Source organism: Tenrec ecaudatus, chromosome 12 (genome assembly GCF_050624435.1).
Source record: "Tenrec ecaudatus isolate mTenEca1 chromosome 12, mTenEca1.hap1, whole genome shotgun sequence".
Lineage (NCBI taxonomy): Eukaryota > Metazoa > Chordata > Mammalia > Afrosoricida > Tenrecidae > Tenrec > Tenrec ecaudatus.
The window spans coordinates 61,291,142-61,363,230 of NC_134541.1; the positions used below are offsets into that span (position 1 = coordinate 61,291,142).

Sequence of the window (72,089 nt, forward strand, 5' to 3'; positions counted from 1 at the left end):
CTGGTTTAGAGCATATACAGCCTCCTGGAGAATGTTGCCCCAGCCATGCAAGGTGTTACCACCTAGCTGGCACTGCAATTGTGTCATTTGGAAGCTGTTCCATCATTCTATCAACCCAGCTGCTTCAGCATGATGAGGAACATGCTACAACCAGAGGATACCATGGTTATGGGCCAATTGCTGTACTTCATTTACTGTGAAGTGAGTTACTTGATCTGAAACAATGTGTGGGATGCCATGCATACCACTTATAGACATTCTGTAGGTCCAAGAATGGTAGTTTTGGCAGAAACAATGAGTTCAGGGAAGGCAAATCCATATCCAGGGTAGGTGTCTATTCCAGTAAGAACAAAACACTGCCCCCTCCATAACGGAAGTGGTCCTATCTAACCAACCTGCCACCAGGTTGCTGGTTGATCTCCCCGAGAAATGGTCCCATATCTTGGGCTTAATGTTGGTTTCTGCTGCTGGCAGATGGAACACTCAGCAGTGGCAGTGGCCAAGTCAGCCTTGGTGAGTGTAAGTCCACGTTGCTGAGCCCACACATAACCTCCAACCCTATCACCATGTCTACTTTGTTTATGTGCCCATTGGACAATGACAGGAGTTTTGAAGGAAAGAAGAGGACTACTCTCTACAGTATGTGTCATCATATCCACTTGATTGTTAAAATCCTCCTCTTCAGAGGTAACCCTTTGGTGAGAATTCTTTGTTGGACGATATAGAGATGTCTGTCCACATACCTCTTCCCAACACTTCCTTGTCACAATTTTCCAATTATGTTCCTTCCAATTCCTTGAACATCCAACAAAACCATTAACCACAGCCCATGCCTCAATATGCAGTTGCACATCTGGCCATTTCTCCTTCCAGGCAAACTGAACGGCCAGGTGCCCTGCTCGAAGTTCTGCCCATTGGGAGGATTTCCCCACACCACTGTCCTTTAGGGAGATACCAGAAAGGGGGTGTAGTGCTGCTGCATTCCACTTATGAGTGGTGCCTGCATATCATGCAAAGCCATCCGTAAACCAAGCACGAATTTTTTACTCCTCAGTCAACTTATAAGGAACTCCCCAGAAGGCCATGGGTGCAGACTAGGAGAAGGAAGGTCCTGTGACTGGAGTGGGGACTGGGCATTTGGGCCACTTCTTCATGCAACTCTAGCCCAATCTCATACATACCACTTCCATTTAATGACAGAGAACTGCTGTGCTCATTCAACTGTATGACTCTGTGGGTCAGACAACACCCAGTTCATGAAGGACAGTTCAGGCCTCATGGTGTCTTGGTAGCCCATGGTGAGTTGTTCAGTCTCTACTGAGGCCCAGCAATAGGCCAAAAGCTGTTTTTCAAAAGGGGAGTAGTTGCCTGCAGAGGATGGTAGAACCTTACTCCAAAATTCCAAGGGTCTACCAAAGACTGCATACTGCATCTCTATCAGTGACTGACACCTCTAGCACCAGCTAGGTCAGCTGGATTATGTGGTCTCAGAGGCAAAGGCGCTTACACAGAAGCCAGAACCTGTTGCAGAGCCTTTTCTTGTTCTGAGCCCCTCTCAAAACTGGCAGCCTTGTGACACTTGATAATAAGTCAAAGTAGCACACCCAAATGAGAGCTATGTTGCCTCCAATTTCCTGTTTAGTTGTTAGAGAGGATGGGGAACGCAGGTGAAATAGCTTATCCTTAGTTTTAGTAGGAATATCTTGACATGCCCCACACCATTAGACCCCTAGAAATTTTACTGAAGTGGAGGGTGCCTGAATCTTTACTGGGTTGATTCCCCACCCTATTGTATGTAGATGTTGTACCAATGAATCTTAAGGCTTTGATACATCTTCCTTAGTTGGTTCAATCAGCACAATATCATCAATATGATGGACCAGTGTAGCATTCTATGGAAGACAGAAGATCAGGTTTCCTTTGGACTAAATTATGGCACATGGCAGAAGCATTGATGTTCCCTGGGGGAGAGTTATGAAGTATATTGTTGCCCCTCCAAGCTGAAGGAAAACTGCTTGGTTCTTTGAAAATAATATTGAGAAGAAAGCATTAGCCAGATCAATACCTGCTTAACAGGTACCTGGAGGGGTACTAATTTTCTCAAGCAATGAAACCACATCTGGAACAGCAGCTGCAGTTGGGGTCACCACCTGATTCAGATGACCATAATCCATCATCTTTCTCGAAGATCCATCAGTTTTTTGCACAGGTCAAATAGGTGAATTAAATGGGGATATGCTAGGAATCACCACACCTGCATCCTTTAAGTCTTTGATGGTGGCACTAATCTCTGAAATCCTTCCAGGAATGCGGTATTGCTTTTGTTTCCTCTTTTCCTAGGCAATGGCAGTTCTAATAGTGTCCATTTGGCCTTTCCTGCCATAATTGTCCTTATTCCACATTTCAGGACTCCAAGATGGGGGTTCTACAAGTTACAAAGTATGTCTATTCCAATGATGCATTCTGGAACTAGGAGAATAATGACAGGATGTGTTTGGGGAGCCAATGAACCAACTGTGATGAATACCTGAGCTAAAACTCCATCAAAAGCTTGACATGTATACGCCCCCTCTCTGACTGATGGACCTTCAGTACCTTTGGGACTCCTGAATTAGTGTCGACTCAGAGCCCGTGTGCAGTAATCCCCCAAAAGTTTGATTAATTCCTTTCCCGCAATGAACAGTCTCTTGTAAAAGTCCGCAGATGCCCTTCAGGAAAGCTAGAAGAACACTATAAACGTTTGGCAATGTGGCAGGGTCCTTCTTCAAAGTGACCCGCCCTTCCCCTCATTCAAGGGGTTGTGGGTTTGTAAATTGCCTCAAGTCTGGGAATTGAGGGGTAGTGACTCTATTCTGGCGATTTGAGTTGGATGGCCATTCACCTGAGATAACATTCTTCTGTTTGTATAGATCAAGCAAATATTTAGTAGGTTTCCCACATATTTCACTCATAGGGCTAAGTAGCCAATGCCATAAATCTACACAAGGCAGGTTTCTCTGATGACTATGGAAACCTTGCTGTCCATTACAATCTCCACGCCCATCCCAATTCTCCTTAAGCTTTTGGATGCCTTCTTCTACAGTGTACCAACGTAGGTCAGGTACCTCAAGTTGGTCTAATTTAGGCCACCTGGCAGCTCATGCTTCAGTGAACCAATCAAATAAACTATTAGATCCTCTCTTACCCTCTCTTGCTGAGACATTGAAAGAAGAATCTGAGCTTGGGGGTCCCATATCCAGAAACTCAGACAGCTCTAACCTTACATTCCTTGCACCAGTGCCCCACACCCTTAGCCATTCCCATGCATATCCCCCAGGCTTCTGTGGTATATATTTGAGAACTCAAGCAGGTCTTTACGAATCATCATCTGCACCTTACTTTTAAAACTTTCTAGAGGAAGTAACGGGTGGTGGGGGTGTTTCCTGGGGGTTTCAGCACTATCTTGTAAGGTATCTCCCTCAGGCAATGCTCCAGATGCAGTTCCATGTGGCATTTCAGCATGCACAGTTTGGTTAGGCTCCTCAAGAGTGAGTTGTTTTATTGATAATGGATTAATCCTTAGGTGTGAGGGGTAGAGTTATGCCTGGGGAGGCTCAAAGGACTCTAGAGGCTCAATATCCTCCTCTTTCTGATCATCATCCCATAGGTTCCCATCCCATGTTTCAGGGTCCTTTTCTTTCTACTTAATGCCTTTACTTAAATATCAGACACTGTTCTGGCCCTATAATTCAGCCAACACTGTAATTCAGGAACTTGTATGATGAGACTCTGAATTTGGATTTGGGCAATTTCAGCTCTATTACTTAGAGGAGCTCATGCAGAAGAGTTAAGTCTTTTATTCAGTACTTAAGACAAGCATCTGAGGTTCTGAGATGAGTCCATTCCTTGATCAGATTTTACATTGTAGAGAGGACCAGCCAGCCAGCTTCCCCATGCTTCTCATCCTGACAAAATTGCTGAAAGATATGAAACACGCCATCACCCAGAGTCTCTCCTCTCAGCAGCACTGCATCTACTGGTGGTGGATATTAACATTGCCACTTCAAACCATGGATTAATACCACATTCTCTAGTAATAGTGGCAGGCTTATCCATGTTGTTAGGGGTAGAGGCAGTATTCTCAGTTAGGCTGAAGAAACCCATGTTCATGATCTCAATTTTCTAGAACTACTCCCAGTACCAATTGGGTTAGGCAGGGTTCACTAGAGAAACAAACCAGAAATATATATATAATGAAAGGGTATACACCAGCTAATTAGTCCACACAGCAATACAGAGGGCTCAGTCCACCTCACTTTCATGGGACAATTAATATACTAAAGGTCCTTCCTACTCATGCAAGCCATTGGTCCAAGGTCGAGGAAGCAGACAGAAGAGTGGGAGGTAAGAAGTCTGCCTGCTGGCAAGTTGAGCAGATTTGCAGGCAGCAGACAAAGCTAGTTGTGGTAGCAACAGCAGGAAGATGAGATGTCGAGGCATAGCAGAGACCAGTAGTGCTGCATAGCAAAGCAAGTTGCAATGGAGCTCCAAGATATGGTGGTGCACACACGGCAACATAATTCACCACAATCCATGGGTTGGCTCAGCCCACAGTAGTGCAGCAAATGATTGAGGTAGAGCAGCTAACTCGGGAAGGGGCGTACTGGTCTGATCTTCAGGGAGAAAGAGGAAGTGGTCAGCCTCAGAGTGTCATTTATCTTGGTCTCCTTCCAATCAAGCTGCAACCTGATTGACTGGCTAAACTCCACCCACATGTCCTACAGGAGCCATGCTGGCACAAAAAAAAACCTATCACAATAACTTTCTGGTATTCTCTGCTTTGAGCCAAGATCTAGCTGACATCCTCAATGATATCTCTTGTTCCATGTCCTATTCTGAATGCAGTACCCTCTGGCAATTCCCATTCAACCTACTGCTGTAACCATTGTTGGATGATCTTCAACAAAATTTTATTTGCATGTAAAATAAATTCTATTTTTCTATAATTTGAGCATGATTTTGTGCCACCTAATTTGAAATGAGAACAAATATGTATCTTGTTTAGTCAATTGGCCAAGTAGCTATCTTACAAATTTTCTGGCATAGATGAGTAAGTACTTCAAGTACTTCATTCTATTTGTAATCTCAGTGTATATTTCACAGCCTTCCATAACCAATAGAAGAACATGCTGTCATCAAATTGATTCTAATAGTGACCCTATAGTACAGAGAACTGTCCCTTTCACTTTCCAAACCTTTAACGCTACAGTGACCAGTGGGCTCAACCATTCATTGACCTTATGACTGGCAGCCGATAGGTACCCAACTAGACAATATAGATCCTTATACAGCTTTCCTTGGATAGCCCTTACTAACTGATTCTTTGTTAAAAAGTATTAACTACCCATTTTTTGTCTTATCCTGTAATTTGTGGGTCTGAATTCTCCTCGTATTTAAAACTAGGATAATAAATTAGTATAATTTAATAGCTGAAAATGTAGTGGAACACCATATCTAAGAAACTAGAGTTGGTGTATTCTATCCAATGCAGTTGTCTGAATCAGTGCCCCCAGGTAACCCCAGGACCAAACCTAAAAACCAAAACATCAAGGTAAAAATTGGGGGGGGGTGGGCTGTGTTATAAATTGATATAGAGATAGATGTTTGTTAGGGTTCTCTAGAGAAGCAAACCAGAGACTATACTCAAACTCACTCCTTTGAGTCAATTCTATTTTGTAGCAAATCTATAAGACAGGGTAGGACTGTCCCTGTAGGTTTCAGATACTGTAACTCTTTTTTATTTTTCCAAACTATTTTATTAAGAGCTAATATAGCATCATACCACTCCACAGTTCAATCACATCAAGTTATAGTGTACAATTGCTACCAAAAAATCAGTTCAAAAAACACTTTGTTCCTTCTTAAACAACTTGATAACCGCTCCCTCTTACTCCACAGTACCCTGGAGGAACTCCTTGTACGAGTTGTTGTCTCTATAGGATCATCCACGCTTGGGTTCATACACCAAAAAACATAGAAAAGTACATAACAAAAATTCAAGAAGGCTACCCACAATGACAAAATACAACACAGTCAAACTGCAAGATGAAAGAATAAAAAAACCAGAAAAAATATTAAAAACCAGATCAAGCACAAAAGGTATCAGAGGGACAATCAGGTGACAAGGTTTTAACCATTCGAGTCAGTTTTAACATTTTAAATCTACTATACTTGTCTCTTACCCTCTGGCACCCAGATTATTTCCATCCCTCAATTATGGTCAGAGGGAAATCACTGGAATCTGATTCCCTGTATAGACCCTGTAAATGTATTTCGGACTTTTACTGTCATCCATAGCCTTCTGAGAATCAGAATCTCACAATTTAACCTCTGAGACTATTCTCTCTTTGAGATTTCGATGATATAATTTACGATCCTAGGATCACAGATGTTGGTGTGCTTCTTCCATGTGGACTTAGTTAATGTCCCATTTGGATGGCTGCTTATTTAGAAACAAGCCTTTAAGATCTCTGTTTCTATTCTATCTGAGAGGATGGCCCCTAGCATCTGACCTGCCAATCCACTTCTGCATCTATCAACAATGGTCTTCCTACTTCCTCTTCCAGTTTCATTCTCCCGCCCCCTGGTTCTCTAATTTTTTCAGCTGCATGAGTCAAAATAGATCTCCAGATTAGCATCTGAACCACAGAATTGAACAAGAATAGGCTTGCTTGCTGTGCACATGAGTGTGGGTCACGGTCATGATATAAATTTCCCTCGTATACATATATAAGTGTCACTGATTGTGCCTCTCTAGAAAACTCAGTGTAACCTCTAGTAAGGAGTGACTCAAGGAACTTCCCATCCTAATCCTGCCTCATTAACATAATGTACACTTACTCCAGAATTGAACCATAACCACAAGCATCCAAATTAAAAACCCACACCTACTGCCATTGAGCTGATTCAGACTCATAATGAATGACCATTTGTAGAATTTCAAAGGCTGAAAATTTTTATGACAATATATAGGCACATCTTTCTCCTGAAGTTTCTTGTGGTTTTTTATTAATTTTAAACGTTTTATTAGGGGCTCATACAACTCTTATCACAATCCATACATATACATACATCAATTGTATAAAGCACATCTGTGCATTCTTTGCCCTAATCATTTTTTCTTTTTTTTCCTTTTCTTTTCTTTTTTTACATTTCATTAGGGACTCATACAACTCTTATCACAATCCATACATATACATATATCAATTGTATAAAGCACATCCATACATTCCCTGCCCCAATCATTCTCAAAGCATTTGCTCTCTACTTAAGCCCTTTGCATCAGGTCCTCTTTTTTATTCCCCTCCCTCCCCGCTCACCCCTCCCTCATGTACCCTTGGTAATTTATACATCGTTATTTTGTCATATCTTGCCCTATCCGGAGTCTCCCTTCCCCACCTTCTCTGCTGTTCCTCTCCCAGGGAGGAGGTCACATGTGGATCCTTGTAATCAGTTCCCCCTTTCCAACCCACTCACCCTACACTCTCTCAGCATCACCCCTCACACCCTTGGTCCTGAAGGTATCATCCACCCTGGGTTCCCTGTGCCTCTAGCACTCATATGTACCAGTGTACAACCTCTGCCCTATCCAGCCCTGCAAGGTAGAATTCGGATCATGGTAGTTGGGGAGAGGAAGCATCCAGGATCTGGGGGAAAGCTGTGTTCTTCATCGGTACTACCTCGCACCCTGACTGACCCATCTCCTCTCCTAAACCCCTCTATGAGGGGATCTCCATTGGCCGACACTTAGGCCTTGGGTCTCCACTCTGCACTTCCCCCTCCATTCAATATTCTTGTGGTTTTAAAACAGCTGACCTTGTTTTAGCAGTCCATGTACTTACTTAACAATGTCACTGGGGCTATAAGGTTAGGATTTACTACATAGAATTGAAGATAATCACATCTTTACCAATAAAGGATAGACCCACAGTACTGGAATCATGGCCTAGCCAAGTTGACACAGTGGAGGGTGGGGGGGAGGGACACAGTTAAATCCATAATAGCCTAAATGTAGTTTCACCCAGGTATTGTGTAGGAGGCATTCATTGCACTACCCTATCCCACAATCCTAATTTTGAATTGACAGATAAAGCCTAGATATTAGAATTTCACATGCCTGCTTTATTAAACTGACAGGTACCAAAGGGAAGAAACTTAGTATTTGGTGTAATTCAGTAAAGCTCTAAGTCAATACTTAGCTTCGCTGCTTTCCATATCTATGATACTGGATAGATTATTTAATCCCTCTAAGCCCCAGTTTTTGCATCTATAAAACAGGGACAATGTTACTTATTACACAGATGAAAGGATTAATAATATGTGTGAGATGTCTAACAATGCTTGCCACATTGGCCTTAGAGAGATTTTGGTTCTGTCTGCAGATATTCCTGCCTGGATGAGTATCTGCATGAGTGACTGTGCTTCAGGGACAGGAACTATAACGATGAATGTGCATGGACCCTTGGCTTTTCTGAGCAATGAATTTTAGTATCTGCCTGAGAGAGTTAAAGTTTATTGTGCCATCCTGGCCAATAGACACATGTGAGGTTAATAGAAGGGCAGAGGGATAAATGGCTCACTGAGCCGTGCCTTTCTAGCTGTCGGGTCTCTTGCTTTCTGATGGTCAGACCAGGATGCAGCTGCCTTAGCCAATTCCCTGATTCAGCTGGCAAGGCTCACTTCCTGCAAGACATACCTGAGGAGAAGCCACGTGGACCTACCCTGATGCAGCCCTGGGTGCAGGAGCAGCCGTGTGGAGACCCCTGCCAGCACTGAGATGCTTACATGGTCACTGATTTGGCTTTCCTCAGCATCATTGCATGTGTTTTATGAGATGGAGGAGGACTTTGTGGATTGGTGTCGGACATATGGGTTAATGTTGGATTTGTGGGCTTAGACAACACTGGGTTGGGTGCTTTCTTAATGTACACTTACCCTTTTTATAAAACTCTCTCTCATACACATATGAGTTTCTGTGAATTTGTTTCCCTAGTTTACCCAAACTAACACAGTGAGAAATAACAACATAATAATCCCTGGTATGCAACTTCTCACATCAAAAAAGCATGTCCCATGGAACTGTTTGGTTATGAAGGCCTTACGGTCTTGAGATCTCCACACTTCAAGTTTGTTGAAAGCCTGTGACTCACACAGATTCAGCACAAGTGAACAGAATGACCAGGCAAGAGGCATCAGCTGTCACTCCCCACCTTCCTCCATTGTCTAGTCTACAGACTGGTTGGCCAAAAAATCACACCTAGAAAGAAAGGATCTTGGAAGATGGAGGACTCCGATCTTGTTAGATTCTGTCAGAACCTTGAGAGCAGACAATTCAACTAGGGAGCAAACCCCAAAAAGATGCTACAGCTGTGACAATTTTAGTATAAGCCCTTGGGAGGACATGATACCCAAAGCAAGATTAGTCGGATACTTGAAGGTCAAAAAGCATCCACACTGGGACCAGACTTCAACCCAGTGCCACAAGGTGTGAATGCAATATCCCGGCGTGGAGTAGGGAACCAGTGGAGAGGTATGGGAGGCTGGCCCCAGCACCATAAATTAAGTGGATTCCTGCCCCTCCCTCGAAAAGAATTTGTTCCAAAGGACGACATTGACTCTGCAGCTCCAGGAGATGAACATATCTGATCAGAGCACACGGGAGCAGATGAAGGGGCAGGAAGAGAGAGTGGAGCACAGCCTGGCCCACCAGGCCGTGATGATGATGTTCCTGAGTAGAGCAGCCAGTCCACAGAGAGAACAACATGGCTGGCCCCACTATGAGAAATGATGCCAATCAATGACTAAGGGCGATACAGGGGACTGCACCGGAGACACAGTGTGGGAATTGCACCTGACCGGATCCCACCACACCGAGGCAAATCACTGGGGGAGTGCAGCGGAACAGCAAGGGAATGGAGTGGCAAGGTCCCCATGGAATGCTGAAAGTGGACATTGGGGCCAGGGTGTGGTGCCCCAACAGACTGGACTGGAAAACGCTCCTAAGGGCAAGCAAACGATCCCTGAACTAACTACAAGCTTTTCTCTTGTAAACTGTTTTGCTCTGTTCTTTGTCAGAGGTTTGTTTTTGTTGTTTTGTTGTCTGGTTGTATACTGTTGCTTTGTTTTCCTCTGTCTTGTTTTCGTGCATGTTAGTGTCTCCACAGGTCTGTCTGAATAGGACAGGCTGGATGAAATATCTGGAGGAAAAACAACGGGACCGACAGTTCCGGGGGGCTGGGGGTGGGGGGGGGGTAAGGGGGTAAGGAAGTGGTGTTAACAAACACAGGGACAAGGGAAAAACATGGGACCCAAAATGGTAGAGAGTGGGGAGTGGCAGGCCTGGTGGGAAATGATCAAGGGTAAGGTAGCTTAGAGAAGAGGTATACTCTAGCCCAGGTAGCGACGAAGCATGGTAGTAGGGCAGGAGGAAAGTCAAGGGAGATGGAGGAAAGAGCTAGGAGTCAAAGGGCATTTATGGAGGTCTAGACAAAGACATGTACATGCAAATATATATAGGAGGATGGGGAAATAGATCTATGTGTCTATATTTATAGGTTAAGTATTAAGGTGGCGGAAGGACCTTGGGCCTCTACTCAAACACTCCCTCAATGCATGAATACTTTCTTTTATTAAATTGGAACTCTATGATGCTCACTCTCCCGACACAACAGCTGGAGCCAAAGTGGGTGAACAAGTAAATGTGGTGAAGAAAGCTGATGGTGCTCGGCTATCAAAAGAGATAGTGACTGGTGACTGGGGTCTTAAAGGCTTGAAGATAAACAAGCGGCCATCTAGCTCAGAAGCAACAAAGTCCACATGGAAGAACACACCAGCCTGTGTGATCGCGTGGTCTCAAAGGGATCAGTTACCAGGCATCAAAGAACAAAAAATCATATCATTGACTGCACACCTCCATGCTAGAATCGCTGAAGACAAATGGGTGCATAAGCAAATGTGGTGAAGAAAGCTGATGGTGCCTGGCTATCAAACGAGATAGTGACTGGGGTCTTAAAGGCTTGAAGGTGAACAAGCGGCCATCTAGCTCAGAAGCAAAAAAGCCCACATGGAAGAAGCACACCAGTCAGTGCGATCACGAGGTGCCAAGGGACCAGGTATAAAGCATCATGCAAAAAAAAAAAAGATGTAAGTGTGTGTATGTATATATATGTGTGTGTATGTATGTGTATGTGTGTGTATGTATATATATATGTATATATATCACATTAAATGAAGGGGGAAGTGCAGAGTGGAGACCCAAGGCCCAAGTGTCGGCCAATGGAGATCGCCTCATAGAGGGGTTTAGGAGAGGAGATGGGTTAATTAGGGTGCGAGGTAGTACCGATGAAGAACACAGCTTTCCCCCAGATCCTGGATGCTTCCTCCCCCCAACTACCATGATCCAAATTCTACCTTGCAGGGCTGGATAGGGCAGAGGCTGTACACTGGTACATATGAGGGCTGGAGGTACAGGGAACCCAGGGTGGATGATACCTTCAGGGCCAAGGGTGTGAGGGGCAATGCTGGGAGAGTGTAGGGTGAGTGGGTTGGAAAGGGGGAACTGATTACAAGGATCCACATGTGACCTCCTCCCTGGGAGAGGGACAGCAAAGAAGATGGGGAAGGGAGACTCCGGATAGGGCAAGATATGACAAAATAACGATGTATAAATTACCAAGGGCACATGAGGGAAGGGGAAAGGGGAGGGAGGGAAAAAAAAAAGAGGACCTGATGCAAAGGGCTTAAGTGGAGAGCAAATGCTTTGAGAATGATTGGGGCAGGGAATGTATGGATGTGCTTTATACAATTGATGTATGTATATGTATGGATTGTGATAAGAGTTGTATGAGTCCCTAATAAAATGTAAAAAAAGAAAAAAAAAGAAAGAAAGAATCAGGAAAAAAAAAAAAGCATCCACACTGGTGAAGAAAACATTTAGGACTTATCCTTACAGATATGCAGCTGTAACTTTCCCAAGCACCATATCCACAGAACTTGACCTAGGCAGGGTCTTCTGTGGGTTGTGCAATCAATGTTGACAACACCAAACATATTCAATAGCCCAGGTGTAAATGTACTTGCTGGCAGAAAGCATAATCATAATTAAAATACATGGTGGACGTTAGGAGAGAATGTTTGTGTAGGACTGAGTGATTCTTGGATGTGACACCCAGACTTTAAATGGGATGTTTGTGATAATGTTTGGTATTTGTTGTATTAATAGCTAATATCGGTAGGGAAATTAGGTCCAGCAATTTCTCAATAAGTCTGCTGATGTGCTCTTTCTGTTTTCAGTTCTTTTGGGTAGTTGAGTTGGGGGAAGGTGGTGGTGAAGAAGAGTCGGTAGCCCAAATTGTTCAAGTTCAAGAGGGTAACACTCGTTCAGGGATTCCTGGCTTAAGCACTGGAAATCTTAGCTTCTACCTCAAACAACCCTGAGAAAACCAGTATGACTGGTTATCTTAAAGTTGAGATATCTCCTAGTCACCCACTTGTTTCCCATCTGGGGTAAAATTTAATCCTGGAGATCAATGAGTTGCTACAAGGACCTTGTCACAGGGATAAATTACCCAATCAAGAAAAGGAGCCGTGTACTTCCTCCAAATTAATCCCCACCTTGGTCAAGATCAGTCAAGGCAAACTAGCTGTATTCTAGGCAGCAAGTAGATTCTGTTGGAAAGTTCCTTGGAAGAATGTCCTTCAAGAAATAAAGGCTATTCCTAGAGGAGCAAATGAAAACTCAGCCAGGACCCTTCTCAATCTGCCTTGTGGTGTTTTGAAGTCACAGCAACAATAGAATGAGAGCATTGTTATCACACCTCCTCCCTAAACTGTGGGAGAACTTGGACAGCAGTAACTCTGGCATCTCTGGAAGTTCTGGGTGTGCTAGCATTCCCTGGCTCTGGCTGCAGCAGTGACAAGAGGAAATAAAAGTCATGCTGGAGCTCACAGCACTACAGAGTTTAGAACATGACTGGACCTTCTCCCTTCTAATGAAGACGTAAACACTTGGCCTCCATTCACACTTAGAAAAAACAAATATAGAAAAATATATATTTATACAATAAATATAAATTATTTTAAAATATTACAACTGTAACACCCTACAAACCACAGGAGCTCAGCACTGGAGGAACCTAAGAGTGATCTGACTGCTGTATCCAGCTGTGACATTTATTTTACATGTTCTGCAAAAGCCAGAGGCGTCATCGTTGCTTAATTGGCTCCCAATCTACCATTGTATATTAAGAACAGCCCAAATTGAAGGAATTTGGATTCATCCTAGGAATTCTCTTGTTTCTGCCTTTTATAAGATGTATTTACTTAAGTCTTCTGATGTGGTAAGTAAAACCTGTCAGTAATTTGCCTGGATTCCCAGTTGATAGTGCAGACCTAAGACCTGAGGAAGGGAAGAAAGACAGGGAAGATGAACAGCCCGGAATGGAAGCTAACAGGGTCTAAATATGAGGCAGAAGCAAGGGTAAAGAGAGAAGCAAAAGTAAAGTGAGGTGGAGCAGACTGAGAAAGAAGATATCCAGGACCAGTAACAAATGCAGCAAAGAATGAAGGAGAGTAGAGAAAGGATAAGGAGTTTAAAAATAACACATGTGGAGCAAAGCCCAGTTATGAGGTACCATAAGGTTGGGACCTGAAGTAAAGCGGAGCTTGGCCTGGGAATGGGTTATGTGGTGGGCAGAGTTCTTTTTATTGCTGGCCTCTTACCCACTGCATGGCTAAGGAAGAAAAGGAGGTTGGCCTCTGGAGCATATGTGGTTCGCTCTCTTTGTTCATTCATGCTCCAAACAGCTGCCCCATTTCCTGGTAATTGTTATGACCAAACCTCAAAGCCATGATCAAGCTGACTCTTATCACTCTCAGCTAATTGGGTAAATTTTATCCCAGTTGTTTTTTTTTTTTTTTTTGTGAGATTTTCATGTTCTTCTAACAAATCTCCCTGTCTATGTGACCCGGAAGACAGTGTCTCCCCATGTTCAATCTTTTGGACTTAGGACACTCCGTCAGATAACTGGAAACACACAAACAACACACACACACACCCCTTCCCAAAGCATGTTTTAACATTTATTCCCATCAGCAAGTAAGCCACAGGAATTCCACCAAAGCCTCTGAGCACCATCTCCAATTGACACACAACCCTCTCATCCTCTCCCTTGCATGCACACATTTCCCTGAACATCGCAAAACTAAGCAACTGGACGATCTAATAAGAAATACAGTAGCTTAAAGAAGCACCTGATAGCCCATGCAAGAGTCAATCATGTGGCTATTGACAGTGTCGACCAAGATGTATAACTAAAGTACAGTATGTCAAAAGGAACATTAATTTCCAAGAATAGAGAGGGAAATAGCCTAAAAATGTTTTTAGAGAAACCCAAAACCACCAACTACTCTGACTTATAGCAACCCTAAAAGAGAGAGAAGAATGGACCCGTAGTGCTTCCAAAGATGTAATCTTTGCACAATCAGATTGCCACATCTCTCTCCCCTGGAGCAGCAAATGGGTTTAAGCTGCCAGTCCTGCAGCTAACAACCAAATGCTTAGCCACTATACCAGCAGGACTCCATTCTTGGAAAAGACCAAGTGAGTTTGCCCTTGGGTCCAATTAAGATAACAAAAGGATAAATCAGAAAAAATCTATATAGGGGCTTTGAAGGTCATTTTCCTCTTTACAGTTAATGGAAGAATTTCAAAGGCAGGAGAGATGTGTCAAATCATCCCATTTGGAGCTTGTGACCAGCCTGGAGGGGAAATGATAGAACATTGTTTTGATTAGGGCCCTAAGATTGTTTCAATAAACATAGCTTGGAATCATGTGAGCATTACATTTTTTAAAAGTATCTTGTTCTTGCCTTTAAAAAAGTGTTTTTATTTTGTTTTTGGTGATCTAAAGGAGTTTCCTGCCTGCAGTTTCATAATGTACTCCATCCCCAGTTTTCAGAGATTCTTCGGTCCTTCCTTTGTGCAGCATCGAGATGAGCTGTGTTATAGTATAAAGCTTTACAATACCTAGTCATCTCGACGGCCGGCTCTCTTCAAGACAATGAGACATCAGATGACAGCCTGTGAAACTGACTGAACATATTTGTGATGGTAAGGTGGTGTCAGTGACCACACATTGAATTGGCCATCAGGAATCCTGACTTCAGGTCCAGGATCTAATTCTGAGCTTTGCTACTGCCCCTGTCTTTTATTCATCAGGTATTTCCCAGTGCCTGGGATGTGCCACAGACCATGGATTTTCTGGTTAGTTGCCCTCCAGTCAACTTGAGCTCACAGAGATGGCATGTACAACATAGCAAAACTGCTCCTTTTCCTGTGTCATCTTCTTGAAAGGTCGAATATTTGAGCCCATTATTGAGGCTGGTGCATTCATCAGTTTCATTCCCCAAGTTTGCTGAACATCGACGTAGGAATCATGGTGTCCTTTGTTGGCATTCTTTGCTTAGAGTGTTCCAAATAAATAAGTCAAAGTCTGGCCATACTTTCCAGATTGATCTGTCCATTTTACTGACAGTTCATGGTATGTTCAAAATCCTTAACCAACAATACAATTAGAATTCATCAATTCTTGTGTCTTCCTTTTCTGTTATCCATGTATATGAGACAATTTCAAAATAAAACGTGAATTGGGCCAGGCCACCTTAGTGCTCAAGCACACTGTGGTCGGTATGGAATAGCCATTAAGGTAAAGGTAAGGTGTTTGCACTCAGGGTCATGTTTCCTGGACAAAGATAAAAATACAGATTTTTCCCCCTCATTCTTTTTTTTTTTTTTTCATTGTTGTTTCTAGGCGCCACCAAGAACTCACAGAGACCTTGGAAAATACTGCCCAATCGACACTCTCCTCCCAATCATTGCTATGTCTGAGCCCATTGTTGCACCATCGCAAAATTCCATCTCCTTTCTCTTTTTCTCTGACCCAGTACTTTCTCAAGCATGCTGTCTTTTTCCCAGGGACTGATCTTTCCTGATAGCATGCTCAAAGTACGTTAGATGAAGTCTTGCCTCTGTACTTCTTTTTTTGTTTTGTTTTTAATATTTTTAAATTTATTTATTGTTTGTTTTAATCACTTTATTGGGGGTTCATACAACTCTTTTTTTTAACAATTTATTAGGGGCTCATACAACTCTTATCACAGTCCATACATATACATACATCAATTGTACAAAGCACATCTGTACATTCTTTGCCCTAATCATTTTCTTTTTTTCTCTCCTCTTTTCTTTTTTTACATTTTATTAGGGACTCATACAACTCTTATCACAATCCATACATATACATACATCAATTGTATAAAGCACATCCACACATTCCCTGCCCCAATCATTCTCAAAGCATTTGCTCTCCACTTAAGCCCTTTGCATCAGGTCCTCTTTTTTTTTTTCCCATCCCTCCCCGCTCCCCCTCCCTCATGTGCCCTTGGTAATTTATACATCGTTATTTTGTCATATCTTGCCCTATACAGAGTCTCCCTTCCCCCCCCCCCCCTTGTCTGCCGTCCATCTCCCAGGGAGGAGGTCACATGTGGATCCTTGTAATCAGTTCCCCCTTTCCAACCCACTCACCCTCCACTCTCCCAGCATCGCCCCTCACACCCTTGGTCCTGAAGGTATCATCCACCCTGGATTCCCTGTGCCTCCAGCCCTCATATGTACCAGTGTGCAGCCTCTGCCCTATCCAGCCCTGCAAGGTAGAACTCGGATCATGAAAGTTGGGGCCTCTGTACTTCTAAGGAGCCTTCTAACATACCGGTACTTCTTCCAGGACTGATTCATTTGTTCTTTTGTCCTTTTATCACTACTCTTTGTCAATACTATAATTTAAAGGGATCAATTATTATTCTTATTGTCTTCCTTGTATATTGTCTAGCTTTGACATGCTTATGAGGTGATTGAAAATATTATGGGTTGCATGAGGTGCATCTTAGTCCTCACAGTGACATCATCGACACTTTACAGAAAACTTTTGCCGTAGATTTGCCCAATACAATGTCTTTTCACTTCTTGTCTGCGGTTTACGTTGGCATTGATTATAAATCCAAGTAAAATTAAATACTTGACAATTTTGTATTTTCTCTATTTGTCATGATGTAGCTTATTGGTCCAGTTAGAGGGGATTTTGTTGTCTTTATATTGAGGTGCAATCGAACGAAGGCAATAGTCTTTGATCTTTATCAGTAGGTGCTTCAAGTACTCTTGACTTTCAGGAAGCAAGGCTGTGTCAGCTACATGTCACAGGTTGTTCAGGAGCCATCTTGCACTCCTAATACCCCTTCCTGGCCTACCAATGGGAATAGATTCATATTCGTGCCCATTCGAAGAAAAAAATGATCTAACAGAATGTAGATCTTAATGAAAAGAATCATTAATATCCCATGGAGGTATCATTTCACTCAAGATCATTAAAAATATGTCATACCAACAAGAAATTGTCAAAATCCAGGTCAGATTCAAAAGAGAACATGAAATGAAGAACTCTACGTGTGGAATCAGATGGATCTTGTTTGAAAGAAAAAAATACTAGAAAACATTTACTTATGTTTCATTCCTTATGCAAAGGTATTCACTTCTGTGAATCATAACCAATTATGCATAACATTGTGCAGAATGAGGAGTCCTAAACATTTTTTCTATTTACACATTTTAACTTTATTTTATTTTTTAAGATCATTTTATTGGGGGCTCTTACAGCTCTAACATTCCATACATCTATTGTATCAAGCATATTTGTACATGTGTTGTCATCATTATTTTCTAAACAATTACACTCTATTTGATCCCTTGGCATCAGCTCCTATTTTCACCCTTCCTCCCCTCCTTCCACCCTCGGGATCCTTGTATAAAGTATAAATTATTATTCTTTTCATATCTTACACCAACCACTGCCTCGGTTTCTTCCCCCACTTCTCTGCCAGCTTCCCCTTCCCCTCCTCATATTGCTACTTCCATTTCTGTTCCTGGAGGATTTATATTATCTGGATTCTGTGTGTCCTGAGCTCTTATCTGTACCTGTGCACTTGCTTCGGCTTAGATCACAGTGAAATGCAGGATTGAGGTCATGAGAGTGGGGGGTGAGGAAGCCTTAAGGAAGCAGAGGAATAATGTGTGTTTCATCAATGCTATACTTCACCCTGATTGACTCATCCCTTCCTTGTGACTCTTCTGTGAGGTGCTATCCTATTGTCTACAGATGGGTTTGGGGTCTTTGCTCCGACCCCCCTCTTCTCAGCAATATATTTGTTTGTTTGTTTGTGGCCTTCTGATGCCTGTTACCTGATCCCATTGATACCTCAGGATCTCACAGGCTGGTGTGATTCTATTATGTGGGATTGTTGCTTCTCTACTAGATAGCTCCTTTTTTAACTTCAAGCCTTTAGGACCCCAAATACTATATCTGTCGGTAGTAAGGCACCATCAGCTTTCTTCACCAGATTTGCTTAAAAACCCCTTTTGTCTTCAGCGATCGATCGTGTTGGGAGGGTAGACAGCAGGATGCCAGGTTGGTAGAACAAAGTGTTCTTGTGTTGAGGGAGGTCTTGAGCAGAGGCCCAAAGTCTGTCCACTTCCTCAATGTAGTGCCATATAAATATAAATACCTATGCCAATACCTGTATTTTAATGAATTCATATATTTACATAAGAGCACACCTATGTTTATACCTCTATTCATAGCTTTGGTTCCTAGATCTTTCCTGTTTCCTTTTACCTTCCTCCTGTCCCACCATCACAGTTGCCCTTCGTCTGCCTCTTAGCAGTTCCTCTCAGCTAGACTGCTGTTGCTCCAACAACTCCAAGATCTCTTTGGCCTCTTCATTTTTTATCTAATTTCTTAGTTGTTTCCCTGTCTTTGGCATTGTTTGTTCACCCCTCCCTTCACCCGCCTCTTCCTCCCCCTAAGTCCCTCAGGTATCTTTGGTCCCATTGCTTTCTCCTTGGGTTTGCTTCCCAAGCCTATCTTATATAGGTAGGCAAACCAACAACAGCATAGATAATACAAAAACAAAACAAAAATTGAATAAAAAGAAATGGAAAACACACATATATAAATAATAATAAAAACTAGCACCCAAAAAAGCATAGATAATTCCAGGTTTGTCTGCTGACTTTTATAACTATCTACCCAGTGGTACTGGGGGGGGGGGCTCCAGGAACTGCCCCTTCTAGCCTTAAGTCTACTTTGGGAACTCCTCAGGGACTTTATGGCTTGGCTTGGCTCCCATTGGTGATCTCTTCTTGGTTTGCCCCATCGTGTTGGGTTCAGGCTGGACCCACTCCCTGCTGTGTGTCTCCAGTGTTGTCCTCTGTTGTGGTATGCTCCAGCAAGGGGTCATCATGTCTCCAGCTGCTGTCGCTCCTACAGTCCTTTCTGTGTCTTGTCAGCCTTCTGCAGGGATGTCATCCTTACGGCTATGGGGTCTAGAACCTCACTCTCTTGGTTTGCTTCTCTGTCTGTTTAGTGTTGTCCTTTGTAGCACAAACTTCTAAGGAGGGGGTCAGAATGGCTCTGATTAGGGCTGGGCCTGTGGCCCACTCTGTTCATGCACAGCTCCATGTGGTTACCTTGCCCTCAATTTGGTGCTCATGCACACTCCCAACTCTAGGGGCGTCATAACCAGTACTCTCCCCCTGGGTGGTTAGTGCCCTGCTCCCCCAGTGTCATTGTATCTCCCCCTTTCCCATCATTTTTTACCACCCCTTTCCCCATTTCCCCTTTTTTTATGTTGGAATGACATGTACATCCTTGGGTTTGGCCTGCCCCTCGATTCCCTGTACCTCAACTTGGATAGTGTGAAATACCTACTGTGCTGATTATACTTACCACATTGGACTCATGTTGTACCTGTCCTTTTGTGATTGGCTAACTTCACATAGCATAATTTCCTCCAACTCTTCCCATGAGGCAATGTACTTCATGCGATCATCAATTCTTTTCAGGGATGCATAGTACATCATTGTGTGTATGTAGCAGGTGTTATAATCCATTTGTCCATCCATCGATGGAAAATCAAGTTGTTTCCTTTTTTTTTTTTTTTTGCGATTGTGAATTGCACCACAATAAACATTGCAGGCTAGGAGGGTATTGTAGACTTCAGTAATAGCCTGTTGTATCATTGCTAAAAATCTTCTCGAAGTCTGTAAGTTCTCGTTACTCTTTTGGTGACGTATTTTGGAGCATATAGGTGGTTTATCCTTATGATATCTCATTTGTCTATTTCAGGTTCACCTGTGTGTGTACCCTTCCCTATTGCTGTGAGCCTATGTACTCCCTGAGCCAAGGTTCTTTGTCCTGATTCCTTCACTGATGGTCCTGATAGTTTGGGGGTTTACTTCTAGGTCTGTGATCCACCTTGAGTTTGTTCTTGTACATGGGGTGAGGAAAGGATCTTGTTTCATTTTCCTACAGGTGGATATCCATTGTTTCAAGCACCAAATGTTGAAGAAGGAATTCACCTCCCACTTGATGCTTTTGGGGTCCTGTTGAAGATCTATTGTCTACATGCTGATGGTTTTATTTCTGGGTGTTCCGTTCTTTTCCACTGGTCTGAGTATCTGTCATTATTCCAGGACCATGTTGTTTTTACCACTGTGGCTGTGTAGTAGGTGTTAATTGTCAGGTAAGGTGACCCCTCTAACTTTGTCCTTTTTCTTAAGGTGTTCTATGCTAATTCAGGGCTTCTTCCCTCTCCATATGAAATTGGTGGTCAGTTTTTCCAATCCTTTGAAGAAGGTTGTTGGTATTTGAATTGAAGTAGCATTGAACTTATATAGTGACTAGATTCAGATCAATATCTTTACTATATTGTGTTTTCCATTCCACAAACATGGGACATTCTTCCATTTGTGCAGGTCCCTGTTGATTTCCTGTAGTAAGCTCCTGGAGTTTCCCTTGTATTAGTCTTTTGGGTTTTTCAGTTAAATATGCCCCTAGATATTTTACTTTGTTCCTGGCTATTGTGAAGTGTACTTCCTTCCTGATCTCTTCTTCCATGGTTTTGTCCAATGTATATAGCAAACTGCTGGGTAGACTAAAGAAACAAATTCATAGACACTCATATGTATATGAGAAAGAAGTTTATATACAATAGCAACTGAATATTGAGAAAATATCCCAAACCAGTCCAGATCAAGTCCATAAATCTGATATTAGCCCCAATGTCTGACATTAGTGTATAAGGACCTCTTCAGACCCATGAAGCACATGCAATGACGCCAAATGCAGGACGATCACAGGTCGGTGGGTTGGAAGTCTTCTGGATCCAGTGGCATTGTAAGCATCTCAGCACTGGCAGGGGTCCCCAAATGGCTTCTCTGGTTCCAATGGTCTGGTTGCATCAGGGTAGATCTATATGGCTTCTAGAGCTCCTGAGGCATAATGCCATGTGTTTATCAGTAGAGCATGAATGAGCCAAGAAAGAGTGTGCCTCCTCCCTCCCAGGAGGAAAAATAGCAATTCCCAGAATTCTCAGGGGAAGGCCATGCCCATACAGAGACCTCATAGCTATGACCTGATTGACAGACTAGACTCCACCTCTTCACTCTTAATCCTCTCAAGTCCCAAATTGACACCAGATTATGTAACTACCACACAAACCAATAGACTTCTGTCTGCTGATCTTGTGTCCTGCCACTCTTCCATATTTCTCTATCTCTTCCAATTCTCCTGGTATGGAGCTTTTGGGATTTTTAATGCAGAGAATCATGTCACCTACAAATAGCAATAGTTTCACCTCCTCTTCTCCCGGCTGGATACATTTAATGTCCTTCTGCTGCCTTATGTTGTTAGCTAGGACCTCCAGTTTGATGTTGAATAGACGTGGGGACAAGGGGCATCCTTATCTGGCCTTTTTTTCAGTTGGATTATTTTCGTCTTTTGTCTATTGACTATGATGTTGGCTGTTGGCTTTTCGTAGATATGTTGTATTAACTTGAGGAATTTTCCTTCCATTCCTATCTTCTTGAGTGTCTTAATGAGGAATGGATGTTGGGTGATGTGAAATGTTTTTTTTTTCTATATCTAAAGATAGATATTATTGTGTGATTATTATCCTTTTTCTTATCAATGTGGTAAAAATTCTTTATGGAATTTTGGATGTGGAACCATCCCTGCATCCCTGGAATGAATCCCACCTGATCATGATGGATTATATGTTTGATATACTTTTGTATTATATAGGTCAATATTTTGTTAAGGATTTTTCATCTATGCTCATTAGAGATACCAATCTGTAGTTCTTTATTCCTGTGGTATCCTTGGCCTGTTTGAGCATCAACATTATACTGGCTTCATAGAATGAGTTTGGGAGTTTGCTATCTTTCTCTATGCTCAGGAATAACTTGTGGAAGATTGGTGTCAGCTCTTCCCTGCATGCTTGGTAGAATTCTCCTATGAAACTGTCTGGTCCAGGAGATTTTTTCCATTGGTAATTTCTTGATAACCATATCTATTGTTCCTTTTACTAGGGTCTGTTGAGGTTCTTGACCTCTAAGTGAGATAATTAGGGAGGGATTGTTTTTCCAAGTATTTATACATGTCTTCCATGTTGTTGTATTCATTAGAATACAGATTTTCATAGTACTTTGTAATTATCCTTTTAATGTCATTGGGGTCCTTTGTGATCTCCCTGGCTTCATCCCTCATCTTGGCTATTGATAATTGCTCCTTCTTTTCCTTGGTGAGGCTTGCAGCTTTCTGTCGATTCTATTGATTTTTTCAAAGAAACAGCTTTATGCTGCATTGATTTTCTTCTGCATTGTTCTTTTGTCTTCCCGCTCACTTAACTCTGCCCTGATTTTTATTATTTCTTTTCTTTTACTATTAGAGGAGTTGTTCTCTTGACTCTATTCTGGTTTCTGGAGGTTTTCGTGATGGCATATCAATCATTCTCTCTTCTTTTTTCATATATGCAGTAATTGCTATCAAACTTCCTCTGGTGACTGCTTTTGCTGAATCCCATAGGTTTTGGTTTGTTGTATTCTCATTCTCATTAATTCCTGGAAACTTCCATTATCTCCTCTCTAATCTTGGCCAGTACCCATTCATGCACAGAATATCTACATTGACTTTTGTTAATGTCCAGGTTTATGGTGTGGTGGTCCAAGAGGGATGTTTGATTAATATCTATGTGTGTGATTTGACTCGGGCTCAACTTATGTCTCAGCATGTTGTCTATTGAATGTAATCTTCTTTTGCATTTGGATGGAAAGCCCTGTAAATGTCTTTCAGGTCCAGTCACCTAATTGTAGTGTTTTGCTCTGTAACCTCCTTGCTGAGCTTCTTTCCCAGTGATCTATCTTTCTCTGATAGCAGTGTATTAATATATCACCTACTATTATTGGTGATTCTGTGATTTCTTTTTTATCTTTTGAATAATTTGTCGAATTCGGGGGTCTCTTGTTAGGCCCATTTATATTTATTATGTTCGCTGGTTCCTGGTCCACTGATCCTTTGAGCATTATATAGAACCCATCCTTGTCTCTTGTTATGGTTTGCACCTTGAAGTCAATTTTGTAAGATATTGCGACCCCTGCTTTTTTTAAGTTGCCATTTGCCTGTATATGTTCTGCCAGCCTTTTATTCTATTCTTTAGTCTATTTTTATTCTACTCTTTATTCTATTCTTTAGTCTATTTTTATCTGATATCTTAAGCTGTGTCTCTTGCAGGCAACAGATTGATGGGTTATATTTTCCGAGTCAATCTGTTAATCATTTTCTTTTAATGAACAAGTTAAGGTCCTTGACAGAGTTATTACTACCATTTGTGGATTCATTGCTGTCATCTTGTACCTTTTGTGTTGGGTGTTTTCATATCTCCCTTAATATCAGTGTACTGTGTTTATGTGGGAAACTTCATTCTTAATTTTTCCCTCTGAGGCAATTTTATCTTGTTAGTTGTTTTTAGCACGTTGACTTCTGGGTGGAGTCGCGCTACATGGCAGTCTCCTGCTTATGCTTGGTGGATGTCGGTCTTCTGACCATAATGAGTTGACAAGAATTTTCTGCAGGGTGTCTTATGGTATCTTCTTTGAGTTTTTCCTTGTCCTGGAAGATGCCTACCTCACGATTTATCTTAATAGATAATTTGGCAGGGTAGAAGATTTTCAGGCTGGCATTATTTTCTTTCAGCTTTTGGAAGATGTTACTCCAGTCTCTCCTCCTCTTCATGATATCTGCTGATAGGTCTGAGCATACTCCTACCTGAACTCCATTGTATGTGACCACCTTTTTTTTCTCTTGTTGCTCTTAAAATTTTATCTTTTCTCTCAAAGTTGGATAACTTAACTATTATATCCCTTGGCAAGTTCTTTTTGGGGTGTAGTCTAATTGCTGTCTTCTGTGCTTCCTGTATGAGTGTCTGATTCTCATTCATTAAGATGGGGAAATTTGCTTCCAGAAGCCCCCTCGCTAATATAGCTGGTAGACCAATTACTCGAATATTGTTCTTCTTCATAGCATCTGTCATTGGCCTCAGGTTTTCTCCCACCTCTTTGATTATCTTCTTTAACTGTCTTTCTCATTTGTTGAAGTCTGCCTGAATATACTCAATGTCACTGGTACAATGCTCTGCCTCTTCTAGTCTGCTGGTGAGGTTCATGATCTTGTGTTTTCCTTCTGTTACCTCATCCATTAATTCTTGTATTTCCCTTTGGTGAGTGGACTTCCTTCCCTCTATCATGAAGTTTACCCCCTCTCTCTTGGACTTCATCTCTTCTATCATTACATTCTTATTCTGTGTTGCTTCCCAGATATCCTTTATTACTCCAAGCAGCATTCTGAAGATTTCTTTTTATGTCAAATCAACGTTTGATTCTTCTATAAATGTCATTAGTTTTATGACTTCCTCTGCTGTTGCCTTTTTTTTCTTGTTTACTTGTTGAGGTTGTTGAACTATGTTGCTATTTGCATGTCATTTTGGAACTGGGCATCATGTTTCTGGAGACCATGGGACCCTGAGCTTTTTCTCTGTGTGCCTGGTAAGAGTGTTTTAGAGGACTTCCTGTGGCCTACTACGGTGGTAGGTTGGACTGCTATGTTGGCAGGGTGCCTCAGTGATTCAGTGGCCACCACAGTGGGGGACCTCGGAGTCTGGGCTGAAGCATATGACTGTAGGTTTGCTACTGGATGGTTTGGGGCAGGACTACAGCATTGACATGGGCCTGATCTGGACTGTCTGACCACAATTTTCAGTCTTTTAAAGACTCTCTGTGGAGCCCAGAACTGGCAGAGCCAGTTTTGGGCTCTGGCTGTAGCTATCAGAACCTGTTCCCTTTTCCCATTTTGTTATGTTAAAGTACAAGACTGTGCTCTGGAGATCTGAGTTGTTATGCTAATGTTATGCTAACCGACAAAGTTCTGGCTGCTTACATTTAAAGTTACAAGAAGGATCACCACCTGGAATTGAGAGCGTTTTCATTTGTTTTTTGTTTAGAAAAAAACAAACACCTTTTTATAATTGGCTTCTGTGGTTCCCTGGTATCAGCACTGTGGTGTGCTGTCCCCAGGAAAGGGAAATAGATTAGTGAAGTGAGTTTGGGGCTGACTGGAACTGAATTCTTCCCCACAGCACTCCTGTGTCACTCCCCTCACTATCCTGCACAGCCTTCCAATTGTGCTCTGGGCACCTGTATTCTGCTACAGGTTAAATATCCCACTGGCTCTTCAATTGCTGCAAATTATTATCTAATTATCTATCTTTACTCTCACTGGCATTTGTGGAGCTGGGGAGAGGGGGAAAGGGATAGCTGATGTCATCACTCTGTTCCTGGACAGCAGAAGCACAGAGAAGAACGAAGAGGGAAACTCTGGTATGAGGTCTTGTGGCTAATTCTCAGAGGCCTTCTGAGCGCCAGGGATTATGACCACTTTTAGCCTGGGGAATTTACTGCCCGCTGCAAGGCAAAGGAAGGGACGGCAGACACCATCTTGCTGGACCTGGCAAGGGTTTTGCAGAGCCAGCAGACAGATGCAGTGAGCTTAGAGCATTTCAATGAATTCTCAAGTTGCTTCATAGATGAAAATCACAGGGGGAGATCTGAACCAGACCTTAGTACATTGAATCTATTTTTAGCACCTAGCCTCCACTATTGACCTCCTTACCTCTTAGTTTTCTGATCTATCATCAGGAGTTCCTGGCAGGTGGTTCTACCTGGACACCATCTTGACTCTGACTAGGTCCTAAACATTTTAAATGTGCTCATACAGAACCTGCTCATGGACCATGAGGCTGTTGTTCAAACAGAACAAAGGGGATATTTTATGGTCTAATATCAGGAAATATGTGTATCAGGGCTGTATCCTTTCACTAATCGTATTCTACAAAATTGATCATCCTAAACCCAGAAAATGTTTTGATTTTTAAAAAGATGGACATCAGCAGAGACAGTTTTTTAAAAGACTAAATTATCCCATGGGTGATAGAGAAATTTGCGTTAGCCCTGTTTGCTTATTTTTCCAACTGGATTCACTCAAATCTAATTCTTCTTTCTGACACATTCTTTATCTCCAATGCTGATTGAACATGGGGGTTAGGCATCAGAACATGAGCATCCAGGAAAAGTGGTCTAGGGTCTCCATAGATATTGAGGAAACTCCACAGAGAAGAATCTTCTCCCATCAGGTAGTGATAGGATGATTATTTAAAATTAATTTATCTAAATTACCAGGCACATTAAAGGCCCATGTTTTACCTTTGTTTCTTCTCTTTCTTTCATTGCCCAAAACATTCACTCATATAGTAAAGGGCAATTTGATAAAATCACACAAGTGTCTGATGATGTGCTGAACTTCACAGAAGATATTAGAGAATAAACAAATAATAAAACATGAGAGAAAAGTCAACACCAACAGAACATCCCCCATAAATCTTCTTGACCCTGATTGCTCCACATACAAGTATATGAAATGTGAAGCACTGGTGCTAAGTGGAGTCCAGCCAAAATTAATATAGCCAGAGGACTTTCTGGAAGGGCTGTATTCCTTGGAAAGAAATAAATAGCTTAGTAAATACAGCTTTTATGGAGAGTGCTGTAAGGAGGGTGGGGAGAACCAATATCAGCCAAGTTGGATATTCGCATATCCCACTGTTACAGTGTGTTGTAACAGCATACATCTATGGTGGCTGGAGTTTTTCCAAGTAGTGTATTATGTGAGGTGAGAGGGGAAATAACTTAGAGCTACAAGAGAAATGTTATCTAAATCTTTGGGAGAAGAAATAGCTACATATTATTTTGGCCATCTAATCAAACCTTTGTCTCTGCTCCTCTTCTCTGGGAAATATTATAGAATTTGTAAAAAAAAAAAAAAGGAATTTTGTAAGAATAAAATGAGGTGATAGATGTAAAGTTGTTAGCATGATACCTAGACTATATTAATCACTAATAGATATTAGTGATTTATCAGCATCATGATCATCATAGCCATCATTATATAATAGTTATACATTGGGCTACTAACTGCAAGTTCAGCAATTCAAGATCACCATCTGCTCTATGGGAGAAAGATGGTATTTCTACTTCTATAAAGAGTTACAGTCTCATAAATCCATAGGGGGAGTTCTATTCTGTGCTATAGGGTCTCTATGAGTTGTCATAAACTCGATGACCGTAAGTTTATGATGCTCCAAATCAAAGCCAATTAATATTGAATTGACTGTGATTCATGGCTACCCCATGTAAGTCAGAGTGCAATTTACCTCCACAGGAGTTTCAATGAGTGATTTTTCAGAAATACATTTCCAAGTCTTTTTCTTAAGTTATCTCTGGGTGGACTTGAAACTTCAACTTTCTGGTTAGCAGCTGAATATGTTAGCTGCATCAGCCATGTACTCCTACAGTTTTCAGAAGGTTGCTAAAGCAGGCGAAATTGGCTATAAAAGGACTCACTCTTTCACTGGAGGTCAGTAAGCAAGCTTGTGTCACAGGTTGTTAACAAGCCATCTTCCGATCCTAATGCCACTAATCTGGCTAACAAACAGGAAGAGTCCAACTTTTGACTTTGAGGTTAGCAGTCCGATTCACTACCAAACCAAAACCCACTCCCATCCAGTCAATTCTGGCACATGCCCCTGTGGATTTCCAAGACTCTACTCCTTGGAAGTAGAGCATCACACCTTTCTCCCACAATGAAGCTGATGGTTTTGAACTGCCAACCATGCAGTTGGCAGCCCAACTGTAACCATTATGCCACCAGGACTCCCTAATTCAGTACAAAGGATATTTAAATGAACAAATGGTTTGACCTGGGCTCATAACCAAAACAATGGTGGGTTGAATCTATCCACTGGTGCCCCAAATGGAAGACTTCAGGCACTGCTTATATAAGATCACAAGCATTAAAAATACTGTGAAGTAATTTTATCCTGACACACATGGGCTGCTCATTAGTCAGAATTAACAATGGGGTTGGATGTTGTTTTGTTTTTTTATATATATACTGTTCACACTAAAGAATTGTGTGAAAACTATTTCCTCTTTTGAGGCCCAAGGTCATATAATTAGTGAAAGTTAGACCTCCAATATCAGCATTCTTATGAAGGGACCAGTACTCTTATTGCACCCCATATCCTAATTCATGGCCCCAGTAACTATTCTGGACCAGCTCCACAGTATGTGGAATGTTTGCCTCTGCCTTGCAGAAAGTAAATTTGAACAGAAAGGTAGAGCTCAGGATGGGTCTTTTCTAACCTTTTATCTGGTGCACAGATTTGTTTACAATTTGACATATTTCACCTAATCCTGACATACATTTACTGAGATCTAGCACAAATGGCACCCACTTGGCTGACATCTGCCTTCCGATCTCTGCTAGAAGCAGCAGGAAACTTGTCTCCAGCAAGGGAAGTATCATAGGATTGTTGTTCCTGGCAAAGGAAAGCAAGATTGCTGCCTAACATAGCTAAGAACCAGGCAGGGTTCCTGGTTCTTTCCCCAAGGTCTTTGTTAATGCTTGTGGGGGGTTACAAGATGTCACTCTGTGTTTTGATATCTGTCAGGGAAAAGAATAACAAAAAGTGGTCTCTAGAGAGCTCCTTAGTGGTGATTCATGTGACCATGCCACCCCCAAATACTTTCAGAGCCTCTAGACTCAAAAATGTTGGCAATGACTCATGTATCTTAGGAACCTGATTTGATTCCTACTTATGATAAGAGATCATGTCGGTTCAGTGCCTGTCTTAAGGCGTAGGTCCATGAGTGACCTGGAATATGGCTCTAAGCCAAGCGTTAGCAGTAAAGAAGAGAGACATGAGGTCTCTATGCCTCTCTCGAAGCTTAGTGCTTGCTATGCTCCTAAAAAGTCAATTAGACAGGAAAGTTCTCAGGAACAATGATATTACCTTTGATATTAACTAAGCCTTTATCCCAGTGGTTTGAGCTAGCCAACATGGTAAGCCTAAGAACACTTTCAACATTTGTATGAAGGTCTAAGTCTAGGGAACTTCAAGGCACCATTTCCCCAGTCTAACACAATAGTACGGGCCTTCCAATGTGCCCATTCTAACTGCAAGACTGGCCAGGAGAAGAGATCACAAAGAGGGAAATTGGGGGTATGTCTTAGGGGAACCACTGAGGAAAGAAGCCAACTTTCCTCCAATCGCTCAATCCAATGCTAAGCCGGGTGACCTTGGGGGTTCTGTTTTATCTCCATTTGTAGTTAGTGTGGTTCCCATCCTTGTTTTGAGTTTGTGACAAACAAAACTGCTCAATCTCTAGGTATACAGATTCCTTGAGGATTCTGTGAGGAAATCAACATCTCCCTACTTTGAGGAAATTTCAAGTAGGGACACTCAGGAAATCATTCTTTTCTTTTGTTCTTATAGTTTCTCAACGATAAGCCATATTGAAATGTAAGACTTAAAATAGTCCTTTAATTGGAGCACAAAAATTAAATTCAAATACCAGAAGGTTCACCCACTGTGGACAGGTTTCTCCTAGACTAAAACAGATGAGGAAAAAGGATCCAGCAGTCTACTTCTAATTTATTGATTTGTAGCCAATAAAAACCTTATAGATCATAGCATAACATTGTGTAATACAGTGCTGGAAGATGAGTCCTCTAGGTTTGAAGAATTACAAAAATAGGTCAGGCCAGACAATGTTTTGTCCTGTTACATATGAGGTCATTATGAATCAGCTATAACTGTTAACAACTAACAATACATAATGTATAATAATACATTATACACTAACTTCTCATGGGTTAAAAAACTGAAGCTCAGATGGAAGATATTACATAAAACTTGTTTCCCATCCATCAACAAATGGAAAGGTAGTCACTAGATTGTACCATTCCCAGCTATGGATAGTCACTCCCTGGCTTCTCTGGAAAATTCCACTGGCACTTTAGCACTTATGAAAGTACACTATTCTCATCCTCAGTCAGTTGTTTCTGATCAAAAGTTCACTCAGGTCTCTTCACCTAATAACTAAGTTTATATAAGGATAGCACAGAGCCTCAGCCTTGACATAGCTAACCATTCATCTGCAGAGACAGCACAGGTAGTCAACTCAGCCAGAGACTGCCTTTTAACAGTGACCCAAAAATGGGGCTAGTGGGTGGGAAGTGCATTTCAGCCCTGTCACAAACAACAAAAGATGTCTAACAGAATTATCTGAAAGTTGAATTGACTGCTCAGTGCCACTGCGAGTGTTTAAATAGCAGCTATAGACATAGAAGACTTGTGTAGGAGGATAAGCTGAATTAGTTTATGGCTAAACTCTATTCTAAGTCATGGATTTTTTCCTTACCAAATTAGGAATGAATAGCAAGTTGCCATGCCTTATTCATAAAGCAAATTCTACCGTAAGAAGTGAAAATTTCAAAATGATTATTTCATGAAAACATAGCTTCTTAGGATCACAAATTATAGTGGTGTGGATGGAGACAGAGAAATAACATAATGGAATTATTAATACAAGATAGGAGAGTAGGCTACATTAGAGGGGAAGAATGCAGAAGGAACATAGTTTTGAAGATTTGGGGGTATATCTTAAGTTGGGTTCTCTAGAGGAACAAAACCAGTGAAGTATATGTACAAATACAGAAAAAGAGATTGATCTCAAGGATGACCTCATGCAGTTGTAAAGTCTGTTAAATTCTAAATCCATGGTTCAAGTGTGAGGCTGGATGGGTCTCCTGGTTTACATGGATGTACGTGCTGATGAATTCAAAATCAGCAGGTCAGACAGAAGGCTATGTGCACTAACCCAACACTGGCAATTAGAGAGTGGTGACTCAGACTCAAGATCCAGACATAGTGTTGCCAGAACATCCATGCATGATAGATGCAAGCCCCACAGCCAAGGTAACTGGTTAGCTTTCAACTGATTAGCTTTAACCTGATTGTCTGCTCAAACCAGATCACAAAATAGAGAATGACTGCATAAGATTCCCAAACAACTAAGAATCGTGGCCTAACAAAGTTGACACTTGACCATAGCCTTCATCATTGCAGGACAATTCTGATGGCCTGGGGAGAAATTTTGTAAGGAAAAAGCCCCACCCCATGGAGAAACTTATTATACATAAACCAAAACCTAGAGGACTAACCGTGGAGAGCTGGGATCAACCTAAGCATTCATCAGATCTGCTATCCCGTGTAGTTGGGTAGTCATTAATTACTTTTACTTCTGAATGACAAGGATCCAAAATCAATGCTCATGAAAGCATCTGTCAATTGATGGACCACATTGGGTAAATCTGCTACACAAGACCTCTTTAAAGTGTTGAAGAACTACAATGTCACTTTGAAGTCTAAGGTGCACCTGACTCAAGCCATGGTATATATTCAAGCACTTGATATGCATGTGAAAGTTGGACAATGAATAAGGAAGACTAAATAAGAATCTTCATGTGAGTGGTTGTGCTGGTGCGGAAAATGGAAAGTGCCATGGACTACCAGAAGCAAAAACAAAACTGACTTCAAAGAAGAATAGTCAGAATTCTTCTTAGAATTCTGGTTAGGCTTAGGCTCATGTATTTTAGACATATATTATCAGGAGAGACCAGGTTTTGGAAAAGGATATCACACTTGGCAACGCAGAAGGAAAATGAGAAAGAAGAACCTCAGTGAGATGGAGTCACACAGCGGCTAGTTAGGGATTCAAACCTAACAATTGTGACAATGGTGTACAACTAGACGATGTTACATGCTGTTGTACATAGGGTCTCCGTGAGTTGGAAGTGACTCAAGGGCACTTAACAACAATAATATGTTTGTTGTAGTAGTTGTTTTGTGGATACCTTAATTTTTTCTACATACAAGATCATGCATCTGCAAATAGAATTAAAAGTATGGAGAAATCAGATGGTGGCCAGCTCTCAGAAGGAATAGCATCATAGAGGCTTGTTTTCAAACAAGCAGCCATCTAAGTGAGGCATCAATTAAGAAGCACACCGCCTATGTGATCCAACAATTATAAATAATAAAAAGCCAAATCCGAAGGAAGGAATGACATCAGAGCTTAATTGTGAGCACTGGTTTGCAGAAGGCTGTGGATGACAGTGGAAGCCCACAATCCAAGTTCAGAGTCCACACATGGATTAGCTTCTGGTTAATCCTCTTGGGCCACAGTGTGGTGGTGTGAGTGGCCTTGTTGTCAGGCAGAGAGCATGGCGAAGTCAATTATGGCAGAGGCTGTTAGGGTAAATAGTTACCTTAGTACTGGATCTCCCTTTTGAGTCATTTTCAAATTGTTTCAGATTTTAATATTTTCTACTTTCTCTTGATTGAAGATTCATCTAGTCATTGTAGGTTTTGTTGGTTTGTTTGCTTGTGTGCTTTTTAATGTGTTTTATATAATTTTCCACACATGAAATCCAGGATAGGTAAATCGATAGAGACAATAACTGGGTTAAAAATTATCCACAGTCATGGCAAGGGAGAATGGTGGGAAATGGAGAATTAACAAAACTCTTCTCAACACAAGGACACTTTGTTCTAGCAACCTGGCTTTCTGTGATGCTCACCCTCCTGGCACGATTACTGAAGACAAAATGGTGGTGAAGAAAGCTGATGGTGCCGAACTATTAAGAGATATAACACCTGGGGTCTTAAAAGCTTGAAGTTAAACAAGCAGCCATCTAGCAGGGAAGCAACAGCCCACATGGAAGAAGCATACCAGCGTGTGTGATCACAAGGTGTGGAAAGGATCAGGTACCAGAAGATCAAAAACAAACACTTATATCAATGTGAAGGAAAAGGTACCTGAAGCCCCTCTGTAGACAACTGGACATTGCATCACAGAAGGGTCACACATATGGGACGATTGAGCCAGTTTAGCACCAACAAAGCACGCAACACTCCTCTAGTTTCTTTAATGCTTCCTCACTGCACACACACCCATCATAACCCAACTTCTACCTCACAAATGCTAGAATAGAGTATGTAAATTGGTACAGATAAGAGCTTTCAGCACACAGAAGCCAGGACAGCTAAACCCCTCAAAAACAGTGATGGGAACAGTGATACCATGAAGGGAGGGGGAGGGGAGGGCGAGAAAGGGGGGGACTGATAGCAATCATGACTATATAACTACCACCACCACCACCATCCCAGGGAGACAAACAACAGAAACTTGAGTGAAAGGATGCAGTAGGCAGTGTAAGATATGAAAAAATAGAGATCTATCATTTAACAAGGGTTCACAAGGGTGGGCGGGGGAAAACGGAGCTGATAAGGGCTCACGTAGAAAAATAATGTTTTGAAATAACAATGGCAGCATATGTTCACGTTTACTTGGTATAGTTGATTTATGAATTGTTGAAATATCTGTAAGTGCCCCCAATAAAATGATTTAAATTAAAGATAGTAATGATTAATAAATAAGTAATTTTTAAACTGACAAGAGAAGAAAATGTTCTGAAATGGATTGTGGTGATGACTGTGCAGCTGTTCTTAATATGATTGATTAAATTGTATGATATGTAAACTGTATGCCAATAAAATGTTTTTTAAATCCATTCTCGCTAAGTTGATTCCAAGTTATAGCAGCCCTATAGGCTAAAGTAGAACTCCTCCATACTGTTTCCCAGTCTGGAATCTCTAATGGAAGCAGAGTGTCATGTTTTTCTGTCACATAATGAATGATTATTTTGAACTCTCAAGTTTTCAATTAGCCATTAAGCACTTAAATACCTCACCATGAACACTTAACAACTCATTCATCTGCAAATAGACATAATTTTAATTTTATCTTATATATTTGGCAATTAATAAATATTTGGTTAATCAGCAACAGGATCGAGAAATAATGTAGAGATGCAGAAGCAAGGTGGTCTACAGAATGATCATATGAAGGGATCATTCTGCAAAAAACAGGGAAGAATTGGCATAAAAGAGGGACCAAGTGACCCGTGATCTCAGAAAATGGCTTGAAGTTTAAATGAATAGAACTTCATGTAAAGGAGACTATAGGAGTAAGGTGCGGAGAGGGAGAAAGATAGGCACATTCACAAGGCATCCAACGCTCATTCAGTGCCTTCAAGTCCAACCACCTGATCACCCAGGAACACACAGGAACCAGGCCAGACATGACTTGGTGCCCAACATGACTCAATGTCCAAAGAATTGCCTCCATGGCTGGTGCCAAACCCAGGTCCATGAAACCCAGTGCCCTAGCCAGACCAGCACATAGTCCAGGGCCCAAGCATTTCAGCAGTGCTAGTAGTCCAGCATAGGTCAATGCATATCACAGGGCCTGTACAGCTTAGCACTCTAGTCAGGCCCCACTTGCTCTGTGCTCCTGGACCAAGAGAAGAAGAATCCACCCAAACAAGTTTTTTCTCCTTTTTTTTGTTTTTGTTTCTCTCTTCTTTTCTTCTTCTACTTCTTCTCTCTCCGTGTCCTCTTTTTTGTACGTGACAGTCCATTTTCCCAATTTTTTCTTTCTTTCTTCTTTTTCTGAGCTGCCATTTTCCCTTTCTCTTTTTCTTTCAAATTACTTTTTGATCTATCTTACTCTCTTAATTTTTTTCTCTTTCTCCTCATTTTTGCATTTTCTTCCTTTTGTGTTGTGTTTTGTATTATTCTCCAGCAACAATCATCAGAAACAACCACCCTCACCTGACCCCGCAGCTCTCCCAACCCTAAGAGTTTCAATACACTACTGCAGAATCAATCATCATGGCATGCACACACACACACACACACACACACACACAAGAATGGGGGGAAACCCAGAATCAAAAGAATTTTCTGAAGAAGAAAAGCTTTGGAACTACCAGGTAAAAATCTTCAGAAGAATGTAAATGAAGAAAGAGTATGAGAGAAAAATAGGGGGGTGGGGATAGAAACTTTACTAGAAATCTTACAAGAAAAATTCCAAACAGAAAGCCAGAAGATGAACACTAAGAAAGCAGACTTAAAATAATCAAATTGATGACAACTCATAGTGACCATATATGACAAGGTTCCTAAGATTGTGAGTTCCTAAGATTGTAACAGGACTAGAAAGCCTCATCTTTCTCCCCCAAAGCAGGCTGATGTTTCAAAGCACACATCTTACAGTTAGTAGCCCAACGTGTCACCGCAGCACCGCTATGAATCCTAGCCAACAGAATTACACACAGTTTAAGAGAATAGAGTAATAGAATAAACAAGTGAAAGTCAAATGTGTGAGTTTGAAGATAAAACTCTCTACTGCAATATATAAGAGGAACAATAAATAAAGAGAACAATGAAGTCTGGAGAAAACCTAAGAATTGATTGAGAATATAATTTAAGTCTCATCAGGATTCTAGAAGAGGAATAAATTTTTTAAATTAACACACAAGAAATCTTGGATACATTTATCTACACAAGAAATGCACCTCAGTGAGTTCCCCCTATTCATAATTGGATGATAGGAATAAATGGGTTACCAAATAACGAGTATTGGAGGGATGATTATAGGAAATCACAATGATAAACCTGACTTGAATGGTTAAAACCTTGTCACTTGATCCTCCCTCTGAGACACATTGGGTCTGATCTGGATTTCCACATTTTCTGGGTTTTTTTCTTTTCATAAAGGTGTTTATCCCTGATATATTTTGTCTTTATGGGTAGCCCTCTTGAAATTTTGTTATATGTTTTTCTGTATTTCAGTTTATGAAACTAGTAGTCAACCTATTAACACAACAAGTAGAACAAGGGTCCCTGGGAGGCACAGTGGGGAAGAGGGTGGTGAAGAGGAGCTGATATCAAGGAGTTCAAGAGGAAGAAAATGTTTTGAAACTGAGTATAGTAGCAATTGTACAATACTAATTGACATGATTGAAGTGTGGAATCATATCCATTTTAACCTTTGAAATTAAGAGTGAAATATTTTCCATGAAAAAAATGGTTTTTAAAAAAAGAAGACAAAACCATCCTGAAAACACACAAAGAAGAGAAAATAAGTTTTCAACATGTGGCAAGAATTTCAAATAGGATAGCCCCCCAAAAGAAAAATGTGTCATAGTACAACTTTTCAATATCAAGGACCAGGAGAGAATTCTGACAAGAACAGTTGACCAAATAAGAATAAGCTCAGATCTCTCAGCAGAAACCATGCAGGAAAAAAGACAAAGGAATGACATATATGAAATTCTGAAAGGAAAAACTACTGACCAAGAATCCTATACCGTCAGAATAATCTCTTAAATATGAGGGAGGAAAAGGAGTATATCTAGATAAAGAGAATAAATTAATTGCTAAAAGTAAGAGCAACATACAAAAAATATTAAGTGGAGTACTCAGGACATATAATCAAAAAAGGACAACCCTGTGGTCAATACACAAGACAACCCCATACAGAAATCAATAAATTTAAAACAATATTCAAAACAGCCCCAAAGTATAGCCAAAGAAACCAATAACACCATAAAATGACTGAGAACAAAAATACAGTAACAAATTGACACATACCAATAATGACCCTGAATGTCACAGGGTTCAATGCACCAGTTGAAATGCAGAGAGTAACAGACTACGTAACAAAATAAGACCCATCAACATGCTGATTACCTGTGTGACCCAAAGGCTGTGAAGAATAAAATCCCAGGCATAGTAGGAAATGGCATTAAAGTTTGCATTCAGAACAGCCAGTTTTCAGAAGCCTATGAATGACAGTGGAAACCCAAAATCTACTTATAGGGTCCCCCCATTTGGTAAGCCTCCAGCGAATTCCCCCATTGACAGTAGTGCTGGAAAGTAAATAACCTTCTTCTCGGAGTGCCTTAGAAAATGAACTAATGTGGAAGTCATGAGGTTAAATTTAACACATTATCATTTATTCTTCCTTTGAGCAATTTTAAATTTGTGCTAGTTTTTAATTAATGCTTTCTTTCTATGAGGCTTTTCTGCTTTATTTTGTTAATGTTCTTGAGGGTGTTTTGTGTTTGTTTCTTTTGCTTTATTGTGTGTTTTTCTTTATATAAAATCCAAGATGAGTCAATCAATAGAAGTAATTTCTTAGGGATCTTATAGAGGAGGTAAGGAGGAAATAAGAAGCTAATAATAATGAACACAAGAAAGGAGAAAATTTTTTTAAATCAACCAGATAAGAAGTTGGCTCTTTGAAAGGCTTAGAAAAACAATAAGCTGCTAGCAAAATTAACAAAGAAAAAGAAAGGGAAATGCAAATATCTGAATAAGAGTTGAAACAGGTGATACCACCACAAGGCCGAATGAAAATTTTAAAATAATAGCACATTATTATGAAAGATTGTACTCCCCCAAATTTAAAACCTAGATTAAATGGCCAAATTTCCAGAAACACACTATCTACCCAAACTAACACAGAGGTAGAAAACCTCAACTAAAAAATTTTTAAATACCCTCAACTAAACCATTAGTTTAGATCATAGATCAGGTCATTGAAAACTACCAATTAAAAAATGTCCAGGGCAGCTGATACCAGGGACTTAGGTGGAGAGGAAATGTCTTGAGAATGATGAGGGTAATGAATGTACAAATGTGCTTTATACAATTGATGTATATATGGATTGTGATGAGCTAAATAAGCCCCCAGTAAAATGATTTTTAAATATGACCAGGGCCAGATGACTTCACCACAGAATTCTCCCAATTATTCAGAGGAGAGTTGAAACTAATCCTCTGAAAAATATTTAAGAATATAGAAAAAGACACAAAACTTGTGAACTTATTTTATGAAGGGAACATAAACATGATATAAACCAAGCAAAGACATTACAAATACAGAAAACTACAGACTAATATTCTTTATGAGCATAGATGCCAATTTTCTTTTTAAAAATCTTGGCCAATGGAATATATCTAAATTGGCCAACAATATATCTAAACAGAACAAAACAAAAATTATACCATGATCAAGTCATATTTATACCAGGAACACAGGGACAGTTAAACATTAGAAAAATAGTTAATGTAATCCACCCTATAAAAACCCAAAAGATTAAAACCATATGAGCATATCAAATGATGTATGAGAGACATTTGACAATATCCAACACTCATTCCTGATAAAAACATTCAGCAAAATAGGAATAGATAGGAAACCTCTCAACACAATAACACAATATGCAAAACCAGTGGCCAACATCTTGCTCAACAGGAAGAAATTGCAAGCATTCCCCTTGCAAATGGGAATCACACAAGGATGCCCCTATCTCGACTCATATTTAACATGGTGCTGAAAGACTGAGCCAGACCTATTGGACAACAAAAATCAACCAAAGGAATCCAGATTGGTTTAAAAAGAAAGAAAGAAAGAAATGAAACTCTTATTATTTGCAGATGATATGATTTTATAAGTAGAAAATCCTGAACACTTCACCAAAAAACATGGTTGGGAACAATCCAGAGATTTGGCAGCTTGGCAGGATACAAGATTAACACCTAAAATTCAATCTGATTTCTGTATAATCGTGAAGAGAGCTCTGAACAAAAGAAAACAATGCTATTTACAATAGCCACACACAAAAAGAAATCATTAGGAACCAACCTAACCAGTTTTCGTATCTAAAGCAAACTACAGAGCACTAATGCAAGAAACCAAGAGAGATCTACATAAGTAGAAGAATAGTCCATGTCATGGATAGGCTTAATATTCTGAAAATGACAATACTACCCAAAGCAATCTACAAATATAATGCAATGCTGATCCAGAGCTGAACTTCAGTCTAAAAAGAAATGGAAAAACTAATTACTAGCATCATGTAGAGAAGGAAGAGACCCAAGATAAGCCAAAACTTTTTTTAATTAAATACTTTTATTGGGGACTTTTACATCTCTTATCACAATCCATACATTCATCCATTGTGACAAACACATTTCTACACGTGCTACCGTATCATTTTCAAAGCATTTTCTATGTACTTAGGCACTATCAGTTCCTCATTTTCCCCTTCCATCCCCACCCTCCCTTCCTCATGAACCCTTGATAAGTTATAGATTATTATTTTCATGTCTTACATTGTTCTCTGTCGCCCCTTACCCACTTTTCTATTGTTCATCCCTCTGCGAGGGGGTTATATGTTGATCCTTGTAATCAATTCTCCCTTTCTCCTCCCACCTTCCGCTTATTCTCCTGGTATTTCTATTCTCATTGTTGGCCCTGAAAGGTTCATCTATCCTGGATTCTCTGTGTTGCAGCCTCTTGTCTGTAGCAGTGTGCATGTTCTGGTCTAATCCAATTTATAAGATAGAATCGAGGTCAAGATAGTGGAGGAAATGAAACACTAAGGAACTACAGGAAAGTTGTGTCTTTCAATGGTGCATACTGTACCCTGACTGGCTCATTTCTTCCTTGTGACCCTTCTGTGAGGGGATATCCAATTATCTACAGATGGGCTTTGGGTCTCCACTCTACTCGCTCCACCCCTACCCCATTCTCATTGGGTATGATTTTCTTCTGGGTGTTAGATGCCTGATCCATCAACACCTCATGATCACACAAGCTGGTGTTCTTCTTCCATGTGGGCTTTGTTGCTTCTCAGCTAGATGGCCGCTTGTTCATCTTCAAGCCTTTAAGACCCCAGATGCTGTATCTTTTGATAGCCGGGCACCATCAGCTCTCTTCACCACATTTGCTTATGCACCATTGTGTCTTAAGTGATTGCGTCGGGAAGGTAAGCATCACAGAGTCCTGGATTATTAGAACAAAGTGTTCTTATGTTGAGGGAGTACTTGAATGGAGGCCCAATGGCCATCTGCAACCTTAATTCTTAACATATAGATATAAGTACATAAATCTATTCCCCTCTCATTATATATAAATATATTTACATATGCACATGCCTGTATTTAGACCTTGATAAATGCCTTTTGCCTCCTGGTTCTTTCTTCTATTTCCTTTTACTTTCCTCTTGTCCCACCATCATGTTCGGCCTTCATTTGGGTTTAGTAATTTCTCACTGCCACATTGCCCTTCATTGAGCCCCACTAGGCATCCTATACCTTCTCTCCACTGATTTGAGTTTACTTGTCTTTCCCTTGTCTTGGTGGGTCCCCCGCTTCCTTTGTCCTACCTCCCCTTCTCCTGTATTCCCCCAAAACATCGGTTCTTTCTGTTCATCTCCAAATTGTTTATCCCGACTATCTTGTCTAAATAGACATGCAGAAACATTAATAAGCACAAAAACCAGGCAAAGCCAAACAAAACTACAAAGTAAGTCAAAACTAACAAAACAATAACAACAACAACAAAAAGAAAGCCACTGACAAAAATGGAAAAGCCTATAAATCATTCAAGGTTGGTTTGTTGGCCTTTATGAGTGTTTTCCAGTCAACTCTCATGGGGTGCCATACTCTGTCTCCAAAGTCTAGTTTTGGTTTTCCCTGGGGATTTCATCCCTTTGCTCCCCTTGCTGCTCTGTTGTGTGCCCTTAGTGCTTTGCCCCAGTGGGATGTGGTCAGATTGGACACAATTCCCCCACTGTGTCTCCAGTGTTGTCTCCTACAGCACTATGGTTCAGTGAGCGACGTGTCTCATAGTGGGGCCAGCCCTATAGTCCTCTCTGTGCATTGTCTGCTCTGAGCAGGAATATCATCCTTGGGGCTTGGTGGGCCAGCATGTGTTCCCTTCCTTCTCCATTCTTCTGCATTTGCTCCTGTGTGCTCTAATCAGACACACCCCTCTCACCAAGCTCTATAGTTCTAGAAGTGCATTCTTCTGGGGGAGGGGTCCACATAGTTAGGATTGGGGCCAGCCCCGCAGACCTCTATATTGGTTCCGTTTTGCATGTCAGCATGTTGTATTCATGTCTTGGTGCATCAGTTGAAGCCAGGTCTCTCCCTTTCCTGTGGATATATAAACAATACCTTCCCTTGGGTGGGTTAGTGCCCTGCTCAGCCCCTACCCAGGTCATTTTTTCCTCCTTATTTCCCCCTCCTATTTAGTTGGCTGACATATGTATCCCTGGATTGGGTTTGGCCCCTGCCATAGTAGCTGGACCTTACCCCAGGAATGTAGGTATATAGTAACTTTTCTCTTATTCCCCAATTTTTTTAAGCTTACCTCAGTGGGCTCATGTTGTACTAGTCCTTTTGTGCTTGGCTTACTTTGCATGATTTCCTCCAGTTCTTCCCATGCAGTAATGTGCTTCATGCGTTCATTGCTGCTTTTTAGGGATGTGTAGTACTCCATTGTATGCATGTTCCACAGTCTTTGATCCATTTGTCCGTTGATGGAAATTTGGGTTGTTTCCACCTCCTTGTGATTGTGAACTGTGCCGCTATGAACATTGGAGCAAATATGTCTGGCCATGGTCTGTTTCTTGCCTCCTCTGGGTATATGCCCAGTGGGGGGATTTCTGGGTTGTATGGTAGCTTAATTTCATCTGTTTTAGATATCGCCAAATCCATTTCCATAATGGCTGTACATACCTACAGGTCCACCAGCAGTGCTTGAAAGTTCCTATCTCACCGCAGCCCCTCTAACACTTTACTTTTTGACTTTTTCAATTGAGCTATCTTTGAAGGTATTAGGTGGTATCTTATAGTTGGTTTAATTTGCATTTCTCTTATGGCTAATGATCGGGAACATTTTCTCTTGGCCATTTGGATTTCTGACCTTGTGAAACTACTCGTCAGGTCCTTTGCCAACCTCCTCTGTGGGCAGTTAGTTTTTTTTCTTATTGTAAGCTGGCGAAGTGTTGTAGACTTTAGTAATAAGGCCTTTGTCTGGTGTGTCATTGCTATAGATGTTTTCCCAGTCTGTGGGCTCTCTTATTACTCTCTTGGTGAATTCTTTCGATGTTCACAGGTGTTTTCTCTTCAGTATATCCCACTTGTCACTTTGTGCCTCCCCTGTATTTGTATCCTTCCCAATTTCCAATAGTCTATGTATTCCTTGTGCCAAGTTCTCAGGTTTGCCCAATTCCCTCATTAATGGCCTTAATAGTTTGGGGTTTTACCTCAAAGTCTGTGATCCACCTTGAGTTTATTCTTGTGCATGGAGTGAGGTAAGGGTCTTACTTCATTTTTCTGCTGGTAGATATCCATTTTTTTCCAGCAACACTTATTGAAGAGGGGATCCACTTCCCATTTGGTATTTTAGGTGCCCTTATCAAAATTCAGTTGTCTGTATGTTGATGTTTTGATTTCGGGGTCTTCAGTTCTTTTTCATTGCTCTGAATATCTGTTGTTATACTAGTACCACACTGTTTTGACCACTGTGGCTGTGTAATAAGTGCTAAAGTCAGGTAGAGCAAGCCCTCCCACTGTGTCTTTCTTCTTGAGGAGTTCTCTGCTAATTCTGGGCTTCTTCCCCCTCCACATGAAGTTGGTAATCAGTTTTTCCAGTTCCTTAAAGAAGAATAATGGTATTCATATCAGGATAGCATTAAATTTATGTAGTGCCTTGGGCAGAACTGACATCTTTACTATATTGAGTCTTCCAATCCATGAGCATAGAATATTCTTGCTTTTGTTGAGGTCACTCTTGTTTTCTTGTAATGTGTTCTGTAGTTTTCCTCATACAGATCTTTTGTTTTTTAGTCAGGCATATCCCTAGGTATTTCAATTTGTGCTTATCTATTGTAAAAGGTACTTTTTACAATACCCTTTTTAAAAGAACCTCTTCTTTTTAATTGCCTCTTCTGTGATCTTGTCTGATGTGTATAGTAATCCAATAGACTTCTGTTTGTTGATCTTGTATCCTGCAACTCTGCTATATTCCTCTATCACTTCCAACACTCCACTTGGTGAGTTCTGGGGATTTTCAATATATGAAATCATATCATCTGCAAATTACGACAGTTCTGCCTCTTCCTTCCTCAGGTGAATACCTTTGATGTCTTTTCTTTGCCTTGTGTTGTTAGCTAGAACCTCCAATACGATATTAAATAGGAGTAGGGACAAGGGGCACCCTTGTCTGGTCCCCTTTTTCAGTGGACTTGTTTTCATATTTTCTCCATTGATGACCACGTTAAGCCAACACTTCTTAATAAGAACTAAGTAGGAGGGTTCTCACTAGCAGATCACACATCCCATCACACAGCCACAGTGATTAAAAGAGATTGGTAAGGGTGCAATGATTAATACATAAACCAAAGGAAAAGAATAGAGAACTCAGAAATAAATCCATCCACCTACAGATAATTATCATTGACCAAGGGCCAAAAAATTAAATGGGAAAGAATTACTCTCTTCAACAAACGGTGCTGGCAAAATTAGATCACCTTCTGCAGAAGAATGGAACAGGACCCATACCTCAAATCATGTACAAAAAAACGAACTCAACATGGATCACAGACCTAAATGTAAATTCCAGGGTTATAAAAATCATCAGTGAAAAACTGATGAACATTATTACCAGCCATCGACCTACTAGCAAATATAACAAATAAACATATGTAGATGACAAAATAGATCCCTGGGACCTATTTTAGGACTAAAAATAATTCACAGTAACCCTATACAACAGAGTAGAACTGCCCCTCCACCCTGTGGATTTCTGGGACTGTAACTCTTTCAAAGGTAGGAAGCATCTTCTGGTTTCAAACTGCTGCCTTGACAGTTGTTCTTTGAATGTAAACCCCCACCTAGGTTAAAATTTAAAAATTATTTTTAAAAATAAATAAATACTTAAGGAATCTATACTTGGACTATGGTGTTGGCAAAGAATATTGAAAGTACAATGGGCTGCCAAAAAACAAACACTTCTTATCTTGGAAGACATACAACCAGAATGCTTCTTAGAGGCAAGGATACCGCGACTTCATCTCTCATACTTTGGATAGGGTATCAGGAAAGACCAGCCCAAGAGGATGATATTATGCTTGGTAGAGTGGAGGAACAGCAAACAAAAACTTTTTCAAGGAGATGGGGTGAATTCAATGAGACAGATTGACATGGAAGCTATAGCAATGGACTCAAGCATAAGAACAATTGTGAGGATGGCATAGGGCCAGGCAGTATTTCATTCTTTTGTGCAGAATGTAGCCATGAGTAGGAACTGGTTCAACAGCATCTAATAAGAACAATACACATGATAGTGTATAAAGTAAGACCAAATATTAAAAGTTGGTGTTAGAAAAACCATCTCTTCAATGATTTAATATGCAACCAATTCCATTTCAGTGTAAAAAAAAACTCTACTATGGTTGCAGTCAGATTCTATCCCTAAAATGCCAGCAATCTTGCAATGGCTGTACATCTTGTCCCCACAAAGAAATTCTATTATGTAATTCCTTTTCTTTATAGCCATTAAATAACAAGTTCAAAGACTTGACAGGAATACCACAAGAGGTGACAAGTCAGTCTATTGGTATTGATATGATAGCCTTGCTTTTTCTGCCTTGACTTTCACCCAGGGCATATATCTGGACACACTTGGCATGCACTCCATGTGAAAGGTCAAGGGAAACATCCATCAGTATGGTGGAGGAGGGGGGTTACTAGAAATCATGCTATCTTCCCTGTGCTCCTCGTGACACACCCCTCTTTTTGAGAGAACATCATTGTTCTATACCAAACCCACAATCCAAAGCTATCCCTACTAGGGTCATAAATGGAAATCCACACTCATCAAACATGCATCGAATTCTATTTTACTCGGGAAATTATCATATAAATGGTTGCATTGCTATTGGAAACATATTTAAGATTTTAATGACCAAGGAGGATATTTATGGCTATTACGGATTTGCTCATCCTCAGTAAATATGTGTTTAATCAGTTTAGTATCATTTACATCTATGGTTCTGAGATGGTTTTTGTAGTCTTAACAGAAAGCACTGTCATTGATATGTTTCCAATGGGGCTCATTAAATAGCACTTTAAGTTTGAAGATTGGAAATTAGAAGAGAGCAACTGTCCAGCATTCGAAAAACGAAGGTGCAGGAATAAGATTGAATACAGGAGCAGCCGGAGAGAGCAGGCAATTTAGAGTAGCAGGAAAAATGTCTGGACCAAGCATTGATCAAAATTAAATGCTGTGTCTGCTATCTCTTCTTTGTGACCCTGGTGCTTACAAGTCACTTAAACTTTCTTTGCTGCAATTTCGACATTTTTCAAATAGTGATCATCATACCTAATCAGAGCTCACATTTTGGGGGTGAGGAATCTTATCTGTGAGTATATGAGAAAGTACTGTGAAAGTCATGCAATCTGAGCACACTTGTCAGCTGATCCGTTTTGGATATATTGGTTAACTTTCTGATCCTTGTTTTTTGTTTGTTTGTTTGTTATTTCATTTGCATGAAGTGAATTATCATGATAGTACCTATTTTTAATAATAATGATGATAATACATATTTTGGAGGACTTGCCAAGTTATATATGACAATGCACATTAGCTTCACACAGGCCCATTATCAGCCATTCAAAATATTTTTCCTCACTTAAAATCAAACAGCAATGTATTTACTTTCCCAAGATAAAATTCAAAGCATGTGGGAAACTTCGGATTGACAAAGTTTCCCTCTGTTTTCTGCCAGAGAAAAATCATCCTGCTCTCAGAAAGACATTTGCACCACTCACATTTGCTGGATTCCAAGACCCCAGCCCCTACATATACATACTTTCCACTGATCTTTGATAAGAATTCCTTTACAAAGTTCTAATTAAGATGTTGAGCTTGGTCAGGAGGGCTGTCATTAGATTAGGACACGAAGAAGATGTTGCATCTGATTTGGTTATAATCCATCCAAGAAGGGCAGAGCAGGCATGAGTTGGAGACTTGGATTAGCAAAAAATGTCATCAGAAAATTTCTTAGTAGACAGTATTTTTTTCAAAAAGAAGGCAGCCAAGAATGATTTCCACTCATAAACATGCAGCTACATATTGTGGGATCTACATCAAGTGTGGACCCAGCTGTGCCCACTGAGGGTCAAGTCCTCCAGTCATTTCTCTCTGACCATTTCTAGAGTCATCAATCCTCTCAGCAAACCTTCAGAGAAGTCACCTTACTCAGTTTGCCAGGCTTAGCAGTTCAGCCCAAAGCATACCCACAGAAACACAGAATCATGGAAAGAGCCGGTTGATAAGGAATAAAAGTCAGAACCTAAGCAGGCAATTCAGACATTGTGAGGATTTAGTTCTCTTGATTGAACTGGACCGCAAACTCACAGCCATCCCATTTCACCCTCACCCCCCATGTGTATACACACACACACTCCTCTAAGTACAAGCAGAAGAGAGATTATTTATATAAACCAGGCAGGATTATAAAACAGTTGAGAAATTAAACTCTCAAGAATATTTTGGCTGAGTTGCTAACCCATTTCCCTCCCTGAAAAGCCCAGAAAGGAGAAGGAGGTAACAAGAAAAATCAAGATCCAAGGGGGAAAAAACCAACATATTAAGTTCTTTTTCATTAAATAAATAAACTCTATCTGATAGACCTCCCCACAGGGTCCTTCAAAATTACTTTAAGGGGGCGGGAGGAAGACTTCTTTGTCTTGACTGAAGTGAAAGAAGACATTTCATTAATTTCTCTCACTTTAGTCAGAATCAAGTACAAATTAAAATCTAGATATAAAAATGGATGGTAAAGCAGTATGTTGATCAGGATTAAGCTATATCCCTGTCATGAACACAAGCATCTCATGATGGTTCCAGATCTATATAACCAGACTCAAGTTTTTAGCTCCCCAACACCCCTCTCCACCTGGAACGACTATAAGGAACTCAAATGCAGCATCTCCTTCACTCTGCACTCATCCCAGCATCTTCCAACAGTATCTCTAATGTAAGGATATCTTTCCTGACCAGTATATCCAACTAAAAATGTTAGGCATCTTCCTCACTTGCTTCTTTCTCAAACACCAGATGCATTTGGTGACCAGATTAAATAGTTACATGACCCGAAGAGAGATGACTCACTTGCACCTCGGCGTTTGTCCTTATAGTGGTGGTCTCATACAATATTTGTCCTTTTGTGATTGGCTCACTTTGCGCAGCATGATGTTCTTCAGGTTCATCTGTGTCATGAAATGCTTCATAATCTGGTTTTTGTTTTACCGATATATTGTATTCCACTGTGTGTATGTACCAAAGCTTCTCTATCCATTCTTCTACTGATGGGCTGGTGAACTGTTTCCAACTTCTTGCAATTGTGAACTATGCTGCCACGAACATGGGGTTGTATATGTCTGTTTGTGTTCTGTCTCGTACTTTTTTTAGAGTAAATACCCAGCAGAGGAATTGCTGGATCATATGGGACTTCCATTCTCAGTTCTTTTACATAGCTCCATATTACTTTCCAGACATTTGGACATGTTTACAGACCCTTCAGCTGTATATGAGAGTTCCAATCTCTCCTCACGCTCTCCAGCACTTGTTGTTTACTGTTTTTTTTTTTTCTAATTAAGCTGTCATTCTCAGTGTAAGGTGATAGTTCCTTGTTGTTTGGATTTGCATCTCCAAGAACAAGAAAAAAAAAATTTTAAGCAGAGCAAAATAAACGTAGAAATATTTCAATCAATAAGAAAGCAAAATATCTTGAAATCTAGAACAGACTTAAAATTAGTCAAGAAGGAGAACTTTCTGTTCATGACTTTCTTTCCCCATTTTTTCATTGGATTATTTTTTTTCCTTATTAAGGTGTCGAAGAATTCTGTTGATTTTAGTAATGAGCCCTTTGTCGTGTCTTTGCTAAAGATTTTTCCATTTGAGGATTCTCATTTTACTCTGTTGATGTGTTTAACTGTTTCATTTTTAGTAAGTTCCAGTTATCTGTTTTGTCTTCCACTGTCTGTGCTTCCTTTATTATATTTAGTACTATGTGTATTCCTTGCAATGGGGCTCTTAATTTTGTCCCAATTTTTTCATTGATGCTCATTATAGCTCTGGGATTTAGGCCTCTAATTAATCTCATGGTCATTGTTGTTCATGAGTAGAGGTAAAAAGTCCTGTTTCATTATTATGTGCATAAATATTCAACGGTTCAGAATCATTTGTTGAAGAAAGTGTCCTATTCCATTAAATATTTTTGATCCAATAAAAAATAGGTGGATGCTTTTGTTGCGGAGTTTTCTATCCTGTCCCATCAGTCTGTGTATCTGTCGCTGTACCACTACCAGGCTGTTTTTGCTACTGTGGCCATGCAGTAAGTTTTGAGGTCAGGTTGTGAAATGACTCCTATTTTGTGCTTCTTTTGTGTGTGTGTGTGTGTGTGTGTGTGTGTGTGTGTGTTTTAATTTTAACAATTTATTAGGGGCTCATACAATTCTTATCACAGTTCATACATATACATACATCAATTGTATAAAGCACATCTGTACAGTCTTTGCCCTAATCATTTTTTTCTCCTCTTTTCTTTTTTTACATTTTATTAGGGACTCATACAACTCTTATCACCATCCATACATATACATACATCAATTGTATAAAGCACATCCATACATTCCCTGCCCCAATCATTCTCAAGGCATTTGCTCTCCACTTAAGCCCTTTGCATCAGGTCCTCTTTTTTTTTCCCCTCCCTCCCCTTTCCCCCCTCCCTTTTGTGCTTCTTACTAAGTTCTTTGTCTATCCTAGCTCTCTTCCCTCTCCATAGGAGGTTCTTAAAATGTTTTTGTTTTTTTTATTTCTTTAAAGAAATAAATTGGCATTCGCCTCAGAATTGTGTTGTATTTATAGATTGTTTAGGTAGTATTTTAGGATATTAAGACTTCCTATCCATGCACACGAGACATTCTATAATTTGTGTAGGTCTCTTTTGGTTTCTTCTAAGAATATGTGGTAGTTTTCTATATAGAGGTCTTTCTTTGGTTACTTTGGTTATGTTTATTCCTAAGTATTTCATCTCTTGTGTGGCTATTGAAAATGGTATTGCTTTCTTGGTATATTTATTTCTGCTTGCTAATCTTGCCTGCTAATTTCTCAGTTGTTCCCAACAATCATGTTGTGGAATCTTTGGCGGTTCCTATACATAAAATTAAAGCATCTACAAATAGCAAGGGCTTCAGTTCTTTTTGGCCCAGTTGTATTCCCTTGATTTATTTTTGTTGTCTAATGGTTCAGGCTAGTACTTCTAGGATACTGTTAAATAAGGGTGAAGATAGGAGGCATCCTTGATTGGTTCCCAGTCTCAGAGAAACCGTTTTCAGTGTTTCCTCCATTGAATGTGATGTTAGTCATTGGGTTTTCCTATATGGCCTTTATTGTATGGAAACATTTTACTCCTACTCCTATTTTGTTAAGTGTTTCATTAGAAATAGGTGTTGGATATTGTTGGGTGCATTTTCTACCTTTTCCACCTTTTCCTTTGTTTTGCTTATGTGCTAGATTGTATATTTTTTAATGTTGAATCTTTCTTGCAGTCCTGGATGAATCTTGCTAGATCATGGTGAGTTACTTTTTTGATATATTGTAGTATTCTATTAGCCAGAATTGTGTTGAAAAATGTTGCATCTGTATCCATGTTTGTAGTTTTCTGACTGTGGATTCCTTGCCTAGTATTGATATCAGGTTTATGCTCACTTTATAAAATGAGTTTGGAGTTTTCTGTTGCTTTCTGTCTTCTGGAAGAGCCTGAGTAGAATTGGTGACAACCCTTCATTGAATATGTGCTAGAATTTTTCTATGTGAAAAATACGACTTTCCTCTAGTTCCTAAATGCTTCCTTCCCCTGCCCACCCCCACTATCATGATCCGAATTCCACCTTGCAAGTGTGGCTAGACCAGAGGATGTGCACTGGTACAGATAGGAACTGGAACCACAAAGAATCCAGGGTGGATGATCCCTTCAGGACCAGGGGTGTGAGGGCGATACTGGAAGGGTAGAGGGAGAGTGGGTTGGAAAGAGGGAACCGATTACAAGGATCTTACAAGGATCTAATGTGACCTCCTCCCTGGGGGACAGACAACAGAAAAGTGGGTGAAGGGAGACATCAGACAGGGCAAGATATAACAAAATAATAATTTATTAAATTATCAAGGCCGGTGATTCTGAGAAGATGGCCAACCAGGGGACCCGCATACTCTGAGAGCTCTTTTGAACAAAGCAGGTTTGGTGTTCCGGTAGCCAAGCGGTAGGAGTGTGGTGAGTGAAATATCCCTCCGGGACAGCACCCAAGCCCCACCCCACGCATTTTTCCTGAGCAGGGGCCTGGGCGATACAGGACCCCATTCTTGGGACATCTCTGGTCACTAGGCTGCTGCCATCGCCGCTGCGACTAGCAATAGTCCCACACCATCCCCAGACCAGGACCCCAGCCCAGAGTCACTTGCCTGCCCTGCCGAGACACGGCAGTGGTCGCTGTACCCCCTACAGCAGCTGCCCACTCGTGGACCCCACGAGGAAAAAAAGCTTCCCTTTCCCACGGTTCCCCTCTCCCCACGTGGCAGCGATCTGCCCTTGGGCCTGCATCCCTCCCCTCCATTCATCCAACGCCAGGATAACTGACCTGCAGGCCATCTGGGGCTGCGTGGTGACCCCCACAGGGGACCATCCACCCGCACCACTACCTGGGACCTCTCCACCGGCACTCCGTTTGCCCGGCCACCCACACCCATCAGCTTGGCGCCCGCTCCACTCCCTGCCCAGGAAACTGCGCTGGGCACTTCCCGCTAGCAGAAGCCATAGCCCAGCCCGCGCCTATCCTATCCCAACACTGTGTTTCTGCCTGAGCCACTGCAGGCTGGCCTGCGGAGACCTGAAGCCCCAGCCCTGGGCACTGAGTCTGCCTGCTGAGGGCTCCCCTTCCAGCATTGACAGTGCCAGGCACAGCAGTGGGTGCCCCTGCCTACTGGGAGCACAAGCAACAGGGTTCCGCACTCCTGCGGGAGTGGCATTGCCCTCCCCAGTGCGCCATGGGGATTCCAGTGGCCCGAGGCTCCAAGCTCTGAGCCTGGGCAGAGGACAAGCGCCATTGCCCCCCCGCAGTTTGCCGCCAGAGCCGCTGCTGTCCGATCTGGCTTGCACCACGCTGCCATGTAGCCTGCGCCACTCACAGGGCCAGCGGCTTAAGCAATTAATGTTCCTCCTGCTGGGGAGCCTAGGACATGGCTTTGCAGTCCCTGCCGGAGCCGTCTAGGTGCTCCAGCTGGCTCTCACCACCAGCGGCCCTGGTGGGGTCCCCAGTGCCCGCTCCTAGGCCTGCCCCAGCCCTTCCCAGCCGGCACAGGTGGCAGGCGCTGCGCCTTGTGACTCAGCACCAGTAACATAGCGGCCCCAGCACTTTCCAGCCGGTGCAGGAGGCCCACCCTTGAGGACATGCTCCTGCCTATGTAGCCTCCGCCCACAGGCTCAACTCTACAGGCCTGCAGGGACCTGGGAGGGCCTGCTGATCTGAAGAGCACCCCCCCCCCTCACACACACACACACATAGCCCGGCTCCGGAGCCCAAGGTCCACAGTTCTAACTGCGCTAGCACCTGGTTGGTGAAAGAGTTGCTCATCATGGGTGGCCCATGGCGCAGCCTAGGTTGACCAGCCAGCCCTCAGTCAGGAGGATGATAAGGCGCCCGTTCTTCAGCCGGTAGTGGTCCACCTGAGGTTTTATATTCACCTTCTCCACAGAGTTCTTGTTCAGCCACTTGACATCGATCTCCACGTCAAAGTGTCAGATGTTACACATCACGGCATCATCCTTCATCTGCTCAAAATGCCGGCCAAGGATGATGTCGACACAGCCCGTGCTGGTGACAAAGATGTTGCCCTCCTGACAGGCCTCGTCCATGGTGGTGACCTCGTAGCCCTCCATGGCGGCCTGCAGCGCGTTGATGGGGTCAATCTCGGTCATGATGACACGTACCCCGAAACCTCTCAGGGCCTGGGCACAGCCCTTGCCCACATCGCCATAGCCTGCGATCACGGCCACTTTGCCGGCCATCATCACGTCTGTGGCCCGCTTGATGCCATCGATGAGGGACTCCCGGCAGCCGTAGAGGTTGTCAAACTTGCTCTTGGTGACAGCGTCGTTGACGTTGATGGCAGGCACCTTCAGGATGTCATTGGCCTTCATCTTGTACAGGTTCGTGCAAGGACTCCGGTCGTGGTCTCCTCAGAGATACCTCGAATGCCCGCCAGGAGCTGTGGGTACTTGGTGTGAATGAGGTTGGGGAGGTCGCCGCCGTGGTCCAGGATCATGTTGAGGGGCCCATCCTTGAAGTACAGCGTTTGCTCAATGCACCACAGGTGCTCCTCGTCCGTCTCGCCCTTCCAGGCGTACAAGGGAATGCCAGCCTTGGCAATGGCAGCTGCTGTATGGTCCTGGGTGGAAAAGATGTTGCAGCTGGACCACTGCACCTCAGCTCCCAGGGCGACAAGGGTCTCAATAAGGACAGCTGTCTCCATGGTCATGTGCAGGCACCCGGCAATACCAGTGCCCTTCAGCCTCTTGGAGGCGGAGTATATCTCGCGCATGCGCATCAGTCCAGGCATCTCGTTCTCTGCAATGTCCAGGGCCTTACGTCCCCAGAAGGCCAGGCTGATGTCAGCGACTTTGTAGGGCAGTTTCTCCGTCATGTTGGCGGCGTTTCGGCGCGGAGGGGCAAGGGCAGAGGGGGCCGGCCTCAAGCTGGGGAGAAGCACTTGGCAGGCGCCCGGGGCAGGACTGCTCTAGTTCTTTAATGCTTTTCCTCCCCCCACTATCATGGCCCCAATTCTGCCCTACAAAGCCTGCTAGACCAGAGCATGTACACTGTTACAAATAAGAGCTGGGAACACAGGGAATCCAAGACAGATAAACCCCTCAGGACCAATAATGAGAATAGCCATACTAGGAGGGGAAGGGGAAGGTGTGGAGAGAAAGGGGAAACCAATCACAGTGATCTACATATGACCCCCTTCCAGGAGGACAGACAACAGAAAAGTGGATGAAGTCAGTGTAAGACATGAAAAAAAAATTTATAAATTATCAAGGGTTCATGAGGGAGGGAAAGGGAAAAAATAGGGAGCTGATAACAAGGGCCAAGTAGGAAGAAAATGTTTTGAAAATGATGACAACAAATGTGCAAATGTGCTTGACACAATGGATGGATATATGGATTGTGGTAAGAGCTGTATGAGCCCCCAATAAAAAGATTTTTTTTTATTTCTTTTTTTTTGGTCTGCTTCCCACCCCCACCCCCCTCACCCACCCACCACCCCACCCCCACCCCCACTCGAATCCTCGCTGCTGTTCCCAGTCCCTCGGCGGGGCGGCCAGTTGGTTTTTTTTTTAAAGAGAAAGAGTTTTATATACAAGAACAATTACATATTGAGAAGACATCCCAGCCCAGTCCAGATCAAGCCCACAAATTTTATATTACCCCTTATGTCTGATACCAATATATAAAGTCCTCTTCAGATTCAGGAAATGCATGCAATGATGCCGAATGCAGGAAGATCACAGGCCAGTAGGGGGAGGGGGATCCAGTGATGGTGGAAGCATCTCAGTGCTCCACGTGGCCCTCCAGGTACAGGGCTCTTACTGCCATCAGCATAGCCCATGTGTCTTGTCAGTTGAGAGTCTCCCAGGGAGTGAGCCAGTGTCTAGTCTCCAGCAAGTTATTTATCTTCTTAGCCCCTCCAAATGAGGTCATCAAGCTGTGACCTGATTGACAGGTAAATTCCACCCCTTCACTAAGCCTCAAATTGACAACAGATTATATTTAACTACCAGAAACTATCCCTTGTCAATTTGATAATTTCACATAACTCTTTAGCCATATAATTTTCTAACAAACAAAAATAAAACATCTGTACTAATAGGATAAAACGAAAATGCATACAATTCAATATGTTCCAAAGTCTCATTTAAGCATAACATTCTATAAGTGAACAAAACAAAAGTGTTCTATACTTATATGAACACCTACACCTTAATCCTATAATCCCATGAATATTTTCCAGCACCTATGAAAATTTATAACCAATTATCTACATATTACCCCCTTCCTATTCCTTCATGCCTTTGTCTCCCCAATTTTGGGTATCCTATTTCTATTCTGCCCACTTAGATAAACCCAGTGTCTGAGAAGACAATCACATACTTTGATGTGAAGAATCTTCATTCCAGTTGGAACCTTGTGAATCTGTATCCATAAGCAAAGTCAAATCAGGATAGGCCATCCATGAAGTCTGCAGAAATATGCACCAGTTCACGGGCTGTAAATCTCTTCATCTGGTCATGTTCTGGTCAACTCAGTGTGGACTGCCTCACTTAGCTTCACCAAGGTGTCCATTGGTTGCCTTCCCTTTTTAGACCATGGCCTCAAGACAAATTTTCAACAAGCATAGCCCCCCTGTGCTAGGTCATGAACTTCAGACCAGTCCACCCACTCTAGTCTTTTCCTCTAGTTCCTGTAAACCAGGTGCATGGGTGTCAGTGGCCAGACTCAACCCGTCTCTTTATTGCTGCATTTCTCAAACTTCCACTCAACAAGTGGATCCAGGTGGTCACTTAGCAAGCATTTCAGGCTGCCACAGGTGCCCTTTAATGTTCAGTTCTAGTGTGGAGTTTTCTTCACAGTTCCAGATACTTTCAACTTTTGACTGGTTCAAAATTCAGAAATCCAAAGAGTTCCTTTTTTCTTCAATCTGCTCAACAATCCCCTAGGTCAGTGGTTCTCAACCTTCCTAATACAGTTCCTCATGTTGTGGTGACCCTCAACCATAAAATTATTCTCATTGCTACTTCATAACTGTAATTTTTCTACTGCTATGTACCATAATGTAAATATCTGATAAACAAGATGCATTTTCATTGTTACAAATTGAGCATAATTAAAGCATGGTAATTGATCATAAAAATATGATTTAGTACCGATGAAGAACACAGCTTTCCCCCAGATCCTGGATGCTTCCTCCCCACAACTACCATGATCCGAATTCTACCTTGCAGGACTGTATAGGGCAGAGGTTGTACACTGGTGCATATGGGGGCTGGAGGCACAGGAAATCCAGGGTGGATGATACCTTCAGGACCAAGGGTGTGAGGGACGATGCTGGGAGAGTGGAGGGTGAGTGGGTTGGAAAGGGGGAACTGATTACAAGGATCCACATGTGACCTCCTACCTGGGAGAGGAACAGCAGAGAAGGGGGGGAAGGGAGACTCCGGATAGGGCAAGATATGACAAAATAACGAGGTATAAATTACCAAGGGCACATGAGGGAGGGGGGAGCGGGGAGGGAGGGGGAAAAAGAGGACCTGATGCAAAGGGCTTAAGTGGAGAGCAAATGCTTTGAGAATGATTGGGGCAGGGAATGTGCGGATGTGCTTTATACAATTGATTTATGTATATGTATGGATTGTGATAAGAGTTGTATGAGCCCCTAATAAAATGTAAAAAAAGAAAAGAAGAGAAAAAAAATGATTAGGGAAAAGAATGTACAGATGTGCTTTATACAATTGATGTATGTATAAGTATGAATTGTGATAAGAGTTGTATGAGCCCCTAATAAAATGTTTTTTTAATAAATAAAATGACCAAAAAAGGGGGAAAAAAGAAGAAGAAAATGGTTTAAGTGAAAGAATGTAGAAAACATCAGATTAATCTCACATGAGGCAAGAGTGTTCACTTGATTTATAATTTCACCTTTAAAGCCAACCATAAGAGGAAAGTATTCCCTGCTATTCTAAGAGTTCTTTTACTTTAGAAATAAAACCCGAAACCACTTAAAAATATATATATATAATTTTATATTGTGAAAGATTTATTTCTAATTACAAATAAATGAAATTTTGTCTTGAAGCAGTAAACTACATTGCTACATTTCACTACAGTATGCACAAAAAGCCAATGTCAGTGTGAAGATTGAGATAGCTTCTTTTTCACCAGATCAGAAATTCTTGGGACAGTCTTTGCAAGAGCACAATGAAGATCATCTTCTACAACAAGTTCACTTCTGTATTTAGACTTGATAACCAACAAGCTGGAAAACCCTGTTTCACAAAGATATGTGGTTGGAAATGGAAGAAGAGGGAGCAACACAGTCTCAGACAGAGCAGCATATGACTACAAACACTTGATCCAGAATTTTGTAACTGGCACTGTAGAGAAATCAGTTCTTCCTGCTTCGCTGTTAATAAGTTCAATGTACTCCTCCTGTGCTGTCTCGGGAACATCTTAAACTTTGTGAATGGGATTCTGGCAAGTGTAAATGGGGTGTCAGGTAAATTTGGAAACTATGATGAAATTTTGTCTGCAAGCATGTACAAGTGTCCTTTCACAGAAATTATCACTGTAATCCTTTTGTCTGGTTCAATGTCATGTTTCTCAAAAGAAGCAGATAAGATAGGCAACGTTAAATTTTATTTTCATCCAATTTTTCCCCCAAAACTGAAGTTTCATTTGGAATGTTCAGAGATTTTCAGACAAATCGAAGCGTGTTACATTTGGTCCTTGCAGTCATAAATTTAACTCATTCAAAATGGCAAAGATGTCAAACAAGTAAGCTATTTTCTGCAGTTCAGTTCTATGGCTGAAAAGTGCTTGGGACTGCGGTCTTGCTTTCTGATTAAAAAACATTTTGTATTCATCACGAAGATCAAAAACACGTTTTAAAACTTTTCCTCTTGACAACCAACCATCTCGCTTCAGTGTGAAATAGCAGAGCATTATGCGATGTATCCAATTCATTGCACAGTTGCGAAAACAGTCGACTGTTTAAAGTGCTCACTTTTACAAAATTGACAGAACTTACGACGTTTTTCATTACTTCTTGTAACTCTGTGGCAGCATCTTCAGTGCTAATATTTGCCAATGATTCATACAGTGAGTTTCAATGACTTTTGGTGACTCATTCAGTACCAAAGGTTGCAATGCAGATCAATATCCTAGCTTAGCTGGAGCACCATCTGTGAAAACACCACAAACCTTTCCCCAAGAGAGCTCATGTTCTTTCAGAAGTGAACCAACTGTATCAAATACATCACATGTAGCAGTTGTAGTTTCAAGAGGTTTGCAAAAAAAGTAACTCATCTTTAAAGTCACCATCATTAATATACCTCATATAAACCAGTAACTGTGAACAGTTTGCAACGTCTGTAGAATCATCAAGATGGATGCTAAATATAGGAAGTGGAGCAGATTTAATTTCCTGGACTACCTGATCAAGAATATCACCAGACATATCATCTATTCTTCTTCAGATAGTGTCATTAGCTAAGGAAATTGCACTCAATTTCATAACAAATTTGCCTCTGATCATAACTTGAACATTGTCTTTGACCACTGACAACAGTAAATCCTCAGCAATGGTGTGAGGTTTCATAGCTCTGGCGATTCTGAGTGCCACCAAATATGAAGTTTCAATGGCTGCTATGTTTTGTTTGTGGTACTTGCCACCAGTGGCTTTCTTGAGTCCATCAGCTTTGTTTCTAAAAGAGTTGGTATTCTTGCCAGCAAAGCTCAGATGCTTGCTATCAAAATAGTGTTTTAGTTTGTTTGGCTTAATAGATTCAGCCTATAGAACTTCCCAACAAATAACACATTGTGGTTTCTCAATTCCTGCTATAATTATTGAGGTAAAATCATACTATAAAAAATCCTCACTATATTTTATTTCTTAACATTCTTCTCTAGATGATCCATTGTCATGGGATGGTGTGCTAATGAAAATAATATATAACAACTGCTTTGATAATACAAAACGGCTTTGATAATACATGGCATAGTTCAGTCAATACACTTCATTAAAGTTTCCTATGATTTACCATTCTGTTGTTGTTTTTACATACCTGTTACTATCACAAGGGGACAGTATTCACATCAATGACAACTGAATAAAAAAAGACCAATCAGCATCCAGATTAAGTTCCCATAGTACAGATTTCTATTTTTTTAAGTAGTTGATGATTTTACAGTACATGATTTTACATTTACCCAGTAGTTATAATTCACGAAGTGTTGTTTTACCTCCAATACTGCTGCTTTCAACACAGTAACTGCTTTTAACAGAAAGGCTGCTTTCAACACAACAGCTGCTCTCTACACAGTAGCTGCTCTCTATATAGTAGCTGCTCTCTACACATGTGTGACTGGTACACATAAGTACATTATGGTGCCAACGCTGTCACATAGACCTGTATTTCTACAGGGTATATGTGATGGGGTTGGTGCAATGATGTCATCACGCCAGGTACTCATATGTAGGTGTATCTGCATGTTGGTGGGCCTACCTGGAGACGGTTAGAGGAGCGGTGTCTCAGTTCTTAAGACCATCACAAATAAGTGTTTTCCAATGGTCCTAGGCGACCCCTGTGAAAGGATCATTTGAGCCCCAGAGGTTAAGAACCACTGCGCTAGGCAGGTCGCTTGAAATGCAAATATCCAGAGGACCCCAAAACACTGGTGGGGCTTCTTTTTTCAGTGCCTTCTTTGCAGGTGTGTGCAATACCCATTTGAAGATCAAATTTGAATGTCTCAAGGCAAGTGGGCTTACAAGCTCTCTTTTTTCATACTTCTCAATAATCTAGTGGTTCTCAACCTTCCTAATACTGTGACCCTTTAATACAGTTCTTCATGTTGTGGTGACCCCCAACCATGAAATTATTTTTGTTGCTACTTCATAACTGTAATTTTGTTACTGTTATAAATAGGGTGAGCCCTTTGAAAGGGTCATTCAGCCCCCAAAAGGATTGTGGCCCACAGGTTGAGAACCACTGCAATAATCATTTCTATAAATCCTTATATCAACAATAAGAAAGAAGAAACCAGTATAAACAAAGTAGAATCATACCCTCAAAACTCAATTCTTAGAACAGTCAAGTTCAATCCTCATTTAGCTCACTCAATTCTTATCTAAATGGTTCTCTCAGTGTCAGAATATAGGATTAGGCTGTGACAGCGTCAAACCAGATCCTGGCTTTCTGTCAGACATTTGACCTTCATCAGTCATTTTCTCCAACCAGCATGGTCTCTGAGAAATTCAAGGGATGATTTCTACCCCTGAGCTCAAAATATACATTAACAACATTCATTATTGCCATTTCACACAAGAGTAACTAAAGTCTACCACCAAACAAAATAGTTAAAACTACCTTCTCATGTTCTTTCCAGGAAACAACTCAGTAAACTACCTGGACATATCTGACCTCTGGCTAGCCAAAGAAGAAAAACTACCATGAGACAGAGGTCAAACAAGCAAACACTCTCCATATTCATGATTTGTTTCTCTAGTACCTCACTCACTAGGGACCATAATCTAGTCTGGGTAGACTAGAGAAACAAATTTATACACACTTGTATGTGTATAAGAAAGAGTTTCATATACAAGAGCAATTGCATATTGAGATGACATCCCAGCTCAGTCCAGATCAAGCCCATATGTCTGATATTAGCCCATTTGTTCTATACTAATATATAAAGTTCTCTTCAGACTCAGGAAACACATACAATGATGTCAAAATCAGGAAGATCACCGGCCAGTGGGTGGATAGTCTTATGGATACAATAATGGTGGAAACATCTCAGTGTTGACGTGGGTCTCCATGTGGTTCGTCCAGGTCCAGGGCTCTTGCTGCCATCAGCATAGTCCTATGTGTCTTGTCAGTAGGGAGTCTCTCAGGGAGTAAGCTAGGGTCTAGCCTCCAGCAAGCTATTTATCTCCTTAGCCCCTCCAAATGAGGTCATCAAGCTGTGACCTGACTGACAGGTAAACTCTACCCCTTCACTCATAAGTCTCAAATTGACAACAGATTATGTAACTACCACACATGACACCCTAGCATCTCCATTACCAGTTGAATCCTTAACTTAAGCAACTTCTCTAGCTGCTGAAACATAGGCCACCTCCACTTGTTAGCATGGAGCTTAAAGGTTTAAAAAGGCTATTGCTGTACTCTTTTCTCCAAGAAGTAGACCTTTATCCTAAGAGCACTTTCTCACCACCTGTTCACTCCGCTCATTCATTAATACACCCAACAAACATTTAGTGAGAATATTTTAGGCTCCAGGCACTGAGCCAGACATTGGAGGCAGAGGAGTGGTAGTAAAACAAGAGATTTATAGTCCAGAATGTGAAACAGATCTGCTAGCTTTATAGAGTTAAGTGCACTCCAAGAAAAGAGCATCACAGTGCTATATTTATGTGGCTAATAGCTACTTAAGTTGTCACGGGTTTCGGCTTCTTGAATCCACCATCAATGTTCATGGAAGCAATAGTCAAGAAAGCGAACGAGGCATTGCAATGAGTAAATCTGCTGCACAAGACCTGTTTAAAGTGTTGGAAAGCAAGGAAGTTACTTTGAAAACTAAGATGCACTTGACCCAAGCCATCGTATTTTCTATCTATGTCATATGCATGTGAGTGTTGGACATGCAATAAGGAAGAGTGAAGAAGAATTGATGAGTTTGGTTTATAGTGCTGGCAAAGAATATTGAAATCACCATGGACTGTGAAAAAGAACAAATCTGTTTTGAAGAAGCAAGTACAGCCAGAATACTCCTTAGAGGCAAAGACGGCAAGACTTCACCCCATATACTTTGGAAATGTTATCACTAGAGACTAGTCCCTGGAGAGAAGGATGTCTCACTTGGGGCAGCAAAAAAAAAAAAAGAGGAAGAACTTCAACAAGTTGGATTGACACAGTGGCTGCATCTATGGACTCAAACATAAGGACAATTTTGAGATGGCAAAGGACTGTAACATGTTTTGTTCGGTTGTACATAGGGTCACTATGAGTCAGAACCAACTTGGCAGCACCTAACTACATCAACAATAGTTACTACAAGGTGCTGCAAAGGTTTTTCTCAGCTACTAAACTAGAGTTTGGCAGATTAACTGTACTCAGTGGTTTCAAGGAATAAAAACTGATGATCTGCTACCATAAAGAGTATAACCAAATTCGACTCTGTAACACATGAAGTCCTATGTACTTGGCCCTTGCTAAGCACTTTCTCTATATTGTTTCATTTGATTATGACAGAATCCTTACAATGCTGGTAGCATTAGTCTCCATTTAAGGACGAGGAAGGACTCTTAGGCATGGAGACGTTAACAGATCTGAGGCCCTATGGCTAGAAAGTGAAGAGGTGAGTCTGACTGCAGCATTTGTGCTGAACCTCTAGGATACATTGTGTTCCTAAATCTCTGAGAAGTTGCTGGTAGTGACAAATCCCTTTGTGGTTCATGGCCAGACCTTCCTCTGCCTCCTCTGAAGGCTACTTTGTTGATAGGACAGCCAGATGGGCTCCAGAAAAAGAAACCCAGAAACATGTGCTCCCACATTCAAGGCAGACAACCAGCCAGGCCATCAACATCACCCACTCCCACTCCACACCAGATGTGTCCCTGGAAATTTTGACTTGGAGTCCTAAATCGTGGTTGTGTACTATTTCTGGAAGCACATGTGTCACACAGCAGAAGGGTTTTGTTTTTGTTTTTGTTTTTTTTTTTCCTTTTTCTTCATATGGCCTTATTTTTGAAAGGGGAAATCTAGAAAAATAGTGGCCATAGAGTTGAGACCAGGTACAAATCAGAGGTAAGAAAGAGGCAGGCCATAAGGAAGGGGCATTTTACTTCTAGAAAATTTGGACCCTCCAGGAGGAGGCAACAGATGAAGTTTGTATATGGTGTGTCCTCATCTTAAAAGATTCTATCCAGCTCGATTCCACTGGGGAGAAACCACCCAGTCACATGGCCAGCCCACTGGTATCAGGCTGTTCTGTTATGTTCAGGATGACCATAGGAAACCCTTAAGAAATCAAGCTTCCTTGTTGTTCCTGCCAGTTAATCTTAGGTAAGTTTTCTGTTGCTGTTCAGTAACAGAAAAGAGATTCAAAAGAGCAGAGATACAAGATGGTGTCTTGGTGACACAGTTTTCCCAATCCCTCTGCCACAGAGACCAAAATAACTCAGTGAAACACATTCACATAAAAATCCTGGAACTGTCAGCACTCAATCAGAGAATAAAGAATTGGATTATGCACTATTCAGAAAAGCAAACAGAATGGAGACAATGAGTGAGGAGAGAGACTTCGTAGGGTTCCACACTGCATTTTGAGATACAGAAGGCACATGAATGGGCAAGGAGCAACCAACTTCACAGAATCCCTTTGGGGACAGATATAGTGTGGATAGATCATAAAATAAAGGGAGCAGATTACAAACAACATCTAAAAGAGGAAGTTGCATGAAGTAGGTAAGAAGACTAGTGGCACTGGCCATTGAAGAGTGAGGATGGAGCCGGTGAATGGAGGAGAAACAAATCCTTCGAATAGAGAATCATAGTCATCAGTCTGAATCCACATGGACAGAAAGATGTGTGGGGTGGCAGGTGGATACTGGACCCTGGGCACCTCCCGCTTGATTGAGTCTGGGAAAGATATGTGGTTGTGCCTGCTCAGAAATGTGCCAGGCACATACCAGTAAACTATAAAAGGTGAAGTACTTTTTCTCCCTGCTTTCCCTATCACATCATCCTGGTGACAATGTCCCCCAAAACCTAGTGGCTATGGAAAAACCCTTTTCCTCAATTAGACAGAGCCAAATTGACTTGGTCCACCATAAGACTATAGCCATTCCCAAGCAACCTAACATCTGTGCCTGTGGCATGGCGATAATTAGCATATCATGTGCTTAGAAATCTCCTACCCACAGCTGCCATGGTCAGAAGTGCATATACACATGAACCAAGTGCCAGGCTCCTAGCTTCCCCAAGGTCATGTGCTCCCACAGACTGCATGGCTGGCAGCATTCTAATGCTGTCTGCAGCTGCTCTTCATGATAAGCAAGCACAGACCTGCATCCATATTCCCTCCAACTACTCCACCCCCCAGGAGACAATAGCGAAGTGATCCAACTCTGCCAAACCAGGACTCTCTCCCACCCCTCCCACACAGATACACATAACAAAGTAAAATAAAAAATCAGGGTAACAGAACAACACATAATCAGCAAATAAATACAATGTCTCAGAGACATCAGGCAACTTCGAATCAAAATAAAGAAACAGAATAAGGTGACACAAGAAAGTGACTTACATAAAAAAATTTAATATTCTCTAACAAAATAACAAGGAGTCCTTTAAGGTATATATATATATATATATATATATATATATATATATATATATATATATATATATATATATATATATATATATATATATATATATATATATATATTCTCACAGATATATGAATTAATTGTGAGCTCACAATTAGTTATAGTCCCAAACTGGGAAAAAAATAGTTCTTATAACATGGACTTGCTTGATGCTTGCCCTCATGAAGAAATCACTGAAGATATGGGTGCTATAGCACAGTGTGGGGCAGAAACTAGATTGTCCTTAGCTATCAGAAGAAAAGTGTCTGAGGTCTTAAAGGCTTGTCTTCAAACAAGCAGCCATGTAAGTGAGTTGTCAATTAAGTCCACATGAAGAAGCACACCAGTCTGTGTGATCCAAGGATTATAAATAACTAAAATGCAAATTCAAAGGAGGGAATGGTATCAGAGCTTAATTCTGAGCGCCCGGTGTGCTGAAGGCTATGGATGACGGTGGGAGCCTAAAATCCATTAATCCAGGGGCCACACATAGCTTAAGCCTCCGGTGAATTCCCTCTGACCATAGTTGAGGCATGTGAAGAATCTTGTTAGCAGACAGAGAGTATTACAGAAACTTTTGTAGATATCTCACAGCCATCAAGTCGATGCTGACTCACAGCAGCCCCCTGTGAGTGGCTGAGACTATAACTGGTCACTGAGGTTGAAAGGCCAGACTTTCTACTGAGGAGCAGCTGGTCGTTTTGATCTGCTGCACATGCAGCTCACACCCAATAAGTGCCACTACATGAAGGCTCCTCAGAGAACATATAGTTGGCTTAAAATGCATCCTATTATTTGATGCCCTTTTTGACCTATTTGTTGTAATTGTTAAAAAAAAAAAAAAGGGCGAAGGAAATGCAGATGGATTAAGTCTCCAGTGAATTCCCTCTCACGTAGACCGGGGATGTGAGTAGACTTGCTAACATGCCGAGTAGTGGAAAGTAGATTACGGCAGATGCAGTTGAGTGAAAACTTAATACCTTATCATTTTATCTCCCTTTTACCCATGTTGACATTGTTCTAGTGTTTAATATTTTCCACTTTCTTTTCAATTGAGGTTTTTCTGTATTTTACTGTGGTGGTGTTGGTAGCTTTTTGTTTGTTAGTTTGTTTTATCTTCTTTTTTAATGCTTTGCAGTCTCTGAAATCCAGGATGGGTGGATCTATAGATACAATAATGAGATTAAGAGTTTCGTGGGGGTGTAGCAGAGGGACGTTGGAGGGACATGGGGAGCTAATAACAAGGAATACAAGAGAGAAGAAATTGTTATAAAATTGATTTGGGGAATGAATGCAAAACTCTTCTTGATATCATTGAACTATTGAATATTTTAGACTATTGAAAGACAAGGATATTCCTTTGAGGACTAGGGTACGTACATCTAACCAAAACCATGGTACGTTCCATTGCCTTATCTACGTGTGGAAGTTGGACACCACAGTTAGTGGAGTTCATTCAATAAAGAAACTGAAGAAGAACCAATGCATTTGAGTTGTGGTGCTGGAAAAGAATATTGAAAGAATCGTGTACAACTTTAAAAGGACAAACTGATCTGTCCTGGAAGAAGTACAGGCAAGTGCTCCTTGGAGGGAATGATAATGAGACATCTTTTTTTAAAAACTCTTCTTTTTTTTTCTAATCACTTTATTAGGGGCTCATACAACTCTTATCGCAATGCCTACATACATCCATTGTGTCAAGCACATTTGTCCATATGTTGCCATCATTCTCAAAAATTTTCTTTCTACTTCAGCCCTTGGTATGAGCTCTTCATTTTCCCCTCCTTCCCCCACGTGCCCTCCCTCACAAACCTTTATAATTTATAAATTATTATTTTGTCATGTCTTACACTGTCCAATGTCTCACTTCACCCACCTTTCTGTTGGCCATCCCCCTGGGAGGAGGTTATATGTAAATCATTGTGATCTATTTCCCCTTTCTACCCCACCTTCCCCTTATCCTCCTGGTATGGCTACTCTCATTATTGGTCCTGAGGGGTTTATCTGTCCTGGATTCCATGTGTTTCCAGTGCTTATCTGTACCAGTGTACATGCTCAGGTCTAGCCAGATTTGTAAGGTAGAATAGGGATCATGATAGTGGGGGGGGGGAGGGGTGTTGAAGCATTAAAGCACTAGAGGAACGTTGTTTCATTCCACAGTGCTATAATGCATCCAGATTGGCTCATCTCTTCCTGTGACCCTTCTGTAACCCTTCCATTGTCTATAGGTGGGCTTTGTGTCTCCACTATGCACACCCCCTCATTCATATTGATATGATATTTTGTTCTGGGTCTTTGATGCCTGATACATGATCCCATAGACACCTCATGATCACAGACTGGTATGATTTTCCATGTGAACTTTGTTACTTCTTAGCTAGATGGCTGCTTGTTTATCTTCAATCCTTTAAGACCCCAAACACGATATTTTTGATAGCTGGGCACCATCAGCTTTCTTCACCACATTTGCTTATGCACCCACTTTGTCTTCAGTGATCGTGTGTCGAAGGTGAGCATCATGTAATACCAGGTTATCCCCCGTGGAGGGAATACTTGAACTAGAGGCCCAAAGTCCCTCTGTTACCTTAATACTAAACCTATAAATGTATGCACATAGATCTATTTCCCCATCATCATATAGAAATATATTTACATATGTACATGCCTGTCTTTAGACCATGCCCTTTGCCTTCTAGTTCTTTTCTCTATTTCCTTTTACTTTCCTCTTGTCCCACTATCATGCTCAGCCTTCATTTGAGTTTCAGTAATTCGTCTCAGTTGCTTTGCACTTGATCAGACTCTATCAGGTCTCCTACACCTTCCTTGCCATTGATTTTGGATCACTTTTTGTTCCCTTGTCCCTGGGTTCGTTAACACCCACTTCGTTTCCCCAGTCTCCCCCTATCCCATGTTCTCTCCTCTCGATTGTTTAGTCTGCCTATCTTTATCTACATAGATCTACAAAGATAATAATATGCACAAAAAAACAAGACAGAGCAAAACAAAACAATTAAAAAAGCAAACCAGCCACAAAAAGAAAAACCTGTCTGTAGTTCAAGGTCTGTGTGTTGACCTTTAGGAGTTTTTTTCTGATCCTTTGATGGGATGCCCCACACTGGCCCCAGGGTCTATTTTTAGGTATTCCCTGGGGACTTCGTTGCTGTTTCCCTTGAGGCTCTGTTGCACACATTTAGTGTTTCACTTCAGTGTGGTGGGGTCAGATCAGGCACAATTCTCACACTGCATCTCTAGTGTTGTCCCCCTTAGTGCTATGGATCAGTGAGAGACACCCTGTCTCATAGTGGGGCTGGCCCTATGGTCCTCTCTGTGCTTTGGCTACTCTGAGCAGGAATATTGTCCTCAGGGGTTGGTGGGCCGAGATGTGTTCCACTCTCTCTTCCTCTCCCTTCATTTGTTCCTGTGTACTCTGATCAGGCATGACCCTCTCCCTGAGCTGGAGCTTCAGTGCTGTCCTCTGAAGTGAATTCTTCTGGGGTGGGGTGGGGGGGATGTCCATGTAGTTGGGATTGGGGTCCACCCTGCAGACCTCTCTATTAGTTTCCTGCTTCGTGCAGGTATGTTGAATTCACATCTTGCATTCACATCTTGGACCAGAAGTCTGGTCCATCTCTCCCTCTCCTGTGGAGATATAAACAACACCGTCCCCTTGGGTGGGTCAGTGCTCTGTTCCCCTGCTACCCATGTCTTTGTCTTTCCCCCTTTCTAATTAGCTGCCATATGTATTCCTGGATTGGATCTGGCCCCTGTCATAATTCCTGGACCTCAACTCGGGAATGTGTGTGTATATATATATATATATATATATATATATATATATATATATATATATATATATATATATATATATATATATATAGAGAGAGAGAGAGAGAGAGAGAGAGAGTAACTTTTCCACTATGCCCGTTGTGCATTTTTAAGCATACCTCAGTGGAAACACGTTGGACTTGTCCTTTTGTTCTTGGCTTACCTCGCTTAGCATAATTTCCTCTAGTTCTTCCCATGAGGCAATGTGCTTCATGTGTTCATCATTTCCTTTTAGGGATGCAGGGATGCGTAGTACTCCGTTGTATGTATGTAACACAATTTTTTAATACATTCATCTGTTGATGGAAATTTGGGTTGTTTCCAGTCCCTTGTGATTGTGAACTGTGCTGCGATGAACACTGGAGCACAGATGTCTGGCCGTGGTCTGGCTCTTGCCTCTTCTGGGTATATGCCCAGTAGGGGGATTACTGGGTCATGTGGTAGCTCAATTTCCATCTGTTTTAAATATTCCCAAATTGATTTCCATAATGGCTGTACATACCTACAGGTCCACCAGCAGTGGATGAGAGTTCCTATCTCATCACAGCCCTTACAACACTTGTTACTTTCTGATTTTTTTTTTTAATTGGGCTCCCTTTCAGGGTGTTACATAGTATCACATAATTGTCTTAATTTGCATTTCTCTTAGGGCTAATGATCCGGAACATTTTCTCATACATTTGTTGGCCATTCAGATTTTTGCCCTTGTGAAACTTCTCTTTAGTTCCTTTTCCTCCATCTTCAGTGGACTATTAAGGTTTTTTTAGTTTTTGTAATCAAGCAGATTTCAGTAATAAGGGCTTTGTCTGATGTGTCATTGCTATAGATGTTTTCCCAGTCCGTGGGCTCTCTTATTACTCCCTTAGCAAATTATTTCAATGTCCACAGGTGTTTTCTCTTCAGTATATCCCACTTATCAATTTGTGCCTCCTCTGTATTTATGTCCTTCCCTATTTCTTATAGCCTATGTATTCCTTGCACCAAAGTTCTCAGGTTTGTCCCTATACCCTCATTGAAGGCTCAAATAGTTTGGGATTTTACCTCAAGGTCTGTGATCCACCTTGAGTTTATTCTTGTGCATGGAATGAGGTAAGGGTCTTGCTTCATTTTTTTCTGCAGGTAGATATCCATTTTTTCCAGCACTCATCGAAGAGGGCATCCACTTCCCATTTGATAGTTTTTGGACCCATATCAAAGATCACTTGTCTGTATGCAGACAATTTTATTTCTGGATTGTCAGTTATTTTCTACTGGTCTGAATATCTGTCATTATACCAATACCGTGCTGTTCTGACCAGTGTGGCTGTATAGTAGGTGCTAAAGTCAGGTAGCGCAAACCCTCCCACTTTGCCTTTCTTCTTGAGAAGTTCTCTGCTCTGGGATTCGTCCTTCTCCATATGAAGTTGGTAAACAGATTGTCCAATTCTTTGAAAAAAGATGATGGTATTTGTATCGGGAGAACATTAAACTTATATAGAATGCTGGGTAGAACTAACATTATTACTATATTGAATCTTCTGATCCAAGAGCATGGGATATTCTTCCATTTGTGGAGGTCATTCTTGGCTTTCTGTAATAGTGTTATGCAATTATCCTCATACCAATCATTTGTTTTATCATTCAGGTATATCCCGAGATATCTCCATTTGTGCTTGGCTATTGGGGATGGTACTAACTTTTTCATCCCCTTTTCATGGACTTGTCCAGTGTGTATAGCAGTCAATAGACTTCTGTTTGTTGATCCTGTATCCTGCCACTCTTCCATATTCCTCTATTGCTTCCAGTACTCCCCTTATGAAACTTTTGAGATTTTCTATATATAAAATCATATCATCTGCAAATAACAATAGTTTCACCTCTTCCTTCCCTAGACAAATACTTTTGATAGCTTTTCTTTGCTTTATGTTGTTAGCTAGGACCTCCAGCATGATGTTAAATAAGAGTGGGGAGAAGGGGCATCCTTGTCTGGTCCCCTTTTTCAGTGGGATTGTGTTAGTTTTTTCTCCATTGACTACCATGTTGGCTGTGGGTTTTTCATATATAGCTTGTATTATATTGAGGAACTTTCCTTCCATTCCTATCTTCTTGAGTGTCTTAAACAGGAATTGGTGTTGGATATTTTTGAATGCTTTTTCAACATCTATCAATATTATCATGTGGTTCTTATAATTTTTCTTGTCATTGTGGCAAATAACACTAATGGTCTTTCGTATGTTGAACCATCCCTGCATCCCTCATATGAATCCCGCTGGGTCATGGTGAATTATTTGTTTTATATACTTTTGTAGTCTATTGGCCAGTATTTTGTTAAGGATTTTTGCATTGCTATTCATTAGGTATATTAGTCTGTAGTTCTCAGTTCTTGTGGGTTCCTTGCCCAGTTTAGGTATCAGTTATACTAGCTTCATAGAAGGAGTTCAGGAGTTTGCCATCTTTTTCTATGTTCTGGAAGAATTTGTGCAGGATTGGTGTCAGTTCTGAATGCTTGGTAGAATTCTCCTGTGAAGCCATCTGGTCAGGGCCGGGTTGGGGCAGAGGGGGGGGCAGGAAGCAGGGGGAGGGGGAAGTTGTTGGTAATCTCTTGATATCCTTGTCTATTCTTTCTATTGTGATGGGTATGTTGAAATTCTTGACAGCCATCTGGGATAGTATAACTCGGAATGCACAAGAGTTAGCAGACCACAAATGTAAATAATATTACATATACAATCCTGCATTATTGGTAATAGCAAGTACTATTTACATATAATATCAAAAAGGCAGCATTTCCCCCAATGATGTAGCATTAATTACATGTAGCATTAGTTAATCAGGCATTAATAGCAAAGATGGGAAAATGGAAATGAAAAACACAGGAAGGAAATGGAAGAGTACTGTATCATTGTGGAGACTGTAATCAAGGTCAGGAATCAAAATGTTGACTAAAAAACCAGTGAAATCGCAATTAAAATTATTTGTAATCATTTTATTAGGGGCTCATACAACTCTTATCAGAGTCCATACATACATCAATTGTGTAAAGCACATCTGTGCATTCATTGCCCTCATCATTCTCAAAATATTTGCTCTCCACCTAAGCCCCTGGCATCAGCTCCTCATTTTCCCCTCCCTCATGAATCCATGATAATTTATAAATTATTATTTTATCATATCTTTCCCTGTCCTAAAAGAAGAGGAATGATCAAGTTGAAGCATGCTACACTCTTCTATAAGGTTAGGAAATGTGTCCTTTTTCAAAGCAGCCTTTGGAAAACAATTGCACTAATTTCCCTACACTTTGGTTTCCAAAGCCTGACAGCCTAAAGAAATGCAGGCAAAGGGTCCAGGGCCTGAAGTCAGTGCATGAGGTAGTTAGTTGATTGTGCCAACCTGGCTGATAAACGCATGCGGGATTAATTGAAGGGCAGAGGGATAAATAGCTCAGTGAGCCTCACCTTTCTAGTTCTCAGGTCTCTTGCTTTGTGATGGTTGGACCAGGGTGCAGCTGCCTCAGCCGGTTCCCTGCTTCAGCTGGTAAGTCTCACTTCCTGAAAGACATCCCCAAGGAGAAGCCACATGGACCTACCCCGATGCAGCCCTGGGTGCTGGAGCAGCCGTGTGGAGACTCCTGCCGGCGCTGAGATGCTGACACATTCACTGACTTGGCTTTCCTCCTGTAGTCGGCATCATTGCGTCTGTTTTGTGAGATGGAGGAGGACTTTGTGGATTGGTTTTGGACATATGGGTTAATGGGTTAATGTTGGACTTGTGGGTTAGGGCAGCACTGGGTTGGGATGTTTTCTGGATGCTCAGTTAACTTTTATAGAAAACTCTCTCTTATACATGAATTTCTGTAGATTTGTTTCTCTAAAGTGCCCAGAGTAACACAACGCAACTGCAGCATAGCAGTTGGAAAAATTAGGACATAAAACATTTTCTTCAGTGTCTGCCTTACTGCTCAAGGACAAAAAAGTATATAAACATCTTTCTCCACTCCTTCTACTGATGTCTGACTTTCAGAGACTCTGTAAATACTACCGCACTTCACGTATCAAATAAACCCAAGAGAATTAGTTTTCTGAGCCCAAGGAGATGAAAGGGAAATGCTAATGGCTTCAAGAAAATCTAGGTAGGTTCAGAATAAAATTCACAGGGGACATTTGCATTATGTATATATATGAAGATATATATGTATATATATATCTGATTAATTGGTGCCCAAGATACAATACCCAAGCTTTCAGGTGGTCTTGAGTTGAGGTATTAGGCCTCAGGACAGCTACCAGGAGGAGGAAATAAAGCTCCTCTTGGCAGCTGGCTTGCAGTTGCAGTCTCTGAGCCCTGCAGCCAAAGCCATGTGGGGACATGTCAAGCCCAACCCTTGAAGCCCGACCTGGAGGCCACGGCTCCTATACAGACTGCCATTTGACCTCTGGCCAGCTCTTAATTCTGATGCTGGAAAGAGTTTAAAGGAAAAGGTCACTGGTTTACAGATAAGGGACTGTTTGGGGTCTCAATCATCCCTTAAAAGGATGTTCTCTCTGGCCAAATGATATCACTGATCTTTTCCAGAGAAACAGGGGAGGCTAAGCCTGGTGCCCACAAACTAATCCTGTCCAGCCTCATTCTTCCCTATCTGCTGACTGCCCATGAGTGGAAACCTGAGCCAGTACTGGTGGACTTGGATGGGAGCCTGTCAGGCCTTGTGCCCAGGCTCGGTTGGATCGTCTGCAGCTGGGACACCCGCCTAGCTGGGCTGCCCTTCTTCTGACCCTGGAGGCCATATTTTCTTCAAAGAGTCCTGGACATGGAGGAGATAGTTTAAAATCACTGCTTTTCAGATCATAGGAGCCTATGAAGGGCCGAG

General features: G+C 41.4%; 1 pseudogene; it reads right to left on the bottom strand.

Annotated features, from left to right (window-relative positions):
* Positions 1–29,010: 29,010 nt before the first annotated feature.
* On the bottom strand, positions 29,011–52,913 carry LOC142422689 (adenosylhomocysteinase pseudogene; annotated as a pseudogene).
* Positions 52,914–72,089: the final 19,176 nt, after the last annotated feature.